The sequence below is a fragment of the Embiotoca jacksoni genome, unplaced genomic scaffold (genome assembly GCF_022577435.1).
Source record: "Embiotoca jacksoni isolate LCO1_2020_lvr unplaced genomic scaffold, fEmbJac1.0.p SCAF_33, whole genome shotgun sequence".
Lineage (NCBI taxonomy): Eukaryota > Metazoa > Chordata > Actinopteri > Embiotocidae > Embiotoca > Embiotoca jacksoni.
Window position 1 is genome coordinate 1,601,771 of NW_027185385.1, and position 71,852 is coordinate 1,673,622.

The window sequence follows — 71,852 nt, forward strand, 5'->3', positions numbered from 1 at the left end:
CCTTTATGGGATGCGGCCAGGACTGTCGGAGGTGTTCTGTATCCACGGAAACCACGCTGACAGGGTTCAGAGCAGAGGTCTCCCAGGGCAGCACTGCTGACACTGTCATGGCAACTGGCACAAGGCTCACCCCGGTGTCAGCGGCTCTGCCCTCCTGACAGTGGTGTGGTGTGACAGGTGCACCTGATCCTGAAGCCACCCCCACCCCATGACACACACACACACACACACACACACACACACACACACACACGATAGTGGAGTGCAGCAGCTTATCTCTGCCTCCGTGTAACACTCGTCACATCACTTCAGGTTCGGTCTTCTGATTTAAAACCTCTTCGGGGCTCAAACGTTGGTGGAGGATTAACAGCTGGTCAGCCTGTAAAATAATGCAGCAGTGACACTGCACACGTATCCGTCCTCATCCATTCTTGTGGCGATGCTAAAATGCTTACTTGTGTGCATGTGGGTGGGCGGGTGGCTCGTGCTTTATGTAGACCGTCGTGTGAGATGCTCAAGTGCATAAGGAGCAGGAGGTGGTGAAAGGGAGGTGGCGGGGGGGGGTAAATCCACTGAAATGACAAGCTGCATAGGGAATTATTCACAGCTCTCACGAGGCCCTTCACTTTTGAAAGACACCGCTGTGAGGGGCTTACAGCTCGACACCTAAATGTTTTCAAGGTAGTGGGCTTGAATTTTCAATTTGGATCCAATCAGCTCTAATCTACATTTGTCATCTGCTGGGTGGCTGCGAGAGGCGAGTGCAGAGCGGAGAAGGAGCCGTGTGCAGTCAATCTGAAATGTTGCTAAGTAACAGAGATGGCAGACAAGGTGGTGAAATGAATGTGATATAGTGCTGTGCAAATCCTTGCTTCTCACACGGTTTCTCCCTTTTCTCCTTTTTCTCCCTGTACCCCACCCCCACCCCCTCTCTCACTCCCATAGGTCCCCCATGTGAGATCTGCAAAGCTGAAAGGCGCCACTGACAGAACCACAGCCAGGCCTGAGGACAGACATCCCAAACATCCACAGCCACGGAATGTGTCAACATCTTTGTGGTGAAATCCCGCTGACTCCTCGCCTGCTACTCACATAAGCCTGGAGCCGGGCCTTCTGGGATCCTACGGTGTTTAAAGGCACACAACAATGCCTGGGAGGCCCACCTGCCCCAGATTGCCTCCAACCATGGTTGCTGCTTCACCCCAGTGCTGACTGCTCCCGCTACAGAGGGACCCCATCCAGCCAGCGTACCCTTCAGCCCTCGCCAGACACTCACTACCCGCCATCCTTCTTGTATTTAGGAAGTACATGCCACCGTCAGCCAGATGACCTAGTGGACATTTGTTTCCCAGTAGCAGTGCTGAGCCATACGAGGGGATCCTAGTATTGAACATGACTCATGGGGAGGAGCCTGGCCCTGAGACACACAAGGATTCAGCTGTTCTAACTTATCTGGAAGGTTTACTGATGCATCCAGTGGTGGCCGGGCCTGGGGCCACGGCGAGCGGGAGGTCGGAGGCTGCCCATAGCAACCAGGAGCAGGGCGACAAGGTTGGCGGGTCCTTCCAACTCCCCAACCATGGCCCCGCAGCTCCCAAAGCTGGAACCAACGGGCCCACACTGGGTTCCTCGCAGCACCTGAAGAAGGCCCGCTTACTGCGCTCCGGAACCTGGAACGATCCGGGAAGTCAGCGGATGAGTTCGCCCCCCGTGGAGCTAAACGGCCAAGTGGGAAGCCTGCAAAACGGAGCGCTGGAGGGATCTCCTCACGCCGGGGAGAGCACCCTGCTGGCTTCCCTGCTTCAGTCGTTCAGCTCGCGGCTGCAGAGCGTGGCCATGTCTCAGCACTCGGTCAAGTCCCCCAGCGAGTGTTCGTCTCCGTCCAAGGCCCCGCCTGCAGACAAAGAGCCACTCCCCGTGTACGGGACCGCCTCGAGCCGCCTGAAGGGCCTGATGAGGAAGAGCAAACTTCAAAATCACAGCAACACACCTTACAGCCGGCGGGCCCACAGTCAGGACAGACCCCCGGAGTCCCCGCGGTCGGCCCACAGCGCCACGCCGCCCGCTGCGCCCACAGCCGCCGAGTCCTGCGCAGAGCGTCTGAAGGCCGTGGCCAATATGGTGAAAATCCGCTCCAGTCCAGCACCTTCACCCAAACCCAGCGTGGCCTGCAGTCAGCTGGCCCTGCTGCTGTCCAGTGAAGCCCACCTGCAGCAGTACTCCAGAGAGCATGCACTCAAAGCCCAGCTCTCAGGAAGGTCTGCCAGCGAGAGGCTCGCCGCCATGGCAAACCAGCAGCTCGGCCCGGACATAAGGCCCCCGAGTGTGGGAGGGACTCTGCCCGGAGCTCCAGACACACTAAGCTCCTTAACGACACAAAATGGAATGACAACAACAACCACGATAACAACAACACTCCCTCGAATGGCCCTGTCCGGTCCTCAGAGCCCCTCGTTGCTGCGTGGCCACAGCCAAAGCTCCCCGCCGACCCCCCCACATGCTCCGAGCCACGCTCACAGCCAGACACCGAGGGAGAAGCGAGGCTTCGACTCTCGTCCCACCCGACCCCCACAAACATGCAGCAGCTTGTTGCTGCTGCTCCTGAACAACCACAACAACCAGAAGCAGCTGACCAAGAACGGGCACCTGGAGGACAGCTGCGGCCTCCTCCCGCCCAGCGGCTCCTCCTCCGTCACCTCGGACAGCGAGTGCTCCACCCAGGAGAGGAGCCTGGCCAAGGACAGCAGCGATGCCGAGAGCTCCTACTCCAGCTGCTCCCCCATCGACCTCTCCATGAGAAGCCGTGTCAACCTACCAGACACGGGGCCCAAAACTATCACCCCCTCTTCCTCCTCCTCCGCCTCCACCCTCTCCTCCACCATCGTCTTCTCCCCCACTCCTGTTGCATTCTCTCCTCCAGCCTCCGCTCAGCCCCCCAACACAACTTTTTCACCGTCCTCTACTGCTGTCTCCTCCGTTTCCACCGCTACTTCCTCATCTTCCTCATCTTCCTCATCTTCGATCTCTACCTCCTCCCTGGACAAACTAACAGAATCCTTAATAAAAAAATGGAAGCCGGAGCCATCAGGGTCGAAGGCGTCCAAGAGCAAGGAGCCCGAGATGAGCCCGGACCTGAAGTCCCACTCGAAGGTCACGCTGATGCAGCTTCTTCTGGAGCGCAGAAATAATGAGATGGTGAACAAAAGCTCAGGTAACCAGGACCTGCCGCTGGATATCACCATGGCGACCATGTCACGAAGCCAGCCGAAGGGACTGGTGCCTTGGGAGGAGACCAGGACAAACAGCCCTATAGACAGGCCCGCAGCCCCGGCCCAGCCCCTCTACCCGCTCAGTCGCGACCCGACTGGTGCGCCATCCCCGTATTCCTACCCCTCCCCCCACGCCCAGTCCACCCCCCTGGATTTGTGCAAGTCCAAAACCTTCCCTGCTGAGAAGGCTTCGGAGCCCGCTTTTAGTGCCAGTAAACTGTTACAGAATCTGGCTCAGTGTGGCACGGCTTCCTCCTCCCCACCCGCCCCCTCCGGCAAAGGGCCGGGCCAGGAGCACGAAGCCAGCCGGCCCCTGGCCCTACTGGAGAGGCTGAACGCTCCGATCCCCCGGACCACCACCACACCGCTCTCTGACGGAGCCTCAGGCAGCGGCACACCTTTCAATCAGAAGGAAGCTTCTCCATCACAAATCGAGAACCTCTTGGAGAGGCGCACCGTGCTGCAGCTCCTTCTGGGAACCGGCTCAGCCACCGCCCCTGTCGGCCGCAAAGACCGGCCCGGCGGGAGCGGCAGGAGGAGCGCGGAGGTGGCGGGGGGAGGCTACGAGAAGAGCCCCGGCGCATCCATCATCTGTGACAGCTCCAACGTGCCCCCTTTAGACGTAAAGGTTAAATCGGAGCTCACAGAGGAGCTCGGACCGTCTTTCGCTGTGTCTGAGGACCCGAGTGGCAGAAAGAGACTCTACGAGAAGAGTAGCGCCCTCTCAGAGTCTCAGCAGGACTCAAAGACAGAACCACGGCCCGGAGAGGTCATAGCAAAGTACGGCCTTCTCAGCCAGCTGCTCAAACAACAGACTGCTACCTACTACACCAGTGCTGCCATGCAGACCGAGTCCCAGCCCAGGCAGGTTAAAGAGGAGCAGAGGGAGTATCCCAGTCCCAGTCCCAAGAAGAGACGCCTCTGCTCCGACCGGACAGACAGTTTGAACAATATCAGCTCTCACAGAGCAGTGGACAGTGGAGACACAAACATTTTAACATCCTCTGCTGTTCAGGTAGAGCCTGACCTGCAGAGGAGTCTGAAGGAGGAGGAGGCTCCACACAGGAGCCCCCCCACCGAGACCCTCACCAGAGAGAGTCGGGGCTTCAACGTGCTGAAGCAGCTGCTGCTCTCTGACAACTGCCTGAAGGAGCTGTCCCAGCAGCCCCGGGGGGCGCCCAGCCCCTCTGTCCTGCAGGCCAGTGGCAAAGCCAACGGCAGCATGCTCAGCCAGCCCGCCCACAATCACAGCTTCCTCCACCTGCCTGGCTGGCACCCGCACGGCTCCCTCAACTCAGGGCTTCAGAGTAATCTCAGACCACTGCCCAACCCTCCTGCAGGCGACAGCCCCATCCACAACCCCTGGAGCCGCCACGCCTCTCCGTGGCCTGTCGCTCAGAAACGGGACCCCCCTACTCTAGTCAAGCAGGAGCCCGAGAGCCCTGTGCGGTGGAGTAGTCAGGAGAACGAAGAGGAGGAGGACGGCTGTGACTCGAACCCAGACTCTCCCCGGCTGTCGCGCTCCAACCCCATCCTCTACTACATGCTGCAGAAAGGCAGCATCCAGCTGAGGAGGGAGATGAGGGATCAGGCGGAGGGAACCCACTCGATGGTCCGAGTCAAGGAAGAGCCAATCAGTGACATGCATGCCTATGAACGCAGCCTGACCTCCACCCCTCAATCACCGACCCACAACGACAAGCACAGCCACGAGAGCCACAGGCTGAGCCGGTCGTATGAGTAAAAAAAAAAATAATACACGAGGCAGAATTCAATTCATTGACTCTTTTTTCATTTTTTAATGACTTGCCAAATTGGTTTGATGAAACAAATAACAAAGAATGCAAAGTGATTTTTTTTTTTCTTTCGTTTTGTGGTGGCGGAGAGCAAGTTCAAGTTGAAATGCATATTTGAATTGTTTTAAATAGTGAGGTCATGGAAGGTACATAAAAGGTCTATTATAGTGAAATGCCTGATTGATACAACCAAAACGACACAGCTGTCACACATCCAACTTTTCCCATCATGCACTACACATTCAGTTTCGTTAAAGACGGAGTCCTCCTTTACAACTTGTTCTTGTTTTACACTCAGTTTGTATCTGAATCGCAGCACATATCACTATTCCATGTCCTCTTTGTTGCCCTCCATAAAACATTTAGAAAGAACATTTCAAGCAACATTTATTATTGATGACTCCAAAAATGTTAGTGCTCAGTTCAGCGGACATTTATTTATTTTCTCCATTAGAACATTTTCAGATAGACAGAGTCCCATCAATTTTAGATAAGATTCCAAATAAAGACATCGTGGGGCAGTCGCAGCGGTCTATTACCACCATGTACATGATGAATTCATTGGAAGGAGGACCTTGAGAACAACATTTACACTGCAGTAGCTCCAGTGAGGATCCCACCATGATGAATGCTTTGTCTTGCTTTTTTCCAGTTTCACGGTGTGGTTTGATTACCGGCGGAGCGAGAATATATTTCAGTGGCGGTTTGAATGGTCACAACTCATTGTGTTTTGTTTTTATTTGAATTGATGTTTAAGGCCAATATTCGACAGTGCAAATTCAGGGTAATGTGTTTGCAGATTGTGCAGCTCTGAGCAGATGGGTCAACAGAGCGTGTGCAGTGCTTACAGTTGAGCAACTGTGTGTAAACAGGTTTCTAGAGCAACAGTTAAGAGGCTGCAGTGTCTGAGAAACTTATCTCGGCATCCTGGGTGAAGCCGCACCACTTCTCTTCACGCACACGTGAAGCACACGGCTTTTTCTTTTCACTTCAGATAACAGGAGTACCCAGAGTTTGCACTACCGAAACAGAGTCCTTGGTGTCCTTTTCAAAATAATTTAATGGCATGTAATAAAAATGTCATCTGTTGAGGATTTGACAATTTGTGATTTTTCTTTTTTTTTCATTATTTTCTAACTGTTGTGGTTTATGGACATCTTTTATTTTTGTGGCAGTCTCTTAACTCATAAAATGTCAAAATAAATGCATGATAATAAAGAGAAGACCACAGGTACATGTTTGTTTTCAGAGCAGCTGGATATGTGTACCTGCCCCCCAACAATCACCGAGACCTTCGGGTGTCTCGAGGGATATCTGGTATCTAGCTCCTTCTTTTTGATTGTACTGTATTCTTTTCAGTTGATTTCACACACCGCTTCATCCATTTAGTCTTGTGATCTTTTTAATACATATACCTATGAAGTACGTCTCTTCGATTAATACATTTTCACAATGGTTAAATATATTTGTGTAAATAGTACTTTCAGTATGAAAGATGACTATTTTGTAATGTTTAAGAAAAGATATTGCCCTAGTTTTTAATGCCCTGATATGTAAATATGAATTATATGCGTACAAGTGTACATACAAAGGCAGAGGATGCTATGCCCATCTTTTTTTGGTTGGTTTGTTCTTTGCATGTGTCTCTATGTGGTAAATGATAATCTATCCTGCGCTGTGTTGTGTAATAATGTCTGACTCTCCTCACTGCTGCCTGTTGCATGCAGACGCATGGGAACTACCTGTGTATCCCTACTGGTGATGGGGGAAAATGTCAAGTCTTAAAATAGGTCTTTTTTTATCACAGAGAGAGAGAGAGGTTGGTTTAGAATATCAGCAGTCCCTAAATAACCACCGACTGTTGGTGAAAATGTGTGAAAAATAAACGTGCATTGAATATTTTTGTGATTTTTCTTTTCTGTTACTGGTTAACAAAGCTCTGTGGAGGAGTTTGGGGCTCTAGTGGGGATTGACGTACAATCATAGATCTGCATTGTGCATCTAAGAAATACATTTGTAGCAGCAAATAAAAAAAAAATAAAAAAAGATGTTTCATTTTTCTCATGTGAAGACCTGAAACATTATTTCATTTTTTATGTTTTCATTTTTTGGTGTTCATTTGCACTGATATCTCAAAAATAAAGTACTAAAATGCATGACCTAGTAGGGATGTGGTCCTCTTTTTCCACTTTACCATTCAGGAGATTTTTGTTCTTTTGCACACATCAGAATTGTGGATATTATAAGATGCTGTCTAGATTGTTTCTAACATTACATGTGCTTGAATATATTCTCTTGTTCCAGAGACACGAGCCGCTTGATTCCATTTAGCGATCACTTCACAGAACGTGTTCATAAACCAAAGCAACTATTAGGGAAATTGAGGTATCACTGCACCCCAATACCAGACGTGGGCCTCACATTAAAGAGTATTATTATTGAAAAAGGGACATCAAAGCCAAACAGCACTCTCTGTAATCAAAGACGGTGCTCTATTAAAGGAGCAGGAGAGGATGTCCTGTATTTGCCCCAAAACGTCTGCTCCTGAGTTGGCTGCTGCTCCCTTCAGCGCTGAGCTGTAACAAAGGCAGGAAAGACACTGGAAGGAGGGAGGACACATGAAGGTCACCAGATGCACCCTGACTGTGCCTTCCACTAATGGAGCCACACATTTGTATTTACAGCTCATAATAGATCTCATTGTGGAGTAAATCTAAAATTCTTGCGCTCAGTTTGGAAACTAGTCCGTTCGGCGGTGGTTTTCGTGACTTGGGAAAAACAGCCCGTAGCGTGAGACTTCCTAAAGGTGAAGACGAGTTCGAGCTAAACTTCCCTCGCACTGCGTTTGAATATGAAGTCCAGCGAGCGAACAGACGGCTTTTTGTCTGCAGTGCACTTTTGAAATTGCAGCACAGTTCCCCAGCCCTGACTTCCCTTTTATTTAATCCTCCCCATGACTGACTGCACTCTCTTTAAACTCCCGCTAACCTTTCCCCTCCGTGAACTTCTCCATTTCAAGACTCTTATCAAGGCTGAACCGCCGGTAACCTCTTGATTTCCTGCGATTGCCAGAGCAGCGGCAAACATGAAGGAGCGAGGCACAAGTTTAAGCTGAGGTCAAGGTGTAAAACTTGACAATCGGCTGTTTGTCTGTGGCTTCTCTTTAATTTCCTGACCTCAGCGTGAGGCCCGAAGGATGTGAGCGCTGCACACCAGGCCGCTGACGGCTCCACCACAGGCCAAGGACTCACGAGTCCCACGGCAGACGTTTCATAGTTACAAACTATTTCCTGACATTACAGATGCTGATTCTCTGACAAACAACTTAATGACCGCAGATGGTTTATCTACATGGGAACGCTTTAAGTAGCAGCTACTCTCCCGTCTGTCAGCTGCAGTGTCGGTGAGATACACTCTTTTGTTGGGGGGGCTTTGTTTATTCACATGGTGGCCACACTGAGCTAACGTTTGCCACTGGTTGTCACGGTGATTGGTGTGATAAATATGCTCCCAGATGTCTGATCACCTTCCTTGAACTTTGAGCACATGATTTGACCTCAGCTTTATGTAAACACACACACACACACACACACACTATTTAATTAGCATTTTATGGGTTTCATGACCCCATTTGAAGTGTAATAAAAGCAGAATATGTGAATAAAATGCTAAAATACCAGACTTTCCTCTTTAAGATACCAGTAAAAAAATAATTCCTCTGTGTTTCGCCTTGAGGTGAAACGACTGCAGAGGCTGGATGAGAGTAAAACACACGAGCGCAGCACCTCAGATCCGACAATAATAAGGAGGTTAAACACCTGGGGAAACTCCCGCACTGAGAAACCAGGTCAGATCGGTTTATTTTCCCAACCCCCCCCCCCCCACCCCCACCCCCACCCCACCCCACCGGTGGGGGCCCGTGCTTTTGAAGATGTACCTCTTTGTGAAGTTTTCCTTAACCTCCGGGGTCGTGACCTTTTGCCCCACCTCCGTTTGCCCTGACCTGGCTGATCCTGTTTCCCGGGACAGGATCAACTGTTGGCCTGCAGCTGTGGCACCCCCACCCCCTCCTACTCCTCCTTTTCCACACATACAAACCACACAACACACAAAACACCACCAGCACACACACACACACGCACGCACGCACGCACGCACGCACACACACACACACACACACACACACACACACACACACACACACACACACACACACACACACACACTCACTCACTGCTCCACAGCTGTACAGTCAGACCATTCTTCTAATGTTTTAATGTAAATATGACAAGTGGCACCACGGTTTAATTTCTTCCTTTTCTCTCATGCCAGTCATGACCGTTCCTGACACATACGACCCCCGATAGTCGACATACACCATGTGGTAATTATTCAGAAATGAATAACAAGCTTTATGTGCAGAGAAGCTTCAAACAAGAAGTGAAAACACAGCTCACTTCCAGAGGTCAGATCAGTGACAGCTACTTTATAAAGCTTCCTCACTGCCGTCCATGTGAAAGCATTTAAACAGGCCCGATGTAATATTCATGATGAGTGAGAGTCCCTGCAGTCCACAGAACAGGCTGTCAGCTTCAGGGATCTTGGCTGACACTGAAAGAACATGGATGATATTTGCCATGTCAGATAAACAAGAGTGAATGTTTTACAAACTGGCCAGGGAGGTCGAGCGGTGTCAGTCTCCTGTCTGCCAATGTCTTCTGATGCCACTGATCTTTTCCCAGACCTTCCTGCGCACACATCTGGAGGCTTTGATTGGTGCACACAGAAGGTAATCCCAACTGTGGACAACAGTGTTTTCAGAGAGTTCACTCTTGACCCGACTCTAATCTTAATTTCCTCGGTTTAAACGGTAGACGAGTCGCCACCATCTCATCGTTTTCGAACCCTATCACGTGAGAAATGTCATCTCCAGGAAACATGTTCACCACTAATTTCCTGTGTGTTTCATCACAGGCGATGACACGGCGGTTGATCTGCGGGGTCGTGAACTTTCCAAGTAAACATTTCTCAAAATCCCCGGTAGAATGAGAAAGGGCAGCTCGGTGTCAACCGGTCCAGCTCGGACCAGCTTGGGATGTGAACTTTGGGCAGCGGCGGGCGGCTGAGGGCCGTTTAGGACGAAGCATGCCAAATTTAACTCTGTGGAGTTTGAGCTCTGATGTTCCAGTGCGGGTGAAGTCATACAGAAAAAATAACAACGCTGCAACCGGCATTCAGAGGGGATTCACAGAAGTTATGCTATTAACTTACGTTAACATTAAGCACACAAAATAGTTTGACAGGCATGCAGCATTCAGCAGCACAATCAAACTGTAAAGTTATGAGAAAAGCAATATGTTGCTTTGCTATTCAGTATTTTATAACACGAGGCAGTAAATCTGCTGTAATTTATTACTACTTATTAACTTGACTACTTACCACTGAGTTTTTAGGCATGCCAACAGCATGGATCTACAGTTACAGACTGATTTTGAGTGATTATTATAGATTGTATTAACAAAGAACACAAAGAACATGATAGAAAACATGCCATTTATTATTTCTGTTATCAAGGACATAATTATTCCCTTTCTTTTGAACACTGTGGTAAAATGCAACAAAAAAAAGGTTTAACTTTGCTTGACAAAATTAGAATAAATTTGAAATCCCGTTTATTATTAAAGGGATCTGACTGAGGGAAGTGATTAATGTTTGGCGTTATAGAAAATGGCTGAAATCCTCAAAAACAATAATCTCGTCAGGATGATCTACATCGAGTCACGGCAGGGTTTTACTACTTCATTTTTTACAGTGTCATAAAATCAATGCTCATATCGCACTCAAAGGTAGAAAAATAATAATAAAAAAAGGGAAATGCACAATACAGCTGTTTAAAATTTTAAAAAAGCTTTGTGTTAATTTTGACATGTTCACTGACTATAATCGCTGCTTGTGTACATTGTGTTCATGTTTTCTGCATCATATGTTAACATCTATGACAGAACACTGCATCCGTGTTTGATATCAAATGTTGAGGATCAGCTGCTAAAATCTCGATGTGACACTGTAATTTCCTCCGACCGCAAAATAGATTCTTATCTCGCTTATTTGAAGACCAGGACCTCATATTTGGTCCCATCCTTTAGTCTGAAGAAAAATGTTTTCATTTTTCATTTTTCATGGTTTGATGTTTTATGACATAAAAATCCTGTTGGGAAGCAATAAGTCAGCGGTGTTGAAAATAACGAGAACAAGACTGGATTTGATTGATTTAATGATTGACTACCAACTTTTCATTGCAGCTTCTATGTACAGTATGCTATGTGTTGTCTTTTCCTATTTATAAATTAACCTCATCAAATCTTTGAAATTATGTGTTACTGAATAAGCAGTAATAAGATTTACCAATACAACAGATGTCATTTCTGTGCCTTTCAAAATTGTTTCAGTATATTTGGAGAAACTGGACACTTTACTGTTTCATCAAATTTTGACTGTAAACTCCTTTAGACTTACAGTTATTATGTGAAGGACGACACTCATAAATATAATCACAACTCACTTCCATATAGTGACCAGCATAATGCGCTGTAATAAAGCAGAGCATCTGTGATGGTTATCGGCCTGATTCAGAACTGCCATGAGCCCTTAGTTAATAAAACTGTTAAAAAATAATCAATCAATCAATCAATCAATCAATCAATCAATCTCTCTCTCTCTCTCTCTCTCTCTCTCTCTCTCTCTCTCTCTCTCTCTATCTCTCTATCTTTCTCTTCTGCTCAGTTTTTTCAGGATCCCGGGCAGCTGGCAAGCATGCATTCAACCCGGTATCATGACGAAGCGTGAAATAGACACGCCCGTCCACTACAGCAAAACGTGCGATAGCCATGCTTTGTGTTGTCAGGGTGTGAAAGTTACACGTTTTCCTATTGTGGATGAAAATGAAACCTACTGTGTGTGTAGATGTGATTTAGGTTTAAAATGTGCAACTTTCATGCCTAGACAGCCCAAAGCGTGGCTATCTCATGTTTTCCTGCAGTGAACCAGCATGTCTATTTCACACTTTGCCGTGGCACTGCATTAATGCATTACATAAAATGAAATTATATTCAAGCTACAACTAATAGCTAGAGATCCCTATTAATGCAATAATAAAATAAATTGTTCTACTCCTACGATGCAGTGATAATGTAATATTTCTCCGTTTCAGTCAGTCTGCAGGATAAAGGCTTTGAACATGGAAGGTTTGCCCACAGGTTGATATCCTGAGGCTCCGGTTCATCAAGCAGTCAGGTTTTTAGGTATATTTTAAATTTAAAAGTCACAATCACAATATACAACATGTGTCCAAACAGGACCTCCAATTAAAATCCACAGGAAATGTTTATATGACTCTCAAATGCATCCAGTTGTATCTAAATGGCAGGAGACATCACAGTTACTTTCATTTTATCGAGTACTACAGCGTCACTCTCCTGTTGATGGATTTACATGAAATGTGGATGTTCAGATCAGCACTTCTGCAACGGATAAAGATTTTTGTCAGATTTTTTTGATCACTGAGTTTCTAAATTGATGTGCGAGTACAGTTGTGACACATTGTGTTTGTGTTGCGTTACTGAATCCGACAGAGAGAAGGGGGATTTTAAACGTCCTGGTGTGAGTGAAGCTATTACCATACAGCCCTCAGGCTCACTTTCAGGATCCGGTTTGATCTTCCACAAACAAGTCTGAGCTCTTTATATCAGCCTGTCAGCCGAGGATCTATTCCGACTGCTGCGGCTACTATTTGACTTTGCCAATTGATTCATCAACTTATTTTCTGATTGGTTTCCTGACAGCTTCCCAGATTCTCTGACTGATAGCTCTACCTCTTTGCCTTGAGGTCAAACTGTGTGATGTGTCTGCTCAGACAACAGGGCTGTTTAAAGAGGCTCTGCTGGCTGTTTGAAGTAACCTTCACACACTCTGGTCAGTCAATATTTCAGCATGCAGCACATAGAAGTATAAAATATGAATTAATGCACAGTGCTGGAAATTGAAAACAGACTTTGTGATTTATAATGCTACTTGATTTACCAAGTGGAATCGTTTTCATGATTCATTTCCTTTTCCACAGTCCTGCTGCTGCTGTGTGGCTCTGACATTACACAAGATGGGCTCCAAAGAAGGATGACGCCATCTGCTGGACAAAAGCTGCACAACCGAGTTCCCTGCACAGCTTTTTATTGACGCTATAACAAAATAATGGACTGAATACAACTGTACTACATGCTTCTATATTTTAATGGAAATAAAATTCGAATTATTGAGCAGGATTTTGATAATCATTAACTCTAAAATAAAAGTGTAAAATGTACACAGATGACATCCTTTTTTTCCCCCATCCCTGCTGTTGCTCCCAGTAACGCCATAAAGTTCTGACTTCTCCCATTAATATTTATATGTGCTAGTTAGATGACACAGTTCATGTTAACAAAGCACGCTGACTGCTTCTGTTATAACTATTACAACAATGCTATTCCTGAACATCTAAAGGATGACCCAGTTCTGCGTGAGAGGGCTGTTCTCTTCCATCTTGCACTGAATTAATTACAGCTGACAGATCTGAGTGCCCAGTGTTTGGATGTTGGTGTTAATTTCTCTGTCTGAATAATTAGGCCACAATTTGGACATCTGAATTCAGAGCCTTCTTACACAAATGATAAAAGCCTGTGTTGTTCTGCTGATGAGACTCTGTATACATACAGCAGGACATGGTGATGATTCTGAAACGGCATCAATGTAAAGCTGGTGCAGGTGAAGAGCCGTGAGAAGTTAGTGTGATGAGATTAATCATCAAAGCTGTCCTTTAAAAAATGGATACAGATTAAACCTGAGAATGAAACTTGAATTGGATTTACAGTCAAATATGTTTCTTCTCATATCATTCATTTTGTATTATGTTTTAGTAATCTGAATACTCGCTCCAGAACACCGAATTAAACCAAATTAATTCAAATAGTAAGTGGTAGGGGTGTGGAAGATCCACTGTTGTGTAATTGCTGAGGTTTTCTGCTGTTGTTTAGCACCTCCTGGAGGCCAAATGATCGCTGTCACCTTAAAGGAAGCGAGGGGAAGAAGGGGGAGGTGGCATTTCAATGTAGAGTTGTGTCAATATTTCTTTTTCCAAAACCTTTACTGTTAACATTAATACACAATACAAAAACATCCAACGACATACAAAACACTAAACAATTCATGTCCCAGGGGTGCAGGTTCAAAAGTACAAATCATATCTCAAATTCATTCAAAGATTCATTTCAGTATGTCTCAACATCCGTCCTGCGCAGTCACCGATGTTGTGAAGAGCTGCACAGTCTTAACCGCTTTTGAGTTGTCTGAATATTTTATCGAGTCCACGTATGCATTGATTTCATTCTTAAACACAGAGAAAAATGGCTTCGAACCACTGAATTTACACGTGTGGTGGATGTGGTATTTGGCAAGCAAAAATATATTTTTTTACATTTGACCTTTTACAATTAAACAGACCAAAGAAAACATCCTGTCAACAAAAATAAAAATCTCAAATGAAATAAGGAGGATATGAAAATGACACTAAAAGGCTCAGAGAAACAGGAGAGAAGGTTTGGGGGCTGATTGGGGTGATTATAAAACCCTGTATGACCGAATGCTCTCCAGGATGTAGGAGAACATGTTTCCTTGTCAACAATCAATAGAAACCTTCAGGACCAGAACCACATAAAAATATACAGCCCTGGAAATACTCCGAAACAGAAAGGCGAGGTCGCAGTTCACAAAAACATCCACACAGAAACTGGTAGAGTCCTGGGATAACTTTATATGGACTGAGGAAAGAAAAATCAATCTCCATCAAAACGATGGGAGGAGGAAAGTGAGGAGAAAAAGGGAACAGTTCGTGACCCAAAGTACTACCTCAGCTTCTCTTGATGTTTGTGTGGCTTCCAATGGAACTGGCAAGACTGGTATTTATTGATGATTTCCCCTCTGATGGAAGCAGCAGGATGAATGTAGAGGTGTACAGGAGCCTTCTGTGTGCTCACATTCAACCAAATGCATGAAAACTGATCGGAAAACATGTCATCATTCAGCTGCACAACAATCCTGCAACTAAATCAGTGAATTGATCTCTTATCTGGTTGAGCTGCGTTCCACCAGCTGAAACCAGACTAACGCCAGAGAGACCTGCAGCTGAAGGTCTGCAACACCAGGGAAGATGTTTATGGCCCGAACACCTCAGGGAGTCAATGACTGCAAAAGATTTTCCATTAAATATTCACATGATCATTTTGTTTGACGTCATGTGTATCAGTTACAGTTGAAGCCCTGACCTTTGGGTACTATGTGTTAAAAGGTCTGTAATTCCCACATTTCAATATGGACGTAAACCTGCTCAAATTAAAGCTGAGACTTGGTGGTATGATGCAGTAACCAGGATTTTATTCTAAATCGCTGAAGCACAGAGCCTGAAGAGTGAAAAACCTCCAAACATTTTCAGTCTGGAGGGAACATGTTGTCCACAAAGACATTAAACAGTGAGCCAATACAAAATGAAGCAAGACTAGCTGAAGTCAATTCCAGATTATAGTCCCAAATATAGGTGAGGTATCCCATAATATCATACCATAATATTGATCTCGGTGCAGCTATCCTTTTCCTAGATATTCATTTCCCTAGAAAAATACAAACAAAATACCAAGCAGGATTGGGTGTTTAACAGAAGGGCAAAACAATTTATTAGGATTCAAAATATGATTGTTTTTTTCCTTCTTTTAAAGAAACAAATGCAACACATTCAGGACTTTTGCTGGCAAAAGCAAAATTACAAACAACAGTTATTTATTTATTATTATTTTGAAATGCCAACGTACGGGTATTTTTTAAATTTATTTTTTAAGAATAAGAACTTTATTGAACAAGATGTAAATTTACAAAGAGTATAGACAAGTACTCATTATTTCGTACAAAAAAGGTAGCAATGTGGAAATAATAGGACAGTAGAATAATAAGGAGAGAAATATATATACATAAAAATAGCATTATTCCTCTTCAACAATTTCTTCATACAGTTGGACAGTTTTGTTTCTTCTCTTAGTATTAATCCGTTTGAGAGTCTTAAACATAATCTTTAAATTCACCGAAAAATCCGGTGAAGTTGGGGGAGATTTCTGACACTCTACATTTGTGCGTGAAAAATGTGCCGTAGAGAATTAATACTTTTATCATGAACTCAAAATTGTAATTTTCATGTTCAAAACTTGTGATAACATTTTTAATGTGATGTAATTGTGATTCAGTTTTAATATTTACATGTATTTGACCCATCATATAATCTTCCATTCTGCCCAAGAACATAATATAACACCGGTAGAATAAATGTGTTCATGATTCCGGCTCATTATGACAGAAACCACGTTTGTTTTGAACGTCCGAACATTTTAAAGGACGCGTTGTTGATTGGAGGCTTGTGATGACGTCATGACGTCACTCCAGACGTGAGGAATCGATCCTCGCTCGAGAAGAGCGATGTTTGCGTCACTCCGCCGCGGCTGAGGAGGGAGGGAGGCACGTCGGAGCAGCTCGGGCCTGAACCTCTCGAAGAGCAGCCAGCAGCCTCCGCTCCCCGCTGAGTGTCCCTCCGTCCGTCGGAACCGGCCATGACCGTGGAGCAGAACGTCCTCCAGCAGCACTCTCACAAGGTAGGCGGGCGGCGGGCGGCGGGTAGCGGCGGCGGGCAGCGGGCAGCGGGCGGCGGGCAGCTGCTCAGACGCGTCGTTTCTGGGCTCGAAGAACTCCGAGTCGACCAACCGACTCCCTTCGGTCGGTCGGGTTCACCTGGACTTGTTGTCGACTAGAGCTGCGGGCCGGTGGTCCGCAGGAAGCCGTGTGGACGTCCCGGGAGGTGGTCGTGAAGCCGGGCCTAACGTGGTGCTAGCTCCGAGCGTTAGCTGGTATTTGTGCTAGCTGTTTGGTAGCCGAGCCTGAGCTAACGGTACACGTAGAGAGAGAGAGAGTGTGTGTGTGTGTGTGTGTGTGTGTGTGTGTGTGTGTGTGTGTGTGTACACGCGTGTTTAGTCCCGTTAACACCGGCTAACAATGTCCACGTATTAATACGCAGCTTCGCCGGTACCGTTAGCATCCCGGGCTAACCGTGACGTCAGCGGAAGTAAACAGCCACAGATTCAACATGTCGTTAACTTTCTATTTCCAGCCGGACACGTGACGTCAGTAGTTTCTCAACAACAACAGTGTTTGGTGAGAAGACGCGGTGACGCGGTGTGTGTGTGTGAACGGTTCTCGTTACTCGTCGTGTCTCCGGTATCTTTGTTTACAAAGCGTGGCTGGCGGTCTGAACGCGGCCGCGCCTTGGTGGTTGGAGGTCGGACAGCGAGCCGAGCACGTGACGGTCCACGTGATCATGTTACATCTGAGCAACTCTGTTTACCGAAGTGCCTTCAGACTCGGACCCTGCTCCTCAGTAACCACAGGTTAGATGTGGGCTCCTCCAAGTGGATGTCACACCTCTCCCAGGTCAGGAGGTGAACCCAGCCGGTGACCCCAGGAGGTGAACCCAGCTGGTGACCCCAGGAGGTGACCCCAGGAGGTGAACCCAGGAGGTGAACCCAGCCGGTGACCCCAGGAGGTGAACCCAGCTGGTGACCCCAGGAGGTGACCCCAGGAGGTGACCCCAGGAGGTGAACCCAGGAGGTGACCCCAGGAGGTGACCCCAGGAGGTGACCCCAGCCGGTGACCCCAGGAGGTGAACCCAGCCGGTGACCCCAGCCGGTGACCCCAGGAGGTGAACCCAGGAGGTGACCCCAGGAGGTGACCCCAGCCGGTGACCCCAGCCGGTGACCCCAGCCGGTGAACCCAGGAGGTGAACCCAGGAGGTGACCCCAGCCGGTGACCCCAGCCGGTGACCCCAGGAGGTGACCCCAGGAGGTGAACCCAGGAGGTGACCCCAGGAGGTGACCCCAGCCGGTGACCCCAGCCGGTGACCCCAGGAGGTGAACCCAGGAGGTGAACCCAGGAGGTGAACCCAGCCGGTGACCCCAGGAGGTGAACCCAGCCGGTGACCCCAGGAGGTGACCCCAGGAGGTGACCCCAGGAGGTGAACCCAGCCGGTGACCCCAGCCGGTGACCCCAGGAGGTGACCCCAGGAGGTGAACCCAGGAGGTGAACCCAGCCGGTGACCCCAGCCGGTGACCCCAGGAGGTGACCCCAGGAGGTGACCCCAGGAGGTGACCCCAGCCGGTGACCCCAGGAGGTGACCCCAGGAGGTGAACCCAGGAGGTGAACCCAGCCGGTGACCCAAGGAGGTGACCCCAGGAGGTGAACCCAGCCGGTGACCCAAGGAGGTGAACCCAGGAGGTGACCCCAGGAGGTGACCCCAGGAGGTGACCCAAGGAGGTGAACCCAGCCGGTGACCCAAGGAGGTGAACCCAGGAGGTGAACCCAGCCGGTGACCCAAGGAGGTGAACCCAGGAGGTGACCCCAGGAGGTGACCCCAGGAGGTGACCCCAGGAGGTGACCCCAGGAGGTGAACCCAGCCGGTGACCCCAGGAGGTGACCCCAGGAGGTGACCCCAGGAGGTGAACCCAGCCGGTGACCCCAGGAGGTGACCCCAGGAGGTGACCCCAGGAGGTGACCCAAGGAGGTGAACCCAGCCGGTGACCCAAGGAGGTGAACCCAGGAGGTGAACCCAGCCGGTGACCCAAGGAGGTGACCCAAGGAGGTGAACCCAGGAGGTGACCCCAGGAGGTGAACCCAGGAGGTGACCCCAGGAGGTGACCCCAGGAGGTGACCCCAGGAGGTGAACCCAGGAGGTGAACCCAGGAGGTGACCCCAGGAGGTGAACCCAGGAGGTGACCCCAGGAGGTGACCCCAGGAGGTGACGGCAGCAGTCCGCAGCACCGAAATACTACTCAGGGACTCAAACTGAAAAGCAGCTGTGAAACACAAACCTTATTATGCAGTGTGCCCTTTTCAGGGGTCTGACATTAAACCACGATAAACAACGACGTGGCGTCTCATTGGTCAATGAAGACAGGGAACCAGTTTCACTCTGGTTTCAGTGCATGCGGAGCCTCTCAGCCAGGTTTGTTTTCACAGTGGATCAGTGTGTTCAGACATTTTGTTCTCGTCAGTTCTTCTCTGTCATTAGTGGGTTTCAGAAGTGCAGGGTGTGGAGCTGGTTTTCATGTAGTGACCTGCAGACAGAGGTGAGTTCATGCTGAGGGACCTCTAATCCCGTCTTCACAATTAGATGTTTGCACATACGAAAGAGCGGAGAACCTGATGGAGGTTTTCTGGGAGGAGTCCTGTCCTTCTGCAGCTTATTCACAAGCTCCCATCAGAGGAGGACCACCAGTGTGAGGAGCAGCCATTCAACACCTCACATGGTGGTGTGTGTGTGTGTGTGTGTGTGTGTGTGTGTGTGTGAGAGTGTGTGTGTGTGTGTGTGTGTGTGTGTGAGAGTGTGTGTGTGTGTGTGTGTGTGTGTGTGTGTGTGTGAGAGTGTGTGTGTGTGTGAGTGAGTGTGTGTCTGTGAGAGAGTGTGTGTGAGAGTGTGTGTGTGTGTGTGTGTGAGTGTGAGTGAGTGTGTGTCTGTGAGAGAGTGTGTGTGTGAGAGTGTGTGTGTGTGTGTGTGTGTGTGTGTGTGAGTGAGTGTGTGTCTGTGAGAGAGTGTGTGTGTGAGTGTGTGTGTGTGTGTGTGTGTGTGTGAGTGAGTGAGTGTGTGTCTGTGAGAGAGTGTGTGTGTGTGTGTGTGTGTGTGTGTGAGTGAGTGAGTGTGTGTCTGTGAGAGAGTGTGTGTGTGTGTGTGTGTGTGTGAGTGTGTGTGTGTGTGTGTGAGAGAGAGACTGCTCTTGTAGTTGACTTGGCCCAAATCTGTCACAGGGTTAACGTCCCTCTCACTTCACTGACCTGCCATCCGACCTGCATACAGTCTCTCTCTGAAAGCACGGCGCCTCATCAATATACAGCCTAACATCATGAATCACATATTGGTCTCGTGTTACTCCCTGCAGTTCAAATAAGGAAACCACTTTAACAAGGATGTAACAGAAGAAACCTCGGGAGGAGCGACCGAGGAGAGATTCCTCCTCCAGGATGGACATGCTCACAATAAATATCGGTTACAGAATAAAGCAACGTAGAACATGTACAGCAGGAAAAGTCAAAGTCATAGATTTTACAAACACTTATAAACAGCCGAGCGGGAGGATGTGAAGCTGCCGTCTCCCCGTTTACTCTCCTGTAGCTGAACACGGCTCGGTTCTTATTACCGTAGTAACGCAGCTCTTCGGGCCCTGCGGTGAGTGGATCGCTCCTAAAAATAGATATCGGTGAAGTGGAAAAATAATTCACGAGCACAGCGTGACAGATTACAACCTAGCGTGATCTTCTGGTGCAAACGTAGTGTTTGTTGTGGGGCAGCGTGGGGACAGACCGCTTGTTTAGTGTATTCAATTAAATATTATTCTGCTCTGAAGCCTGTGAGGCTCGTTGCCCTCGAGGCTGAGTGAAGCTCAGGAAACCACAGCGCCAGCGGCAGAATTGGAGTCGGGTCTCCAACCAGATGGAGAACAGCTCCCCGGAGCTGGAGGACTTATTGAGTCCTCCTGAGGTTAAGACAGCAGGACGGCTGCTGGCTGCATGTCTTCCACTCAGCTGTTACAGCTCCGTTTTCAATGCAAATATTTCCAATACTTATTTTGTTCTGATGATAATTTTATTGTGATGACAATACATATTCTTCACTAAGTTCATCTGCTCCTAAATATACATTCATTTGTTTAATACGAGCTCTTCTCAGCTCTTTAAATAACTATTAGAAAATAATTTGGATTGCTTCAACAGTCAATATCGATTTTATAGTGTAATTATCAATAGAATTAATGTTGTGACAACGCACATTAAATTGCAATCATATTACATTTTGGCGCAACTATTCATTCCCCAGAAACATAACTGAAGAGAGTAGCTGGGCACAATGTTTTGTGTAGCTTTAATTTGTTTACCCTCTCAGTGTTACAGAATAAGTTGTTTGAGCTGTGCTCGGGGCTCAAACAACTTCCTGATAAATTCTCCATCTGTTCTCTCAAACGACCTGAAACTAAAAACAATATCATTTCTGGTGAGCTTGTGTGATGTCATTATGCACTCAGTAGTCCTCTTTAAATGATTACTGTTGGTTTTTACTGCTGCTTTTACATCAAAACTCCAAACTATCATTATCATATCTTCTTTGCGCCTGCCGTGACTGTTCACGTTTCCTTTTTCAGAGGTTCAATAAAGAGCTGAAGTTATTTTGAATTAATTCTACATCTCTGTAAGCTGTGTTCTCATTTGAGACGGTTATCGAGTTTTATTTTTCCCACATCTGAGAGTTTGAAAGTTCATTAGTTGTTGGTAAATTATATACGGGGTGGTCCATATTTAGTTTGCCTTGGTGGTGAATGCACCGGTGGTGTGAGAGCAGCAGCGACGTGTGCTGGATGTCAGCCGGCTGCTCCGTGGCAGCGCTGCTTTTTATGGCCTTTTGTGTCGGAGCTGTTGCAACTCCATTAAAAGTGTTGAAAGACGTCGCTGACAGAGATGTGTACAATGTCGCCATGGATGCGTGCAGTGTGCAGTGTGTAGTGTAGTGCAGTGTAGTATAGTATAGTGCAGTGCAGTGTGCAGTGTGTAGTGTAGTGCAGTGTAGTATAGTATAGTGCAGTGCAGTGTGTAGTGCGGTGTGTAGTGCAGTGTGTAGTGTAGTGCAGTGTGTAGTGTAGTGCGGTGTGTAGTGCAGTGTGTAGTGTGCAGTGCAGTGCAGTGTGTAGTGCGGTGTGTAGTGCAGTGTGTAGTGTAGTGCAGTGTGTAGTGTAGTGCGGTGTGTAGTGCAGTGTGTAGTGTGCAGTGCAGTGCAGTGTGTAGTGCGGTGTGTAGTGTGCAGTGTGTAGTGTAGTGCGGTGTGTAGTGCAGTGTGCAGTGTGTAGTGTGCAGTGTGTAGTGTAGCCCACGTTAATGAGTCTTAAAGCATGGAGCCCCATTAGAGCTGGTTTCCCGTCTGTTGCCTGCTGCACCTGTGAGATCTACAGTTTGCGTTCCTCTCATGAAGACTTATGATGCTGACACTAAGTGCTCTCCCCCTTTATTTATAGTGCATTTATTCAAGCAGTTGCATTGTAGGTTAAGTGTGTGTGTGGTAAGGTCACGCAGCCCAGCTGGGTTTGACATCCGTCGTTCATCAGACTTCGTGGACTCATTAATAGGGATGATAATTGGCAGGCGCCTTCTGATTAAATACGGTATCAGTTCCTCATGTGTACGTTAATACGCACGGCAGTTTAAACTGTGACTTGACATGAAGGTTGATTTATGATTGATGGTTACTTTCATTGCTGTTCACACTGAAGCTCGTTGCAGGAAAGCTCCCAGAAAACAAATATTTTTCAGCTGTGGACGGTGGTGATCCACATGCAGCCAAATGCTCTCTGCAATGTGACTTTGCCACGGCTAAGCATATTAATGATTAATCAATGTTCACTTAAACACTGTTGAGAATGTTAATCCATCAAGAATATATTAACTGACAGTGTGCAAAGTTGGTGCGACATTTCTTAATGCATTCCCACCAGGGCTCCAAATAATGATTGTTTTCATTAATGATTAACTTGTCAATTATTTCCTCGATCATTTTGTCCATATCATTTAAAAAAAACCTGAAGGGCGCCTGCTATGTATTTTTTTTATTTTTTTTTTATTGGACGATCCAACAGGCCCGAACAACAGAATCTATAATCAGATTTATAAAAATAAATAAATTAAATCCTCTCATTTCTTTGAGATGTTTTAAATTTTTGCTTGAAAAATGACAACAACAATCAAATCAGTTTGTAATTTCCTAAATAATTATACAAATATTATTTCATGTAAAAATGAAAGTAAATACGTGCAATTGTGATAAATGGAAAAATAAAGAAAATATGAAGCCTTGGATAGATAGATAGGGATGCTTAACTTCCTCCTCTCGTTGTAATTCATCTGTCTGCCACTACAGGAGTGTAACTGTCTTTCAAGAAACTTTATTATTGATTTCCTTTGGATTTTGTAATTGGTGGCTTTTTTCCACCCGCTCCCTGTTGAAATATAAAATGCCCATTTTTAAAGTAATAAAATGACCACAATTCTTGGCCCGAGGTGATTATACTATACACTAACAAAAACATAATCATGAATATCGTACTCATTGCTGGCTGGAGATCCTCCTCAGTGCTCCACACTGAAACTAGAAAGGTGCTCTATGTTTTTTTTTTTAAAGAAACAGATGACTTCCTTCTTTTCCACTTGGCTCTCCTGTGAACTGTATTTCTATCTTTTGTCCTCTTCGACAGCACCAGCAGACGTTACTAAACCAGTTGAGGGAGGTCACCGGCACCACGGACGTCCAGCTGCTCCAGCAGGCCCTGCAGGTGCATCCTTACACCGGTTACATGCTCTAACGTTGCCGTCTTCTCCGGTCCATTGTGACTGCGTCTCATTTTTGATCCACTAACATTCGCCCGTCGCTGCAGGTGAGCAATGGAGACCTGGCCGAAGCTGTGGCCTATCTGACGGAGAAGAACGCGAAGGTTCCTCAGCAGGATGAGACGACGTACTACCAGACGTCGCAGGTGGCCAGCGACCGGTACATCAGCGTGGGCAGCCAGGCCGACACAAGTGAGTTAGAGGAGACACAGAAAATACAAGTTCAATTTATGGTTTTATAACGAGGTTTCTCAATCTGCATTAACAATTGTACGTTTGTTGTGGTCGTGCAACGGGTCCTCCGTGAAAGTAAAACCTGTGTTGCTTTAGATGTGATCGATCTGACTGGAGATGATAAAGATGACCTGCAGAGGGCCATCGCTCTCAGCCTGGAGGAGTCCAACCGGGCCTTCAGGGAGACGGGCATCACCGACGAGGAGCAGGCCATCAGCAGGTGCCTCAAAACAATCATTGAATTAGTTTTGGATCAAATTCCACACTTCACGTCTCCGTCTTTGCCGGAAGAAAAATATCTTAAATGTTCCTCATTCTAATAAATCCAACATGGTAGCGGAGAACACTGCATTTACTACTGAGGTCTAATGTCATCTGAGCATCACACATTTCAGAGGAGTAATAATGAGAGTCTTGCTTTTCCTTTTGTCCACCAGAAAACCATCCCTGATGCTCCTTTGCTTTAGCAAATGTGATTAATTCATTATTTCTTTACAGGGAGATAAAAACAAGCCTTACAGACGTAACATTTTAATCACAACCCTGAATTTAAGTTCAATTTAACCCCAGTCAGCGTGAAATGAAATGAACGTCGACGTGTGACCTGCTAATGTCTCCGTGTCGACATTTCTGTGCTTTTGAACTGTATTTCATTTTGAAAAAAGATCAAGCAAAAGGTGAAAGAGGTTTGAAAATAGCACTTTAATTTGTTGAGCCGGTCAGAGACGCATTTAGAAACAATAATCCTGAACCCTCAAATACAGTTTCAATGAGAAGCTCTTATTAGAAGTTCAATTGTAGACAATCTTTGGGGTTTTTTTTTGTAGCATTTATTATAATTTTTTTTTATGTTGTGCCTTCATTTTGTTTTTGGTGTTTTAGGGTTTTGGAGGCGAGCATCGCCGAGAACAAGGCGAGTCTGAAGCGGACCCACACTGAGGTGTGGAGCGACTCACCCAACCCTCATGACAGGAAGAGGATCGACAGCTGCCCTGTAGGGCTGAAGAACGTCGGCAATACCTGCTGGTTCAGTGCTGTCATACAGGTGGATGGACACACACACACACACACACACACACACACACACACACACACACACATACATTTATCTGACTCTTTTATCCAAAGCTACTTACAATAAGTTCATTTCAACCATGAGGGTTCAAACCAGAACAACAACAATCAAGAAAATATAATTTCTTCCAGAAAGACAAACTACAAAATTCTATCAGTAAGTTCTATTTTAAGATACTAAAGTTCTACTGTTCAAGATAAAGTCTGAAGAGGTGTGTTTTTAGTTTGTGGTGGAAGATGTTCAGAGTTTCTGCTGTCCTGATGTCGGTGGGGAGCTCATTCTACCATTTAGGAGCCAGGACAGAGGAGGAGGAGGAGGAGGAGGAGGAGGAGGAGGAGGAGCGGAGTAGTGTGAGTGTATTTAGGAGGTTAAAGACCAGTTGAGCTGCGGCATTCTGGATGAGCTGCAGAGGTCAGATGGTACTAACAGGTAGACCTGCCAGGAGGGAGTTACAGTAGTCCAGACGTGAGATGACCAGAACCTGGACCAGAACCTGGACCAGAACCTGCACCTCCTTCTGAGTGAGAAGAGGACGTATTCTCCTGATGTTGTGCAGCATGTATCTACAGGAACGCGTCGTTGCAGTGATGTTGGCAGTAAGAGAGAGTTGACTGTCGAGTGTCTCCGAGGTTCTTATCAGTCAGGGTCGAGATAACAGAGTTGTTGAAGGTAGTAGTCAGGTCGAGGGTGGGACAGTCTTTCTCTGGAAGGAAGAGCAGGTCGGTCTTGTGGAGGTTGATTTCCAGGTGGTGTGAGGACATCCACTGAGAGATGTCAGTCAGACAGGCAGAGATTCATGCTGCTACCTGTGTTTCAGATCTGGAAAAGAGAGGATCAGTTGGGTGTCATCAGCATAGCTGTGGTAGGAAAAGACATGCGAGTGAACAACAGAGCCGAGAGAGTTGGTGTACAGAGAGAAGAGGAGGGGACCCGGGACGGAGCCTTGAGGGACACCAGTAGTGAGAGGACAAGGTTCAGACACAGATCCAAGTTACCCGGTAGGTGAGGTCGTTGAGGTAGGATGAGAACAGGGAGAGAGCAGAGAGACACCGAGGTCCTGAAGGAGGAAAGAAGGATCTGGTGGTTCACTGTCCAATGCAGCAGAAGGTCTTGAAGGATCAGGACAGAGGACAGAGAGGCTGCTCTAGCAGTGTGAAGCTGCTCAGAGACAGAAGGAGGACCGTCTCTGTTGAATGGTCTGTTGAAACCAGACTGGTGGTCAAGAAGGTTATTATGGTGGAGATAGGAGGAGAGTTGGTTGAAGATAGCTCGCTCCAGAGTTTTAGAAAGAAAGGGAAGAAGAGAGACGGTCTGTAGTTGTTTACACACACACGCACATATACAGACACACACACATATACAGACACACACACACAGACACAGACACGCACAAGTACACACGCACACATACACGCACACGCACGCACACATACGCACACATATATGCACAGGTGTGTGTGTTTACCACATTATTACACGTGTTCCTTCATAACTTGGATTTCTTCAACATTAATCTACAGTGTAGAAGAAAATAAGAATAAGAGAAACATTGAATGAGAAGGTGTCTGAACTTTAAACTGGTTCTGGACGTGTAACATCAAGTCTCAGTAAACTCACTTCCTCCAGTTGGAGCTACAGTGTATTTGAAGGGGATGCGTACATAGTTTATCATTTCATTTTTTAAAACACGAAAAGCTTTTGACCAAAGTATCTGTACTCTATCAGCAATATTGAAAGAAATATCAGAAGTTGGTGCAACCTTCAGGGACAGGAAACTGCAGGAGCGATTATCTGAACTGTTAGGTGAAACCATAAATTCCTTATTGCTTCTGTATTGACTGAGAACGCTCAGTTTTTCTGAGTTCTCCTGCAAACAAGCTGTGCTGGCAAAGCCTACATGTCCCAGGATGCATTGCATGTGAGCTTCTGACACCGAACCCCCAAACCTGTGGTTCCCTTTGCCAAATCCCTCCTCTCGTAGCACCAACTCAGAATAGAATAAAACCACAAGAAGCCAGACTATATTCTCTGCAGAGAACAAAAGACGTGTAAGAAGATAATTGATTTGCTGATAAGCTGCTGTTGGAAACACAAACCCACCATGTTACACAGCTGATGCAGATGAACTTCTCTCTGCTGTGTTTCCTCGTCCACATACTGAAATAAAGAACGGCAGCTGAAACACTGTAAAATGGTAGCTGCCTAGGACAGAACGGGATTGAGTTTTGTTTTGAGTGTAGAGCGCCCCCTGGCTGTTTAAACAGCTCAGGTGGCCTTTAATTCTTCGACCAACACCACCAAATGTACACGTCACATGACAGAGCAGCTGCCAGTCGAACATCAGCTTGAGCAGCTGCTTCTCGAAGACGCAGAGAATTTATTGAGGAATTTATTGCCTCAATTGACTCCATTTACGGTCAACATTGATTAGACATTCTCATAAAAAGTGGCAAATTGTTCTTTTTAATGCCTCCCTATTGGTTCCATTTAATTGTAATGATGTAGAAACCAATGCTTTAATCTGCTGCAGTTTTTGTGGATGAGAACCATCTAAATGTTTACATACTGCAAAATGGTAGAAACGCTGTAAACTGTTGGCGCAGCTGCCACAAAGACTTTGTTGTGTGGTGCTGAAGTCGGTGGTAGAATGTGATCTGAGCTGAAATATGGCAGATGAACACTGGATACCCCGTCACATGGTGCTGGGCTCCTGTGTCATGTTACCCCCCGCTGAGAGGAGGGCGCTGCTTCAACCCGACCCAGCTGTCCTCAGACCAACACCAGTAAACAAGTTTCTCTTTACCAAATACAATATCACTTCACTTTCACGTGGAGACGTTGGCCAACAGGGCCTTAAGTTGAAGTCACGAGTTATTTCTGTCTCTGTGCTGAACATTGTGGGTGTGCAGTTATATTGCATGTAAACAATCACACCAAACCAGGTCTAATATTCTGATGATTAAACTAATCTTGCTTCTTATTTATTTGAATAAACGTTCTCTAATGGGTTTTTGCTCATTTTCTTACTTTCCTTCATGTGCTCCAGCTGTTTCAACAACGTGATCACAGTATTTATTTATGTTTGATTTATCTTCAATTTCTGTACTGGCAGAAGCATGTTTGGCTTTGAGGGGTTTGTGGTTAAAACAGGGGAAGTTTTAATGTACGAGGGGCAATCGAAAAGTTGCGGGACTTCTCCTGTTGTGCAAGTGGAAGCTATGACCTCTGTGAGCAGGTATTCAAAGTCAACATCAGCACCTGAGACACATGTTTTGTGAGCGCTGGTCTGGCACTGCAATTTTCCATGAACCTAAAATTGCACATCTAAGTTTGTCACATTTTTAGGGAACAGAAGTCGCAGGAAGTCAAATCCGGCGAGTGGGGGGGGGGGGGTGACGAGGGAGGGAAGAAACTGGCCGGTTTTCAACGCACTGAGGGGCACGTTGTCATGTTGGTGAAGCCTGTTGCCATGGCGCCACAGTTCAGGTGGTTCACAGTGAATGTTTTCCCTCAGAAGGTCCCAGTGGAACTCTGTTGACAGCTTGACTCTGGGGGACGAATTCACGGTGACACAAAGAAAACCCAGCTGGTGTCTCCTGACCTCACAATCCTGCTTCATTCTCGGACAGTGAAGCTCCGCCCCTCTTGAGTCTGATACAACATGTGATGTTTGCCCTCTGTCTTTGTCTGTGGAGAAATTGTGCAACAGAGAAAATGTCAGAACCCTTTGAACCGCCTTCTGAATTTTAGAGATCGTTGGCTTTCCATGAAAAACATTTGTCATACTAGTGAGGAAAATGTTGAAAATGTGCACAAAGTGACTGACAAGCACGCATGTCAAATTCACCAAAGAGCGTAAATAATTCAAAAAAAGTTGAAACCGTATTTCAGCATCACACTTTGTGAAAGGCCTAAATGTATGTTAGGACAGTACATGAAGACACTCAACACTTTCCAGTCCATTGAATCACGGTTTTTCTCTGGAATGAATCAATGAATGTGGCTGTCGTCTCACTTGGTGTCTCTAACGAGTCCTCGTCCCTCTTTGACCCATAGTCTCTGTTCAACCTGCTGGAGTTCCAGAGGCTGGTGCTCCACTACTCTCCACCAGCCAGAGTCCACGACCTGCCTCGCAACCAGAAGGTGAGACAGGTGAAGGTGAAGCTGCATTAACCGCGTCAGTGTGTGATGTCTTCCAAGGGTTTTCAGCCTCACATCTGCCCTGCTTACATCTGCTGTTTATAAGAGCAACTCCTCTACAGCCGTTCACAGCGAGCAGTGCTTCAGCTGGGAGGCTCTGACCTTCTTAGAGATGTGCGCCACCCTTCAGCAGATGTGTGCTCGTGCCCTGTGGTCACTGCAGCTTATCATTTTGCCCCCGACACTTCACTTAAGTCACTGCTAGTGAGCTACAAGTAGTGCCAACTGGTGTGAAGTGTTTTAATGGAGCCTGATTTATCCACCAGGACAGAAATCAACATGCAGAGAGCGCGTGCTATGATTAATCCGAGAGGTTTCCAGATTGAGACACTTAAATTTGTCAAGCCACACGGACAGCGTAGTTCTCAGCAGGCTTTTGTTTCCCATCTCTTCCCGGCAGAGTGCTCACCACAGGGTTAGCAGCCTGCTGCTAATCTGCTCTAAGCCTCTGCTGCGGGAGTGTGGTTTGGTGCAGTCATCTCTTCATCTCCGTTCCCTCGCTTCTAATCACTGACCTTTTACTTCAGCCGTGTGAGACTGCGAGAGTTACCATCTAATCTTTACATCAACATCCCAGACTCCACCAGCGCAGACAAACATGTCTTTATTATACTCTACTAAGTCTGAACACCGCCGTATCTAACCGCCATAATGTCACGAAGCTGCATTTGAAGATTACAGTAAAACTTGTTTTTACAAAATAGCCTCAAATGTGAGGTGCATTTGAATAAGAAAATAATATACATGACCGTTAACACAGCAGCCAAGTCCTTCATGGTCATGTGGCTTCAAATCAAACTGATGAACCGGTTACAGGTGTGTTACAGGTGCTGCATGTGGGTGACATCATATTTAATAAACAGTTCAGAGATGTGTCTGTGAAGAGGTACCATGCCTGAGTACATTATATTATTGAATTAATTTAGATATAAAAAAGGGGAAATCTGGGAAGAACACAAACATGAAGGAGAAAATTGAGAATGCTTAGCATTTAAAGCAGGAATCGTTTTCTCCTACATATGGCTGCCCCACTTCCTTGTTATCGTTTTTGAGACCTTATGGCACATCTTCATAATCACTACTTAAATACCTTCACTAAAAGAGCCCTAGCTGCAGTAGTTACTAAATTAATAATTGATTCATCTAAAAGGCTGAATACATAGTGGTGTGAAAAAGTGTTTGCCCTCTTCCTGATTTCTTATTTTTTTGCATGTTTGTCACTTAAATGTTTCAGATCATCAAACAAATTTAAATATTAGTCAAAGATAACACAAGTAAACACAAAATGCAGTTTTTAAATGAAGGTTTTTATTATGAAGGGAGAAAAACAATCTAAACCCACATGGCCCTGTGTGAAAAAGTGTTTCCCCCTAAACCTAATAACTGGTTGGGCCACCCTCAGCAGCAACAACTGCAATCAAGCGTTTGTGATAACTTCCAATGAGTCTTTTCCAGCTGTGGAGGAATGTTGGCCCACTCATCTTTACAGAGTTGTTGTAATTCAGCCACATTGGAGGGTTTTCCAGCACCAACCTCCTTTTTAAGGTCATGCCACAGCATCTCAATAGGATTCAGGTCAGGACTTTGACGAGGCCACTCCAAAGTCTTCATTTTGTTTTTCTTCATCCATTCAGAGGTGAACTTGCTGGTGTGTTTTGGATCATTGTCCTGCTGCAGAACCCAAGTTGGCTTCAGCTTGAGGTCACGAACAGACGGCCGGACGTTCTCCTTCAGGATGTTTTGGTAGACGGTAGAATTCATGGTTCCATTTATCACAGCAAGTCTTCCAGGTCCTGAAGCAGCAAAACAGCCCCAGACCATCACACTACCACCACCATGTTTTACTGTTGGTATGAGGTTCTTCTTCTGAAATGCGGTGTTACTTTTACGCCAGATGTAACGGGACACACACCTTCCAAAAAGTTCAACTTTGGTCTCGTCAGTCCACAGAGTATTTTCCCAAAAGTCTCGGGGATCATCAAGATGTTTTCTGGCAAAAATGAGACGAGCCTTAATGTTCTTTTTGCTCAGCGGTGGTTTTGGTCTGGGAACTCTGCCATGCAGCCATTTCTGCCGAGTCTCTTTCTTCTGGTGGAGTCATGAACACTGACCTGAACTGAGGCAAGTGAGGCCTGCAGTTCTTTGGATGTTGTCGTGGGGTCTTTTGTGACGTCTCGGATGAGTCGTCACTGCTCTCTCGGGGTAATTTTGGTCGGCCGGCCGCTCCTGGGAAGGTTCACCACTGTTCCATGTTTTCTCCATTTGTGGATAATGGTTCTCACTGTGGTTCTCTGGAGTCCCAAAGCTTTAGAAATGGCTTTAGAACCTTTTCCAGACTGATAGATCTCAATTACTTTCTTTCTCATTTGTTCCTGAATTTCTTTGGATCTCGGCATGATGTCTATCTTTTGAGGATCTTCTGGTCTCCTTCACTTTGTCAGGCAGGTCCTATTGAAGTGATTTCTGGATTGAGAACAGGTGTGGCAGTAATCAGGCCTGGGTGTGGCTCGAGAAATTGAACTCAGGTGTGATAAACCACAGTTAAGTTATGTTTTAACAGGAGGGGGAAACACTTTTTCACACAGGGCAATGTGGGTTTGGATTGTTTTTCTCCCTTCATAATAAAAACCTTCATTTAAAAACTGCATTTTGTGTTTACTTGTGTTATCTTTGACTAATATTTAAATTTGTTTGATGATCTGAAACATTTAAGTGTGACAGACATGCAAAAAAATTGGAAATCAGGAAGGAGGCAAACACTTTTTCACACCACCGTACCTGAGACCTTTACTACAACACTCTGAGATGAGGAAGTCTGATTGGACTCATGAAGTTTGATTCACTGAATAGTTAACACTGATTGTGCTGTTCTGACCAGGAGCACAGGAACCTGCCCTTCATGCGGGAGCTGAGGAACCTGTTCTCCCTCATGGTGGGGTCCAAGAGGAAATACGTGGATCCATCACGAGCTGTAGAAATCCTCAAAGACGCCTTCAAGTCCACCGAGTCGCAGCAGGTAAACCTCGTTCTGCCGTAACTTGCTTAAATAACACTAACGTTCACTTAGACTGGCTGCTGTTCATTAAAGACGTCACTGATGTACACAGGAGAGAGATCAACCTTTTCCTTTTTGCATTTATAATACTTAAAACCCTATATTCTCCTGTTTTTTTTCTTGCCCACTCAGTCACAGGCTTCACTGCTCAGTTTCCTGGTTGTTCTGCTGACTCAGCTCTATCAAATCCGAGACATTTTAACCTCTCATCTATTATTGGCTTTTCAGACTCAAACTGACATCACTTCTTTTGAACTTTGTAAAAAATAAATAAAAAATGGATTGACCTGAACGGCGCTCTGCCACTTTTTTTTCTTCAAGTAAGGAAATGAAATGTTCAGTTTTCGTGATCTGGTTGAAGTTCATTTACATGTTTGGAGGATTTAAAGATCTGAAGTGTCTCATTCAAGAGAGACAAAAAAATACAAAACTAATAGAATGGTCACATTTATTATAATTTCGTTTGACATGTATTAATATATTCATGACATCAACCTGAAGCCTTGCTATGATCTGCTGCCGTTGGTGCTGTCAAAGTTATGTGGTATTACAAACACTTCCTGTTTTATTTCAAATTAAAAGCCCTGTAGCGTGTTATTAGACAGAAACCCTCATTTCTTAAAAAAGCTTTGCAGGAAGGTGTTGTGACCGAAGTTGGACAATCACACTTCAGATCAATAATCGTAAACAGCTGTTGAAAATTACAGAATTGTTTCGTTAACTCTATTAAACTAAAGCAATAGAAATATACTGTTCCACCTGAGAAACAAGCCGTGTGCGCACGTCCTCCGTTAATGTGACGTGCACGTGTCTAACTGTGTGGCACTGTTCAGTTCGTCTCCTTACATAAGCATTGACTCTGAGACGGAGTCTCCGCAAGGCTAAGTGGGGTCGGCCCTCTGGCCTCTGTGACCCATCAGTCAGGTCTGGGCTCTGTTACTCAGGTTAGATAGATGTTAACCTGCATTGATGTCTATGGGAGTGGCCTCAGGGCCTGCAGGTTGCCTTTGAAGTTCATCAATGCGTGAACCCCTCCTCTGAGACAGGTCATGTCGTATCCAAAGCTCGTCTATGTGAGCAGATGACAGACATGACACTGATGTGACTGACTGCACTGTTCTTGTGTCGTGTAGTTTGACTGTGACCTCCGTGTCCTGAAGGCAGTCCTGTAACTGGTGATTTGTCCATCCTGTGTGTGTGTGTGTGTGTGTTTCGTTCAACAGCAGGATGTGAGTGAGTTCACCCACAAGCTGCTGGACTGGCTGGAGGATGCCTTCCAGATGAAGGCTGAGGAAGACAGGTAACGTCAGCTGATTAGTCACTGTGGAAAGATTGGACATGAAGTAGGACAGACGCAGGCCTGTTGGTGTTACCAGGAGGCATATTTTAAAGCATTGTGTACAATGTTTACATGCAGCATAAACAGCTGTGGCGTCTATTTTGAGGCAATCTTTTCTTCCAGGGAGGGTGAGAAGCCAAAGAACCCCATGGTGGAGCTTTTCTATGGCCGCTTTCTTGCTGTGGGCGTCCTGGAAGGTGAGATGAGGTGTTTAATTTACACCAATAAAGAGCAGAAGTGGGGAGCAGCCGGAGAATAACAGAGAAGGGAGGCATTAGCGTGGTCTGATTGCAACAGCCAGAAAGCGAGCAAGTCCTTGCCCCTAGTAATGAAAGGTGACCTTGTCTTAATGAGATGTGGTCCATCTAAAAGAGAAGAGCGGCTGCATTGATTGTGGAAGACCTTGACGGCTGATTGACATTGCGCTTATTATGCATGACAATACTGTCCCACAGCCACCAGAAGCTGGGCCAGTGGACTCTGCTGCTCACAAAATGACCTTAATGCCTCATATGCATGTCCGCCAGCAGACCCTCTTCTCCTCTGTTTTTTTGGGGCGGTGGGGGAGGGGGCGGGGGGGGTCTCATCAGTAGTTGGAGCACAGAGCTCCGTGCAGCTGTTTTAAGTAGTCATGATGAATGACTGACTGCTGAACACGTGAAAATGAGCTCGGATGCATTTGAGTGTAAAATGTCTTTTCTTTCAAGCTCTCTGCCTTTTAAACACCCGTCACAGCACTGACTGACACACATGATATGATGGCTGTCACGTTCCCTCTCTTCCTCTCCCACATGCTGACGACACTTCACCTTCAGCTAAGTGAACATGAATGACTGAACAAGTGCTCATCCATGTGTGTTTGTTGTACAATTGTGATTCCACAGGTAAAAAATTTGAGAACACAGAGATGTTTGGACAGTACCCGCTCCAGGTGAACGGCTTCAAGGACCTCCACGAGTGTCTGGAGGCGGCGATGATCGAGGGCGAGATCGAGTCGCTGCACTCGGCGGAGAACTCAGCGCGGTCTGGACAGGAGGTCAGTGCAACGCACGCCCATCACGCTGTTCACATCCAACTGCTGCAGCAAGTTTGATGGAGATTTTGGTAAATTGTACAAAAGGAAAATAATATTTTCTAGAAATGCTGTACACACTGTGACACCAATGTTCAACTCTTCATCACGGTCAAATGGCCTTCAGTTATTTTTAGTCCTGCTTTCAGTAGGAAAAAGAACTTCTATTATTTCATTGTATATTTTACCGAGATCTCCTTCAAAAACTGAGGATTTTTGAGTCCTCAACTGCAAACATTAATTGCAGACATTAATCCTTCGACCCTTATATAATATAATAATTTGATATAAAGAGTCCCTTCCTAAACCAGTATTTCAAAGTGCTTCATGCATAGAAAACAACCAACACAGAGGTGATGTGTCCACTTCATATAAATATGCTCTCTGTCTTCTCTTAATATTCAACCTATCTCATTAAATCATAACACAATTAAGGTACTTGGCTTTGAAACATTTGCTTTACATTTATTTATCAAAATAACTGAATAAATGTGTTTTTTACACTCCAAGCGATTTGGAGAGTCACATTCATTTTATTGTGACCTCACACCGACGCCTGTCAGCCCCCGTCAGTGGCACCGAGAAGACAATCAGGTTGAATAGTTTGAGATCATGTGGTGGATCCTCTCCGAAGGCCTGACCTCTTCGCCCTTACGTGACATCTGTGCTATTCCGGGTTTGACCTCTGCTTAGCCGTAGCCTGAACTACACTGTCCCTAAACAACTAGGAGCAGCTAATTACCAGTAGGCAGACGGGTACGGCACCCAGCCTTCTGGAAAAGCACCAACCAGCAGCTCGGGACGCAGCCTGAGAGACGGCTCCGCCCACATCATACAGGACGACAGGGTTCCCCCGGTGCTGTCATCAGCCGAGGGGCAAAACCCACCGTTAGTCTGGTGATGACATCACAGTGTGTGTATTTAATCTGAGATGAATATGATCTGAATCAATCAATGCAGGGAAAGACTGACTTTACGTACTTTAAACAAAGGCTTTCATTTATAGCATCATATTCATATAGGTCAAGGGGATGATTCGAATTGTTATTTTCCCTCCAAGTCTCTGATTAGAGCTGTAATTATTATTCAATTAATTGATTCGTTGATTCACATAAAATAATGAGCAGCTGTTTTAAAGGTAAAATAGGACATTTATAGTACTTTTTACATTAAATTCAAAACAGTTTGTAGAATTATATTCTGTCAGGCACAGCAGGCATGTATCTCATTCATAAATAAATCTCTTATAACACTTAAACTGTGTACAGACGTACTTCTAAAAGGTAGAGGTGTGTGATTTTCACCCGTATTTGGCCTCATGGACACCCCTCCCTACTGCCAGCAGCAGTCAGCCGGCTCCACCTGCCTGGCTGCTGCTGCTTCATGAGAATACTGAAACCACAGTGCTGTGAGTGAAAAACCTATTTGGATTCTGTGTGCAAAACCACATAAGAAAGACAAAATGTTTGTTTACAAATGTAATCATAAATTTTTCTGACCCGACTTCTAAAATGTGAAGAAAAAAAAATTGTTTCTTAATAGTAAACTGAACATCTTTGTGTTTAAAACAAAACAAAGCATTCAATGACGTTACTTTGGTGTTCTAACCCTAATGGATAAATCAAGAAAATAATCTGCACATTGATCCATCATAAGAGTGAATTAGTGATTCAAGCATGGACTCTGAAACAACATGTTACACCTGTCTGTGACAAAGAAAAGATCGATTTCATCAGCGACATGTTTAAAACCAGAGATTTTCAACATGGTTTCACAGAATCAGTCAATCCTGCTGTTTTGTAAAAGCCCAGTGAAAAAAGCTCTTTTAAATGAAGGTCTGACTCCTGAGATTTAAAGTGTGATATTTGTCACGCGTTGTTTCTCTATAACATGCAGACAAGCAGTACAGATCTTCTCAGTGTTTTATGGAAATCTAGTTTTGCTGTTTGACACGCTGTGCTGAATATGTTTTGGAAACATTAAAGGAATAAAATCTTTACCAGAATAAATGTCAACATCAACATGTAATTTTCTTTCAGCACTGGTTCACAGAGCTTCCTCCTGTGTTGACCTTTGAACTGTCAAGATTTGAGTTCAACCAAGCACTCGGACGACCCGAGAAGATCCACAACAAGCTGGAGTTCCCCTCCATGCTCTACATGGACAGGTGATAGAAACATTATCACTGGACTTTATTCTAGAGTCGATTTGTCTCTGTTGGAACTAGTCATTCATCTCCTGTATATCTTATGTGTTGTTAGGTACATGGACAGGAACAGGGAAATAACCAGGATCAAGAGGGAGGAGATCAGGAGGCTGAAGGAGCATCTGACTCTGCTCCAGCAGCGACTGGAGAGGTACACCACCAGCTGTGTTCAGCCCCGGCCCACAGAGCTGTGTAGACGGCCCAGAGAGTCCTTCCTTACTCTGACTGGGGCTTTGTTCCAAGGCCGCTTCACCCTCTCCAAGTATTTCTGTGTCCTTCTGCTTCCCTCCATCTCCGTGACACTCTCACTTCCTTCCCTCTGGTCTCTCAGGTATCTGAGTTATGGCTCTGGCCCCAAGAGGTTTCCTCTGGCAGATGTCCTCCAGTATGCCATGGAGTTTGCCTCCAGTAAGCCTGTATGTACCTCCCCAGTGGAGGACATTGACACATCAGCGCCCCCCGGTGGAACGACGGGACAGCAGTTGGCCCCCAGGCAAGTTACTAAAACACATAGCTGCTGCTAGCGTGGCAGCTCTAAATTTAAATAACGACAAGGAGGCGAGAGATTTTTTATTATTTTTTTTTTTTTCCATACATGTTTGATGGAAATCATAAAATAGTGATTTGAAGAGTTTAATTTGAATAATCCTTTTACCATTTCTTAAGATGAGACACACCCTGATTCAGACATGCATGCAGCACTGTGGGTCTGCGGTCGGCCTCGATCAGAGCTCGTGCTGCAGCTGCATTATCTCAACTTCTGTTGTGATATTATTTTGAACTACATATAGCTGCTATCAGATTCTTTGAATCTTGCCACTTGTTTATTCAGGTTTTATTGAAATATCTTCAGTTGATATTGTATATGTTTCCTCACCCAGCAGCGCAGCTGAGCAGGACTCCTTACCTGCCCCAGAGAGCTCCAGCCCTGCTTCAGGTCCCACCTCAGGTCCCAGTGCAGCTCAGCAGCAGAGAGTTCCCATTCACAAGCCTTTCACCCAGTCCCGGCTACCCCCCGACCTGCCCATGCACCCGGCCCCGCGCCACATCACCGAGGAGGAGTTGAGGGTGCTCGAGGGCTGCTTGCATCGCTGGAGGAGTGAAGTGGAAAACGACACCCGAGGTACGTGGACGTGCCTCCCGTCCGCAGCTGATTCCTTCAGTACGTCACATGCTAACATGTTGTGTGATGCTCCTCCCACCAGACCTGCAGGGCAGTATTACCAGAATCCACAGAACCATTGAGCTGATGTACTCTGACAAATCTATGATGCAGGTGAGCAACTCTCAAAAAAACAACACATCGACTGCTTCCTTTTTATTATCAGCTTTTAAAATCGTCATTGTATTTTTCCAGGTTCCATACCGGCTCCATGCGGTGCTGGTCCACGAAGGCCAGGCCAACGCCGGCCACTACTGGGCTTATATCTACGACCTACACCAGCGCTGCTGGATGAAGTACAACGACATTTCCGTCACCAAGTCGTCCTGGGAGGAGCTGGTCAGGGACTCCTTTGGAGGCTACCGCAACGCTAGCGCCTACTGCCTCATGTACATCAATGACAAGAAGCCATTTCTCATAGAGGGTAAGAATGAACTGATGTCCAGTCAGTGGTGGTGTTCACGTGTTTTGTTTGGTGGGTGACCATTTCCTGTTTGTTCCTCAGTAAGTGATCCTCATATGAGTGTCAGCCTGCAGCTGATCGGCCTTGTTGAGCAAACTATCTGTGGCTCATTGATACTAGCAGCTTATATTGTAAGGCTGCTGGGATCATTTGGTCACATGGACAGGGGTGACATGTACAATCGAAGCTGATCCATAAGGGCTGCACCCACAGCTGAGAAGCCACAAGATGATACAGTGGCAGGCAGGTGAAAACAGAAAGTGCAGCTGAAACAAAGAAGGATGTATTTCAACTTGAGTGGTTTTTTTTTTTTTTTTTTTTTTTTTAAATTTTATTTCACTTTATTAATCCCCAAGGGGAAATTTCTTCTTCTGGTTACGACAGACCGTTTCTAAAAGAGTTCGTAGCTTCAGGTCTGTAAAATGGTTCTGATCCAGAAGTGTCTTCAGCTGCAATACCAGCGAGTGCCACTAGAGGTCGGCTCCAAAAAGCCTCCGGCTCCATAGACTCCCATTCAACTTCTCTCATCATCTCTTAATCACAACATAGGTTATTTCATGGTACTTAACATGTTAAACTTCCAGTAGAACTTTACAGCGTAAAGGCTTCATAACGTTCACAAACGACCTCACTGCTGGTTGCTTCTTGGTGGTTAAGTTTCCTTAGCTGAGGTACAACCTAATGTTTGCAGCAACCTCTTCAAATATTAAGCATAAAACTTTGAAAATGCACAATGACAGCGTACAGCAGAAGTTATGTGATCATCAGCATCTCTAAAAATCAGCTTCTCCTGTAATCACATGGAAGGAGCTCGAGCCTGATGAGCAGGAAAGTTGCAGTGTGTGCTGAGATCAACAAGGAGTATCCCTCCTCAAAGAGGAAATGCTTCTTACAGAAATCAAATTATACATTTTCTCTAGAAGACAAACATGCTGCTGATAACCTGTGATTATCCATTGTTGTCTTTTCTTATGTGTGATCTGAGTTTTGCTCTTTGCCCCCTGATAAGTCTCTCACTCCTTAATTTGATCATGAATATATTCACATTTGATGGTAAACGAATTTAAAACATTACTTGGATAATAAAGATTCATCTTTTTACTTTATTGCACAACAGCGACTCCACTTCTGGCATCGGTGCTCCATTACACATGCATATTCAAACATTTGTCGGTTTCTCTCTCTGTTTTGTAGTTCAACCATTTTTCTCAAACGTGACTCCAGTTACTGATAAAGCCTGCTGCTTATTTCTCAGCTGAAGAACTGATTCAAAAACACATTTAATAAGCTGTCGTGTTTCTTATCAGACATTTTGTTGACATTATGTTTGTTGTTCCTTCCGCTCCTCCTGCAGAGGAGTTTGATAAGGAAACCGGCCAGATCCTCAGCGGCATGGACAAGCTGCCTCCAGACCTGAAGCAGTATGTGAAGGAGGACAACGAGCTGTTTGACAAGGAGATTGAGGACTGGGACATGCTGCAGGCCCGCAAGGCCCAGCAGGAGAAGCTGGCCTTGGCGGCAGCAGCAGCAGCATCCAGCACGTCCACCTCCTCTCCCTCCCCTCAGCCCATGAGTATCGAGTCCAGCCCTCCAGACAACGCAGGTCATCTTCATGACACTCTGAATACAGACGAGAATACTTGATAGAGAATCAATACTTGGTAGGACGATAAACACAGATCTGATGTTCCTCGGAGATTTACAGGAGAATAACCTTGAAATATCGTTGAGCATCCTTAAAACACGTGACTGTATACAATATTCCTCCATCTATATAAACTATACTGCTAGTTTAAAAGTGCGCTTCATGTTCTGCATCGATATCACAACACTAAATGCGTCCCTCCAGGATTTTGCAGTTTTTTTGTGATTGGGAATATTTGGTTTTGCAGCAGATTTTCTGACTTCTGTCTTTTCAGTGAGGTTTTTGCATAAAATTGTGGGAATTACAAAAAAAAAGCAAGTCCAGAAAGAATTTTTTTTTTTTTAACAACTACCTGATAAAGTAATATATGTATAATTACTTCTTGTGATAACAATCATGCTGCACATCACAGAAATATTTTAGTTCTCATCTTTTTATATTTATTTAATGAACTTAGAGGACCGTGGAGATAAAAGGTCCTAAAAGCTGCGTATGTTTCCAGAACAGAGCGTCTGTGACTGGAATATAGAAACAAGGACGACATCAGCTGTCAAAATAAGAGCTTTAGATGCTGTTTAATTCATGTTCATTCAACACATAGACCTGCTGGATGAAACCAACAAAGAGACGTCTCTGACAACTGGACGTGTGGAGAAAACTCATTTAACATCCAGTAATATGGAATCACTTCCTTTGATCACAAACATTTAATCATCATTTTAATGTGAAGAACACATTTCCCACAAACCACGTCACTTCCTGTTTCTCCAGTTTTATTTGGAGATGAAAACAGGAGCAGAGCCTCTCTGATTGTAAATGAGGAGTTAGTTTTGTTAATAAGGGCAGTTTTGTTTGAAAAGATTTACTTTATATCGTTAATACGTTCAACACGGGCAGCACAGTGGTGCGGTGGTTAGCATTGTCACCTCACAGCAAAAAGGTTCCGGGTTTGAATCCGGTCCTGGGCCTTTCTGTGCGGAGTTTGCATGTTCTCCCTGTGCTTGCGTGGGTTCTCTCCGGGTGCTCCGGCTTCCTCCGATTCGTTTGCTTGCGTTAACTATTGCAATTGCAAGATTGTGATTTCCTGCGGGGACTGCTAAATGTATTTCATCTGAATCATGGTGGCCGCTGCGTGGTGAATGGAGTAGTTGTTACTGGGTGTAGAATTTAAACGGATACCGTCATGGAACCCAAGTCAACTTTAATGCTGTAATAAATGTGTTTGTGCCTGACACTGATGTTCCTGTCCTGCAGCCCCCCAGCAGGAGCCGGAGTACATGGAGCAGCCGTCACCCACCAACGACTCCAAGCACCTGCAGGAGGACACAGAGAGGGCCATCTTCAGGGCCGCCGCCGAGCAGCAGGAGAGGAGCCCCGAGGCCCTGCTGAACGCCGTACGTAAAACATGTCCAGAAGACTCAGTGGGGGGGTCTCTGCTGCCGTCCCCACTTTATACACGTCAGTTTGATGATTTGATGATGATGATGATGATGATAATCAATCAGCTGAAGTGTGTCTACCCGGGTTTTTATTTATCATGACTTGAGTATCTAGGAGTAGTTGTTGCCGGCCCAATTGTATTCATTAGATTTCATGTTTTCCCTTCGACTGGGACCCTGAAACTTTGATCTCTCACTCACTCAGTGACACCTTTATTTTATAGCTCTGGCCCAACATTAAATATTGTATTTATATTATTTACCTAATTTATGAGCCTCCGTTTCTTTTCAGCTTTGTGTGAGAGTGTTGACGGTCGCGCTAGTTTCTGTCCTCTGATCTCTGTGTGTGTTTCACTGGGGGCGGAGCTTAACCCTGCCTGTCCCCCCTCCGTTACACTGACAGGTGAAGGAGAACGAGGGAGATTGTCCACTTGTTCATCGATACTTTCTCTCGGACTGATTACAAAATAAATAAATAAAAGATGCTGATTGCTGGGTGAATGTACCTGAGCGGTCCACGTACGTTTATGTGAAACGCGGCGGTGACAGAGAGCTGGGTTTGTTTGGGAGGTTGTTGTTTGTAGTGATGAAGTCACTTTTACTCTCATAGTGACGTTTTCAGCCTCAGTGGGAAGTTTATAAACCAACATGTTCCTCAGAGACCAGGTTCCCCTGCAGCTGGTGAACGTGGTGCAGCGTTGTACAAACAGCTGAGTACTTCCTCTGCTTCCTGAGTTTCTGCATCGACCAGGAAGTGAGGATCTGTGGAGCTCATCTCTTCCACTGAAACAGTGACGTGATCTTCCACGAGGGACGATTACAGCCACTAAACATAGTTTTATCTTTTAGAGACATGATTGAATAATTATGAAGGATTCTTTCATCACAATCTGATGCTTATTACACGTTCAACCTTCATCATCACGTGGTGAATCAAGTTGATCTGTCAAACTCACTCACTCTCGCTCTCTCTTTCACTCTCTCTATCTACAGTGGTGTGAAAAAGTGTTTGCCTCCTTCCTGATTTCTTATTTTTTTGCATGTTTGTCACTTAAATGTTTCAGATCATCAAACAAATTTAAATATTAGTCAAAGATAACACAAGTAAACACAAAATGCAGTTTTTAAATGAAGGTTTTTATTATGAAGGGAGAAAAACAATCCAAACCCACATGGCCCTGTGTGAAAAAGTGTTTCCTCCTAAACCTAATAACTGGTTGGACCACCCTCAGCAGCAACAACTGCAATCAAGCGTTTGTGATAACTTCCAATGAGTCTTTTCCAGCTGTGGAGGAATGTTGGCCCACTCATCTTTACAGAGTTGTTGTAATTCAGCCACATTGGAGGGTTTTCCAGCACCAACCTCCTTTTTAAGGTCATGTCACAGCATCTCAAGAGGATTCAGGTCAGGACTTTGACGAGGCCACTCCAAAGTCTTCATTTTGTTTTTCTTCATCCATTCAGAGGTGGACTTGCTGGTGTGTTTTGGATCATCGTCCTGCTGCAGAACCCAAGTTGGCTTCAGCTTGAGGTCACGAACAGATGGCCGGACGTTCTCCTTCAGGATGTTTTGGTAGACGGTAGAATTCATGGTTCCATTTATCACAGCAAGTCTTCCAGGTCCTGAAGCAGTAAAACAGCCCCAGACCATCACACTACCACCACCATGTTTTACTGTTGGTATGAGGTTCTTCTTCTGAAATGCGGTGTTACTTTTACTCCAGATGTAACGGGACACACACCTTCCAAAAAGTTCAACTTTGGTCTCGTCAGTCCACAGAGTATTTTCCCAAAAGTCTTGGGGATCATCAAGATGTTTTCTGGCAAAAACAAGACGAGTCTTAATGTTGTTTTTGCTCAGCAGTGGTTTTGGTCTTGGAACTCTGCCATGCAGCCATTTCTGCCGAGTCTCTTTCTTATGGTGGAGTCATGAACACTGACCTTAACTGAGGCAAGTGAGGCCTGCAGTTCTTTTAATGTTGTCGTGGGGTCTTTTGTGACCTCTCGGATGAGTCGTCGCTGCTCTCTCGGGGTAATTTTGGTCGGCCGGCCGCTCCTGGGAAGGTTCACCACTGTTCCATGTTTTCTCCATTTGTGGATAATGGTTCTCACTGTGGTTCTCTGGAGTCCCAAAGCTTTAGAAATGGCTTTAGAACCTTTTCCAGACTGATAGATCTCAATTACTTTCTTTCTCATTTGTTCCTGAATTTCTTTGGATCTCAGCATGATGTCTATCTTTTGAGGATCTTCTGGTCTCCTTCACTTTGTCAGGCAGGTCCTATTGAAGTGATTTCTGGATTGAGAACAGGTGTGGCAGTAATCAGGCCTGGGTGTGGCTCGAGAAATTGAACTCAGGTGTGATAAACCACAGTTAAGTTATGTTTTAACAGGAGGGGCAAACACTTTTTCACACAGGGCCATGTGGGTTTGGATTGTTTTTCTCCCTTAATAATAAAAACCTTCATTTAAAAACTGCATTTTGTGTTTACTTGTGTTATCTTTGACTAATATTTAAATTTGTTTGATGATCTGAAACATTTAAGTGTGACAGACATGCAAAAAAATTGGAAATCAGGAAGGAGGCAAACACTTTTTCACACCACTGTATACGTGTATGACTCCTTGTCTGTCCATCAGTGCTCCATCCTTCCTGTTTCATCTGTCCCATTCTCTCTGCAGTCTCCCCCCCCTCCACCCCACCTCCAGCCTGAGGTCCAGACCAGCCCTCCACCTTCCCCTCCACCCTCCCCTCCTCCTGACCTGTTCCCTGGCCAGCGAACAGTGGAGGTGGCCATTCCTCATGTGGGGACCTTTGTGATTGAGACGGAGGAGGGGGGGTACGATGACGAGGTAGCTGAGGCCCCGGCACGTCTGAGTCTGTTTGATATATGGAGTGATATATGGAGTGAGAGGCTGCCCGGTCACATGGCTCTACAGAAGGTTTTTCACACTTGAGAAAACGTGACACCTGTACGCTGACCCTCAGTGGTCCGACCTCTCCGGCCCTCCGTCGGCCCTCCTGCGTTACTCCAGTGTGAAAAGTCTCGTCTTGCCAGTCGGCATCTTGGCACAGAGGCAGGTTGACCTTTTGCAGAACGCTGATTTCCGCCTCTTCACACGAGTCGCTTTTAAAGCGGAGAAGCCGAGACCGTCGCCTCGTGTGAGAAGTTGTTGAAGTGTGGCTTCATACGAGCGGTAGTTGTTGGTCAGAGTGTTGAGGTACTGCAGCCCGTCTCACTGCACTGAGCTGTCTGTCTGCCTCGGTGCTCTCACATCATGGTGAGGATTGTGCATTTTGCCGACTGGCTGCGTCCCTCAGATTGTGTCCCTCAGATTGTGTCCCTCTAACCGATGCATGGACTGCAGAGCGCTGTCTGGCATGTTGACTGTAGCGCCTCCACGTAACGTAGCGTTGAGCGTGCTCGTTGTCCACGACGACCTGTTGTGCTGTTTAACGTGACTCCTGCTTCCTGGGCAGACGATGATGACCCCCAACATGCAGGGTATAATTATGGCCATCGGAAAAACCAGCAGCGTTTATCAAAAGAATGGGCCTGAGGCAGCTTTCTTTAAGGTACAACCACCTCCGTCCACCTCCACCCACCTCTATCTACCCCCACCCACCTCCATCCACCTCTATCTACCTCCATCTACTCCATCCACCTTCACCCACCTCTATCTACCTCCCTCTACTCCACCCACCTCTATCTACCTCCATCTACTCCATCCACCTTCACCCACCTCTATCTACCTCCACCCACCTCCATCCACCTCTATCTACCTCCATCTACTCCATCCACCTTCACCCACCTCTATCTACCTCCCTCTACTCCATCCACCTCTATCTACCTTCATCTACTCCATCCACCTTCACCCACCTCTATCTACCTCCCTCTACTCCATCCACCTCTATCTACCTTCATCTACTCCATCCACCTTCACCCACCTCTATCTACCTCCATCTACTCCATCCACCTTCACCCACCTCTATCTACCTCCACCCACCTCCATCCACCTCTATCTACCTCCATCTACTCCATCCACCTTCACCCACCTCTATCTACCTCCCTCTACTCCACCCACCTCCATCCACCTCTATCTACCTCCATCTACTCCATCCACCTTCACCCACCTCTATCTACCTCCACCCACCTCCATCCACCTCTATCTACCTCCCTCTACTCCACCCACCTCCATCTACCTCCACCCACCTTCCTTTTCATTTCTTGGTGTAACGCTGACTCATTGTGATCACATGGTTCTGTGTTTGAGGGGAAGTCTTAAACGTGTGCTGCACAGAAGCTCTGCTGTTAACACAATTATTATTATTCTATTGTATTCGATTATTGAAATCATCTACATGTAGAAAACACCGCTGAGGTTTTCAAAAGGCTTTTTCCATTGAACTCTTCCTGTCGTCCCATCACTTTAAATGAACCTCCTGCCTCTCAAACCTCTTCAGAAAAGAAACAGTCCAAAAAACAAACATGACAGTTTTGTATGTCACCTCTCAACATGTGAGGTGAAGCAAAGACAAATACCTTTTTAAGGTGGAAAAAGGCTCAGTCATAAACACAGTAATATTCTGATGTGTGGGAGATTTTCTGAAATGGATTATAAATATGCTGAATTTCATGTGTATGAGTTTCCATTTCAGAGAGGAAATATGTGGTATGATACTTGACATTCAGGTACGTGTCCTGTGGAGACACTATGAATACATATTCAACTAAGGCTTTTCTTTGAGGAAAGATGATTAATGAGTTAATGTTTGATTCTCAACATATCAATCTGAGTCAGAGATCTTTCCCAAAGACAACAATCACCTCAAAATGAATTTAACTGCAAAGTCAAATCCTTTAGAAGTTGCCTCTATTTGATTGGAAGTTGAATAAAAGTGTTTTCAAAGCCCATTTCACCTTTTTAAAAAGAAGTTGATTTTTAACCATGACTCGCTCCAACTTTGTCTCTCCGGTCAGGCCATCAAGTTGGAGTACGCTCGTCTTCTGAGATTTGCCCAAGAAGACACGTCGCCTGAGAATGACTACCGACTGCAGCACATCATTGTCTACTTCATCCAGAACCAGGCGCCCAAGAAGATCCTGGAGAGGACTCTGCTCACACAGTTCGCTGACAGGAACCTGGCCTTCGACGAGCGGTGGGTCCAACTCTTCACTCTGCTGCAAGCTGACATTTTTAAAACCTCGCGTACCATTAAAATGTGGCCGGTTCTTTTTCTCCGGTTGTCTTCGTCACTTAAAGGAATCATGTGTTACTGGTCTAACTTCACACTGACCAGCAGAGGGCAGCAGAGACCTTCACTCTGACAGGATCTGAGGCAGTCCTGCTGGAGGAGCTCTGGGCAGGGTTGCTCATCCTTCTGATGAGTGTTCAGTGTCTTTAGTTCAAACTCAAATGTTAAGAGGCACGTTTAGTTTGAATGCTGCCAGCAAACACCAGGACTCCCTCCGTTATCTGCTGATGCTTGTGTCGTTAGGCTGTGATGCCCCGACTGTCTTTTAAAAACTTTTTGACTACGCTTGTTGGCCTCGATCCATATTCATGAGTGAAAAATTGATTTCTCCCTTCTCCTCTATTTTGAGCGAGATAATTAGATTTATGTGTGCATGTGGCCTCAATAGGAGCCTCCGGAGGAGCGTTTCACTTCTCAGCACTAAAGGAGTGATTCATTAGGCCGTGGTAAGGCCTCGGGGCAGGGTGGGCCGTTTCATCTCCGGGAGTACCTCACAATGACTCACCATCTCAGAGCTAACGCCGTTTCCTCCTCCTCCTCCTCCTTCTCTTCCTCTTGCTCTTCCTCCTCTTCTTCTTCCTCCTCCTCTTCCTCCTCCTCCTCATCCTCTCTCACAGATGTAAGAGCATTATGAATGTGGCACGTGCCAAACTGGACCTAATTAAGCCAGAGGAGGTCAACATGGATGAATATGAGGTCAGAAGTGGTGTCGTCTGGGTTTTTATATATATTTGATCTAAAACTAGATTTAATTAACCATTGAAAATGCTGATATTTCCCAGTCAGTATTACTTTGACTGTTTTCTTTTGGATTTCAGTGAGCTTGCCTTTGCTAACTGATGTTTATCTTGATCAGATGTGGCATCAGGACTACAGGAATTTCCGTGAGACAACCATCTTCATGATGACCGGTTTGGAACTCTTTCAGAAGACAAAGTATGGTGACACTTTCCACGACCCTCCTGAAATCTTTGCTGCAAACTAATGAACTCAGTCCCCCCTCTTTGTCCTTAGCGCTTTAACTTTGTGTCAGACAGTATGTTGTTTTCAGTTCATGTTGTATCCCTGCATCACCTGCAGGGGGCAGCCCCTCCCAGCCTGCTTCTCTCTGCTTGGTAGTTGTGCAGTGGGTTCATCGGGTTTATTTCTCCTGTGAAGTGGTTCACTCTGTAAGTTCTCTTTGATACAGTTTGATCTGAATGTGATTTGTGTTCATCTCCTCCTTTGCAGTTTCGTAGAGGCTCTGATGTACCTGATCTACTCGTACCAGTACAACAAGGAGCTGCTGTTGAAAGGGCTGTACCGAGGGCACGACGAGGAGCTGCTGGGTCACTACCGGCGGGAGTGTCTGCTGGTGAGACCTTGATTTATTTACCCTGACCGTCCTAACGTACAGTTTCTGGATGTGGTTCTTGACACAAGCAGCTTCACCTCTGAACAGAGCGTTCTGAGACGGAAACCTTTGTGTGAAGCAGTTCCCCCCCGTGATCCCCGTCTCTTCCTCGTCACTCCCTTTCCTCTCTATCAAACTTCCTCTGCTGAAGTGACTCAGCAGAACGAGCACGGCGAGACATTTCCCCTTCAATATTGAGCTGGGGTACTATAATCAAATTGCTTTTGCTGAGATATTGCTTTGGCTTGCTTGCAGCCCACAAAAAGATTCCACTGAAGGATTTTCATCTGATACTGACAGATGAAAATCCTCTGAGCGTTTTCATTTCGCTCCCACCGAGCTGCAGGCTCTGCTCTGGTATTATTGGTTGGAGCCGGGGGTATTTGGTCCCATCAGCCTCGCACTGGTCTTTAGCAGCCCTCTCAGTGCTGCACTCAGTAACCTTACACCCGCATTGTGCTCATAATGTAATTCATTGGAGTGGGAATAGGAAGCAGGAGGGCCAGCGAGTGTAAACACATTACCATGAGACACGAGCGTGTCCTCAGCTAACCTCAAACCTCAGCTCTGCACCGCCGGAGCTCTCATCTTAGATCTGAGTCCAGATCCTCCGGCTCCGTCCGCTCAGCTGTTTACCTTCAGCCCTTGTTTTAATTGAAAACACTGCTAACATTGACACAGTTAATGTTCTTGGATGTTTTGCAAATCCCTCCTCGCAGCCCCCGATTCCCAAAAAAAAGCGTGTCGTTTCCTCCGAGAGGAGGTCAGGGAGTTTGTCTGTGACAGCAGCGCGGTTCAGGCCAAGAACCAGGAGAAAGGCTCGTTTCCACATTCATACCAGAGAGCAGGACCCACTTCAGCTCCAGTGTTCTGTCATATTAATGGTGTCTGTGGAGTTATTGAACTTTAGCTGTCAAGTCTTTACATAACAGAAGAACTGGAAAACAAGAACAATGAGACGACTGGTGGGATAATAACATTGTATGGAGTAGAAATAATAATAAGTTAATATAAAAAATAGTGACATAAGCAGAGTATGTTTTTGGAAACAGTTTTATAAATAAAAAAAACTTGTGATCCTCATTTCCCCGTTTTGTGCTGGTTAAAAGCGGCTCGAGTCTTTTGCTGAGGTTTTCAAACTGTAAGAGGAGTTCAGAGGGACAGACGGGAGACAGATACTGATGGAGGTCAAAGGGACACGTGGACAACAGGCAGGAAGGAAGAAGACTGCTGGCTGGTAAAGGATGAAAACCATCCTGGGTTCACGTAAAAATAAATGTGTCTTTTTCTGAGAAGGAAATGAATTCATCCCGTCCGGTAAACCTGAAGGAAACACTGGAGGTAAATACGACTAGAGGAAAAGGCAAGCGCCCCTGATTGAATCAAAACTCCTACACCTCATAAGTGATCAAATTTAAACAGGTTGTAGCCCACAGCTGACTGTCTCCATGGAAACGGTGTACTTCCTGTTTAGGTCCCTGAGAGGCTGCAGTCGTGGGGACTGCTCAGGAAATCATGTTCATGTTTCTGTGACTAACAATCTAAGACTGATCAGTGCCCTCCCTCCCCCACAGAAATTAAATGAGCAAGCAGCCGCCATGTTTGAGTCTGGAGAGGATCCGGAGGTGACCACGGGCCTGGGCATCATGAACGAGCTGGTGGTGCCCTGCATCCCGCTGCTGCTGGTGCACGACGCGCAGAGGGACCTGCTGGCTGTGGAGGACATGAGGAACCGCTGGTGCTCCTACTTGGGCCAGGAGATGGAAGGTGAGTCCTTCAGGGACCGGGACCAGCCTGTTACATATTTCTGGAGAGGTGGAGGCTCAGGTCACCGGTACATTCCCCGGTACTTCTGCCGAAGAGCACCACAACCGGACCGCTGCTCGGGTCACACATCGGAGCAGCTTCCAGGCGGTTTCCACCACAAACCTGAAATATTATGAGCAGCTGGATCTGTGAAGTCATCAAAGAGGTCAAAATCATGATGATGACGACACTTCATGTCCCCATTTATTAAAGTGTCATACAAACCTTTAATAAACGCTTCATCAAACACAATAATGTTTGGAAGCAGCCCTGAGGCCATATTTAAGTATTTGTTTATATACAGCGTGCGTCAACCATGATAAATTCATGAACCTATGAATACATATTTTATAGAACTACAACTTTTACATTACATTTCATTTATCTGACTCTTTTATCCAAAGCGACTTACAATAAGTTCATTTCAACCATGAGGGTTCAAAACCAGAACAACAGGAATCAAGAAAATACAATTTCTTCAAGAAAGACAAACTTCAAAATGTTAAAAGTAAGTTCCTCTACTGTTCAAGGTGAAGTCTGAAGAGGAGTGTTTTTAGTTTGTGGTGGAAGATGTTCAGAGTTTCTGCTGTCCTGATGCCGGTGGAGCTCATTCTACCATTTAGGAGCCAGGACAGCAAACAGTGGTGATTTTGTAGAGAGTTTAGTTCAGTGAGGAGCAACAAGCTGATTGGTAGAAGCAGAGTGGAGGGAGGGGCTGCATCTGCCAATCTAAGCTCTCTCAGCAGCCTGTCCTCCTGTCTACATCTACATTATAGTGGTTCAAAGATACGTTTTAATAGTTCACTGATTAATCAATTCATTCATTTTACAAGAGTGACCCTTCTGCTGCCTGCACACTGGCCTCAGGTCTGTTTTCTGTCTCGTTCTTCTGACTGACATATGTGGAAATTTGCCTCCAACCTTTACTTGAACTCACGGATGAAGTTTTTAGATTTTGGTCACTGTGACCTCACAAAACTCTCAGGAGGTTACACACTAATTATGAAAAAGAAATTCACTCAAGTGTATAAAATTATGACATCATATACAAAAGGTCAAAGGTCACTGTGACATCATAATGTTCTCCTTTCATTATTCCAGCACCATAACTGTGATGTGGTCACATGTTGAGCGGCTGACACCTTGAAACTGCTGATTGTGTCGATGTTCTGCGTGTCGGGTGAAACGTGGACGTGTGAAGCGTCCACGTTTCACCCCGGCGTGACGTCACCCTCTGGTTGGGGAACTACCGCATTGAATCCTCAAAGCTGGCGCTTTAGCCGTCCACATCTTGTGACCATATTTGGAAGGTGTTGTTTTTTGTTTTGTTTTGGAGCCCCTAGTGGCCCTTAGTGTTACTGCACTGCTTCTCTTTTTCTATACAGTCTATAGTTGCATCTTATTAATTGTATATAGTTGGACTTGTGACATTTGACCTGATGTGTAGTTGATCTCTTATTTGCAGCACTTCTAATGAGACATTTTTAAAATGCACACCGAAATATTGAGAAAATGTTCCTGAAAATAGTTTCTGAGTAGAGAAATTCAGCTGCAGAGGGTCGAGCTCTTATCAGTTTGTTCCCGTATCAGTCTGCAGAGAACTGCTCATGGGAGTCTTTGTTCAGGAAGCTGACACCCCAATTCACTGCAGTTTTACAATATGATGTCCAGCTCCTTGACACGACACTGAGACTGTTTACCTTCTGATTTCTGTTCAGGGATCTATTTTTCACTCCATTGTGATTTCTGTTATTCATTCTCTGTCTGTCCGTCTGCTCTCTTCCTGCCGGCAGCTAACCTCCAGGAGAAGCTGACCGACTTCCTCCCGAAGTTACTGGACTGCTCGACGGAGATCAAAAGCTTCCACGACCCTCCCAAACTGCCCACCTTCTCCACCCTGGAGCTGTGTGAACGATTCGGCCGCATCATGGCTGCCGTCGGCAGGGTGCACGGCGAGGGCAGATGAGCTCAGAGGGCCGACCGTGCACCTCTCCCTGATCACTGGCCCGACCCCGGGCAGAAATCCATGGACCTCTCTTAACCCACGCCTTCTTTATCAATCCAGGGGTCGCTCGCTTCTAGCTGTTATTCCTCTTTTGCTGCTATAGGTTTTATTATAAATATTATTTCACTTTTATTTTAAGCAAAACACAGTAGAGGATGGAGGAGGACCGGGCGGACTGTCAGGAGGGAAAAAGAAATGTGAGAGGACAAGTTGACGGATAAACGGTGGCGATCCCGAGAGCCGAGCACATTCTGCTGCAGCTTAGCAAAAAAACCAACCTGAGTTTGATCGGTTTCCCTAGTTTATTATTGTTGTTGCTGTTTGATTCAAGCTTCCCCAACGCGCTCCTAGCCCTTCCTGAAGCACCCTCCTCTGTGTGAAGAGGCCCCCCGCTGTTCTGCCTCCCGTTTGGTACAGTATTACCACCTTTTGTTTTATTTTTCTAAGGAAGTGCAGAAGAGAGCCTTCAGATGCATCAGCGGCTCAGAGTATCTCAGACCGGTCTCGTGTCTTGGTGGACTGCAGGATGAGATGTTTTAAGTGCTGTGGTAGTTGGCCACGGACTTCCTGTGGCTTGTTAATAAACCGAGAGAATACAATTTTATTTATGGCCCTTTTAGGCCAAATAAACAAATGTTTTGCCTGATGTTGGTTTTTCCTTCACTTGTGCACAAAATCACCATCACAACAAAAACATGACACTTTACTGTGACCGGCGGTTTGCAAGGAAAGTAGAAGTTCAGTGTCCTGCTTAGAGTGTATAAATACAAGCTGAGATGTAAGAAGCGTCTCTAACGTACGTTGTGCCGTTTGGTTATTAGAACCAGGCTTTCATTAATGTGGAGATACGAACTCTCAACGCCTCCAGCAGGCGGCCCAAATAATAAAAATACAAAACGGATGCTGTTTTAGCTGCTTTAAAATGGATCTTTTTAATGATGCTATTTTGGTCTAACTTCCTCGAGTAATGCTACTTTACAAAAAAACAAGTGATGTGAGCAGGAAGTCATTTTAAAACATCTCCAAACGTTGGTTTCAACACTGGAAATGTTACGGTGTCATTTTTAAAATAGTTTCAAATGCGCGTTTTGAATTTTATTCCAAACTGCAACTCAGAACCAGGAAGATGAATAATTAAAACTAACTTTGTCTGTAGTTTGATCCAGCCCTGTATTTTCTCCAGTATATTACACGTACAGCGACGTATATACATCACCTGTAAACCTGCGTTTACTTTTATTAAATGATGTATTCGTCACTGCAAGATGCTCTTTACAAATTCTGTTTTACAAAATAAAAACCAGGAAAAGATTTACGAGCTTTCAGATCACAGAGTAGCTGAAAGTCCAGACTAAACAGGGAACAATGAGGCTGTCCTGTGTTGTGTCTCCGCTGGAAACATCCGTCCTTTCTGATCTCCTGCTGGTGACGTGGTTCTTCGCGGGTGAATTGTTCTGTAGATGTGTGTTTCAGTTCTGGGTTCTTTGTGCAGGTCTCAGAGAGGTAAGAACAGGTTGTTTGACCTCCTGCCTGAGACTGAAGGATTTGGAGTATAATCAGCCCAAGCTACTTGTTAAGGACACGGAAGCCCAAAGCTCAAAAAGCCCAGGAAGCAAACTCCCTCTCATCAGGAGATGGAGGCTTGGAGCTGAAATAGAGCAGCGTCGGGTGTTGATGTAATGTCGGGGCACTCGGCACCGGGGAAGTTTCTTCCTCTGAGCTGTCTTCTCCGGGCGGTGAAGCGGATCAGAGACTTCCCTCAGGACCTCTGGGGACGAACCCTTCCCACTGCAGACGAAGCTTTTACCCACCGTGGCTGGGACACCGGGACGCTAGCCTCCATGCCGCATGCAGGGGATCCTAGCCTGAACCACAGCCCTCCTGTAGACCACCGTATTACCTCACTTATCCTCTCACTGCATGAAGCTTTGAAAGGCAATGCCCGCTGTCCCAGGCCGCAGTGGAGGGGCACTGAGGGGCTCCTTTCAAGGGCTTATGACACGGCATGGCGTGTATTGGGAACTCTGCTCTCCCTCGACCAGTTCCACATGTTCCAACCAGAGCATGAAGGGGGGGAGTTAATTGCCATAAATGACGCAGCGCTTCATGCCTTTGGTTTGATGTGTAGAGAGCTTGGCTGCTGCATGTCCTCCCTCGTCAGGCGCCTACGGTTGGTCACTGCGGAAACTTCCTGTTGTACTGGACCAGTTGTTCGGGCCAAAAGGCAGCGAGGGCGTTGGAACGCAGGCAGCATCCGGCCAGGCTTCAGACGCCGGGGCCCCTCCGCTCAGCGCTCACGAGATCCACATCACCTGAGCCCGTCACCCTGGCAACACATCCAGACGGCAGTGGAACGCCTCCGCCGGCCCGCACCTCCCTCAGGGGTTAAGATGACCTGTTTGCTTCAGGACAAACTGCTGGTTCCAGGAGATAGCCACAGTCCTGGACAAAAACCCATGGGTTCTACTCAACATGTTCCCTGATACCAGAGAAGCCAACAGTTTGCCATCCAGCCTTTCGGCCGGTCCTTTAAAAGCTGCATGAGGACAGCCTTAATATCACTATACAGTGGGTACGGAAAGTATTCAGACCCCTTCACATTTTTCACTCTTTGTTTCATTGCAGCCATTTGCTAAAATCAAAAAAGTTCATTTTATTTCTCATTAATGTACACTCAGCACCCCATGTTGACAGAAAAAAACAGAAATGTAGAAATTTGTGCAAATTTATTAAAAAAGAAAAACAACTATCACATGGTCATAAGTATTCAGACCCTTTGCTCAGTATTGAGTAGAAGCACCCTTTTGAGCTCGTACAGCCATGAGTCTTCTTGGGAATGATGCAACAAGCTTTTCACACCTGGATTTGGGGATCCTCTGCCATTCTTCCTTGCAGATCCTCTCCAGTCCCGTCAGGTTGGATGGTGAACGTTGGTGGACAGCCATTTTCAGGTCTCTCCAGAGATGCTCAATTGGGTTTAGGTCAGTGCTCTGGCTGGGCCAGTCAAGAATGGTCACAGAGTTGTCCCGAAGCCACTCCTTTGTTATTTTAGCTGTGTGCTTAGGGTCATTGTCTTGTTGGAAGGTGAACCTTCGGCCCAGTCTGAGGTCCAGAGCACTCTGGAAGAGGTTTTCTTCCAGGATATCTCTGTACTTGGCCGCATTCATCTTTCCTTCAATTGCAACCGGTCGTCCTGTCCCTGCAGCTGAAAAACACCCCCATAGCATGATGCTGCCACCACCATGTTTCACTGTTGGGATTGTATTGGGCAGGTGATGAGCAGTGCCTGGTTTTCTCCACACATACCGCTTAGAATTAACGCCAACAAGTTCAATCTTGGTCTCATCAGACCAGAGAATCTTATTTCTCATAGTCTGGGAGTCCTTCATGTGTTTTTTGGCAAACTCTATGCGGGCTTTCATATGTCTTGCACTGAGGAGAGGCTTCCGTCGGGCCACTCTGCCATAAAGCCCCGACTGGTGGAGGGCTGCAGTGATAGTTGACTTTGTGGAACTTTCTCCCATCTCCCTACTGCATCTCTGGAGCTCAGCCACAGTGATCTTTGGGTTCTTCTGTACCTCTCTCACCAAGGCTCTTCTCCCACGATTGCTCAGTTTGGCTGGACGGCCAGGTCGAGGAAGAGTTCTGGTCGTCCCAAACTTCTTCCATTTAAGGATTATGGAGGCCACTGTGCTCTTAGGAACCTTGAGTGCTGCAGAAATTATTTTGTAACCTTGGCCAGATCTGTGCCTTGCCACAATTCTGTCTCTGAGCTCCTTGGACAGTTCCTTCGACCTCATGATTCTCATTTGCTCTGACATGCACTGTGAGCTGTAAGGTCTTATATAGATAGGTGTGTGCCTTTCCTAATCAAGTCCAATCAGTTTAATTAAACACAGCTGGACTCCAATGAAGGAGTAGAACCATCTCAAGGAGGATCAGAAGAAATGGACAGCATGTGAGTTAAATATGAGTGTCACAGCAAAGGGTCTGAATACTTATGACCATGTGATATTTCATTTTTTCTTTTTTAATAAATTTGCACAAATTTCTACATTTCTGTTTTTTTCTGTCAACATGGGGTGCTGAGTGTACATTAATGAGAAATAAAATGAACTTTTTTGATTTTAGCAAATGGCTGCAATGAAACAAAGAGTGAAAAATGTGAAGGGGTCTGAATACTTTCCGTACCCGCTGTATATATTCTGAAGGTTCTACCACCTGAATGTCCTCTGGGTCCTCAACAGCATCGAACATTCAGCTTGTAGCTTCTACGGACTGACCAGTCGGTGAGTATCGGGTCCTCAAGACACTACTCGTATGAGAGTACGAGATATAAAATATATACTGTATGTATGTATGTATTTGTCTGTATTCATTAAAGGATCACAAAATACAAACCCAAACTTTTGCACACAGTGAATAATTGTGGTGCAGGCGGAGAGCGCTCACTGATGGTTTACATTAACGCTGTCTGTTGCTGACCTGCATTCCTTCACGTCCACGTGCACCACTGCTGGGCTGTCAGCTGCCAGCTCGTCTGCTACAACTGGGTCTGCCTCCTTTTGGCCTCTTTTTTTTGGGGGTGGGGGGGTTAATTAATGAACCACATTTTCAGCCTAGAAACAGGCCTGTGATGTCATTGGCTGGAGGATCTTTGTGGGTGAATCTGTATCTAAAGTGTTCAGCATGAAAAACTGAGACTGTTTAACCCTGGAACGTATTAACATGTTTGACTCTGCATTGAGTCAGATTCATCCCTTTTAAGTATCTGAATCCTTTACTGGTACATCAATGTCAAAAAATGTGAAACTCCTGCAGCTATAATCCTAATTAAGTATCATCATCAAGATTTATAATATTACTAGATTGTTAATCCTAATGCTTTAAATTCTAAGTAGTCTAGTTTCTGTTGTATGTGGTTGAGGTGGATTTAGTTCCAACCTATGGTTCTGGCCCCTCCGGAGGACCACAGGATGAATCTGAGGGTTGAGATGATTACCGAGATAGAAAAGAAGGAAATATAACTCAAATAAATATTATGAAGTACTAATTCAATAACTATAAGTAGTGAGTATAAGGCAGAATAGTACATCAAGATTTTAATTAAGAGCAGTATTTGTTTATAGGTACTCACTTGTAACTTCCCACCTCTATGTTAAAAAGTAGAAAGTCCCAAAAACAGCAGATTCAGCCAGTTATCCCCCATTAAGATGTCTGACTGCACGCATGCTAAGCAATAAAGAGGAACTCACAACAAAAATATTGTAACTACTACTAATCCTAATATTTGCACTGCTGACTCACATCTGCTTGGTTTCCTCTGGCAGACAGTGAACATACTGATCAGGCAACCCAAGTATTTTCTTTTCCCCTAATGCACATTTTTCTATGATGAGACAGCGTGGTGATGTCTTTACGGAGCGTTTCAGTGTCACTTTTTAATCCAAGTCAAACAAACTGCAGTCTGTTGGTCCCTTTGGAGGACTTTCTCCGACATGTGGAGGTTCTTCTGTTCATCGTATGAGCAACTATCTGAAGATCAGTAGCTCACATCTGTTTTTAAGTATTCAAACCCAACAAGTAACGTCAGTTGGAGATCTCCTGTATGTTGTCCTTCTTTCACTCTTATTTTAAAAATAGCAAGCCAAGACTTTTCCTTTGTGAGTTTGTGTGTAGCAACCTTTGAGTTGGCCTTTAGATAGACCCGTCTAAGTAGACCTTAGTCTAAGTAGATGTTTATGGGGCATTAATTATCATTATTGGCAGTGGCATCCCCCAATTTTGCTCATTATTTCTATTGACTTTAAGTGGGGCATGAAGCCAAGCTCTGCTATGATTATAGAGTAGAAACAGTGGCAGTTCGTAGGTCCATGATATTGATGGACAGCCTTAATTAGGGGTCCCAACTGGTTTCCTAACTGCATCCAAATTGAAACCCACAGACCCAATTCATGACCTGCAGTTGTTAAAGGGGGAAAACAGCTGAGATGAGAAACGCACCTCTGCCAAGTCCATCTAATTATACATCCAGTGAGTATAGAGCTCATTTTAAACCGTAATCTGACATTTTGTGGGAGTAAATTTGGCTTCAGTGGTCCGATATTCTTGTATTTCGTGTGAGTTACTTTAGTCTTGGTTGAATCATATTTCATATCTTTGCCTTTAAGGCTGCCTCGTGTTTGCTCACAGCTGAGACCGTTACTCTGCAGTTACTGGTTTCAACACAGCTGTGTGTTAAATGTCCATACAGGTCATGTGATTACATTACATTTCATTTAGCTGACGCTTTTATCCAAAGCGACTTACAACATACCGATGGTACACAATCAGGAGCAATTTAGATACACCCAATCAGCTTTCAGTCACTACATTTTAAATGCATGCGTCCCTGCTTTAATAGTAAAGATGATAATTGTACCTTTCAACTAATCTTGTTTTAGTCTTTTAATGTTAAACACAAACGTGTACATACAAGTGTAGAAAACACTTAACCTAGGTTATAAATACCAAACACTGAAGGACAGACAGGTATTAGTTTCACAGCCTCTCTCTTCTTACGGTGGCACTTAAGTACAAAACACACAAAAAAAGACACTACATTTATTTTTTTATTTTTTTTTTAACTGATCTCCTACTTGTACTGTGTGTGTTGTGTTTTTTGTTCATGTTTTTGTGTTTTGCATTTCAGGACTGCAAAGTTATGTTTTGGTATTTTGCATTTTTCTTTTTGCATGTATGTGTTTTAATTTTTGTGGTTATTTTTTGTGGTTTTGCACTTTAATGCCACTGTAGTTGCACCGTGCACAGCTGTGGCACAGCGTGGTCAGCTTGTAATGGCTGAAGAAGCAGCAGACCAGCACCGCTCCCATAATGATAACGTGAATATTTTTTGGGGGGGAATTTTTGCAAATCTATTAAAAATAAAAAACGAAGTATTCACAGCCTTTGCCATTACACTCAAAATTGAGCTCAGGTGCATCCTGTTTCCACTAATCATCCTTCAGATGTTTCTACAACTTGATTGGAGTCCACCTGGTAAATTTAGTTGATTGGACATGATTTGGAAAGACACACACCGTCTGTATAAGGTCCCACAGTTGACATGTCAGAGCACAAACCGAGCCATGAAGTCCAAAGAATTGTCTGTAGACCTCCGAGACAGGATTGTATGGAGGCACAGATCTGGGAAAGGGTACAGAAACATTTCTGCAGCATTGAAGGTCCCAATGAGCACAGTGGCCTCCATCATCCGTAAAGGGAAGAAGTTTGAACCACCAGGACTCTTCCTAGAGTCGGCCGCCCGGCCAAACTGAGTGATCGGGGGAGAAGGGCCTCAGTCAGGGAGGTGACCAAGAACCCGATGGTCACTCTGACAGAACTCCAACGTTGCTCTGTGAAGAGAGGAGAACCTTCCAGAAGGACAACCATCTCTGCAGCACTCCACCAAGCAGGCCTGTATGGTAGAGTGGCCAGACAGAAGACACTCCTCAGTAAAAGGCTCATGACAGCCCACCTGGAGTTTACCAAAAGGAACCTGAAGGACTGTCAGACCAGGAGAAACTAAATTCTCTGGTCTGATGAAACAAAGATTGAACTCTTTGGCCTGAATGCCAAGCGTCATGTTTGGAGGAAACCAGGCACCGCTCATCACCTGACCAATACCATCTCTACGGTGAAGCATGGTGGTGGCAGCATCATGCTGTGGGGATGTTTTTCAGCAGCAGGAACTGGGAGACTAGTCAGGATGGAGGGAAAGATGAATGCAGCAATGTACAGAGACATCCTTGATGAAAACCTTCTCCAATTTTGAGTGTCATGGCAAAGTCTGTGAATACTTATGTACATGTGATTTTTTTCGTTTTTTATTTTTAATAGATTTGCAAAAATTTTAAAAACCTTTTTCACGTTGTCATTATGGGGTATTGTGTGTAGAATTTTTAGGAAAAAAAATGAATTTAATCTATTTTGGAATAAAGCTGTAACAACAAAATGTGGAAAAAGTGAAGCGCTGAACACTTTACGGATGCACTGTATTTAACGGAAAATAGAACAAAGACAATTATCACGTTCAAATTAAGAACTTATTGTTTTTGGTCAAATATATTCTAATTTTTAATCTGATGCCGGCAGCATATTGCAAAAGAAGTGGGACAGGTGCACGCTTACCACTTTTTCAAGAGGAACAGGTCTGGACTCTTCAGCCATGCTGTTGTAATACGTGTAGAATTTGGCTTGTCTTGCTGAAATAAGCAAAACCTTTCCCACAAAACGGTCTGTACTTGTTTAGTGCTTTATCACCTTTCGGTCTCAAAGCTCTTTAACATGTTTTTCCATTCACCCATTCACACATGCAAGGTGCTGCCATCAGGAGAACATTCACACACCGATGGTTCACCATCAGGAGCAACTTAGGGTTCAGTGTCTTGCTCAAGGACACTTAGGCGTGTTGACAGGAGGAGCTGGGGATCGAGCCACCAACCTTCTGATTAGTGTTCAACCCACTCTACTGTCTGAGCCACAGCCTCCCTCCACAGAGATGTCTGGATGGCAGCATATGTTCCAATACCTGCATATATCTTTCAGCAATATTAGTTCCTTCCAAGATGTGTAAACTAACTCTGCCATGTGCACTAATGCATCCCTGTACCATCACGGATGCTGGCTTTTCAACTGTGTGCTGAAAACAAGGATTGTCTGAACCTTTGAATGATATTGTGTACCACAGATGATGTTATTATTTACATTTTTTCACATATTGCCAACATTCCTGAAATCAGGGTTGCACATATTATGTTACTACTGTTTCACTGATCACTGCGGTCGTATCTGAGACTCATTTGTAAAAGTTTGTGTGCACCAAATACAAAAGTGTTGTACACCAAATAATAAATATTGCACTCACACATCTCAACTCAGATTTATTTTTTTTAAATTAAAACCAACAGGATAATGTACGCACCTTGGAGATCCTCACAGTTCTCCCACCATACTCCCATAATTAATCATAAATGATTAATGCAAATCCCTCATGAATATTTATGTGCATATTGTGTTTTTTAGAGGCTGTATTCAGTGTTGCAAATAAAACTAAATTTGAGAAGCGGTTAGATACAGCAGCTCTTAATGGAAAAAGCAGGACTTTTCCCACATTAGGAAAAGGGATGGCGATGTGCTTTAACTTCACAACAGCAGTGTCGAATGGCGGGAAGACACTCTGGACACCGCTGACCACCTGCTGTTTGTTCAGCACCAACATATTTCAACAGATTTGGACAACCAAACACTTGATCCTCTTAAACACAGTTCCTGTAAGTCCACCTCGAAATTTATCTCACATTCAAGTTCAAGAAAGTACAATCAGGAGTTTAAGATTAGGGGCCCTATTTTTGTTCCTGCTGATCCAAGCTTGCGCTGAGTCATCGTTTTGGTGGATCAGTGTGAACCTGGCTGCACCAGGATGCTCCAGCAGCAGAGTAGGTTGGTAAAGACAATTCTTTGCAGTGCAATTTTTATTTTAATAATTTCAAACGTGTTATTTTCCCATTTGTGTTTCAGTGTTATTTACACTAATCTTTTGATGTTGTGTTTTAGTTTTTATGGATTTGTTTTCTGTCATTCTTCAGTTTGTTGTTTTATGTGTTCAGGTTAGAATAAATCAGCTAAACCTAACTGCTCTGCTTCCCACGATTGAAGTGCAGGAAGGTAGCATCACACTCCCCTCCCGTCCCCTCCCCTCCCCTCCCCGACACACACACACACACACACACACACACACACACACACACACACACACACACACACACCACTCCCCAGCCTGCAATGCTACTGCAGGAACAGTGAAGCACTGAAAGCCAAAAGATGGCAGAAAAAAAACATCATGGTTTCACCTCTGCAGCTAATAAATGTTACACAATCTCTTCCTCTCTTCCAAACCAAGCGAAGTGACTCACCTTCCAGCTGAGTCAGCATTTTGTTTTCGTCATGGAATTTGTCGGCTACTTCAGAAATACACAGATAAACAAATAAATAAATAAATGAATGTGCAGTGGGAGCTCAGCTCTTCTGCAGCTGCATCGGGTGATTCAGGCAAAAGTTCTCTCGGGGCGCAGAGCGTTCAGAGTTCATGCTGCCGGCGATCTGCAGCCGTCGCATGAATAGAAAGCAGCGGAGAGCTTTCTTCACAGCGCCATTCGGAGCACATATTTAACATCATTGTCCATGTGAGTTCTTAATCCCCCTTGAACTGAATATCAATTAACAAGCACCTCTTTATAGTCAGGTTGGTGAATGGCTGATGGTAAAAAAGGGATTTCAAATTGCTGCCTGTTCACTTAGCAATTCATTTGGGAGCGCCCTGCCCTCGGTGGGCCGTGTTTTATGGTCAGATAAAAGTTGTGCAGGAAGAAAAATGCCATCTGGGCTCTGTGCCAGCGACTGGTGTCTCACCGCAATTACAGCCTCACACTGGGACGTGATGAGAAACTTGGTGGTGGTGGGGGGGCTCTCAAGGTGCAACTTCCATGGAGACGCAGCAGAGCTGAAGGAGACTTCCATCAGTGGACAAACAAAAGGTGAGGCGGTTGTCTGACTGCCTCATTACTGGAAGCCCAGCAGCCGCCACCAGACTGCTGAGATGTGCTTCTCTGGGCGCTAATCAACATGTCGTGGTAATGAGTGGTGGTGAGCAGGAATGTTTCCTCATGGGATTGGCTGAGTTGTTGCTGTAAGGCTTTGTTGCCTTGGAAATAAGCATCTGTAGTCTGCAGTCTGTTTGTGCTTTTTCCTGAAATCTGTTTTTGTTTGAGATTCAAGTCCAACCTCAACAGTGTTTGCATGTGTGCCCACTTTGGCTTTGCTGAAACACATTTTCTGGTCAGGTCGGAGGGCTTCATGTTTTTAGCACTTTCTCTGTTGACACGTCTGAAGACCAGTGGTATGTGAAGTGACCTCATGTTGGACCACATCATGACCAAACCGTGTTCATGATCTGCATTCAGCATATTGTCTTACATTTTTGACGTTGTTATATTGTGATATGGTACAGGTGTTGTCTCTTCCTGGTTTTAAGGCCTTATCACAGTAAGGTGGCACAGACTCTTAGTTGTTTTACCAACTTAATCATTTTATCCACGTTATTTTTTTTTTTTAAATCATTTATCAAAAATGTCATTGTGTGAATATTTTATGAAAGCAACAAAAGTCATTCTCACAATTCCATCACACTATCGATATCAGAGTATTTGATCGAAAACATAGTGATAGTTGATTTTGTCTATAAACCCCTAATATGAGAAAAAGGGCCTGATTTACTGAAGGTTTGCGTGTAAAATCAGGTGCAAACTCTGCAAATGTCCAGCTGATCTACTGACAACGTGCAGTGAGGACTGCATCTTTTAAATGTGCAGTTTAACATTCTGCCTGTTTTCCTCCATCATATGTAATATTGGGAGTTTCTGCTTGAAGGTGTAAAATACTGAGAGGAAACATGCAAATAGAACAATTTATCACCTGCAACGATATTTACTGAACCAGGAAGTAGAATCAGGAGAAGTGATTGTTGTGTATTTTAGTACGACTGAAGGTTTTAATCAGATGAACATCAGGAGAGACGGCTGCTCTTATTGTGAAGGAGACACAGGAAACCAGAATACGTAGAGAACGAGGTTTTACACCCGTTAAACATTTCTGATGTCAGAGGCAGAAATGATTCAGACAGTTCGTCTGTCCAGAGATGAAATCTTACAGTTATTGAATGAACTGAAAGATGATTGACAGCCAACAACAAGGAGGAGCCACGAAATACCAGCAATTAAAAACTCAGCATTTTGCTGCCTCTGGGTGGTTCCAGCGTATCTCTGCTTGGATCTCCCTCCAGTCCTGTTGTTCAGGTGAGCTGTCACATCCTGAATGAGTCCTGCAGGATTCACAGGTAGCTTCATCAGGTTCACGAGACCTCCAGGAACTCAATGAAACATCAGCTGCTCATCACAGAAAGATCTGGACCTGCTGATGTTAGAGGATCTCACCGTCCTCCTCTTTTATTTAGCCACGTTTTATTATGAAGACTTTTTTTCTCCGTTTTGTTCTTGTTATATTTCTTAATTTCAATGGGATCAGATTTCCTTTTCCTTTTGCGGTCGCTCTGTTTTCCATTGCTGGAATCTCTTTAACACGCAAACCCTCATTTAAATACAGAGATTTGCACCTGATTTCAAAGACGTAATTACTCAGTAAATCACCTGCAAAACGGGTGCAAAATAAATGTGCAAACTTTTGGAAGGAAATTGCAATTTGGTACCTTTATTTGAGACGTTGGTGAATCCGGCCCAGAGTGATGAACATGGGCTCTACGTGCAGCTCCCGTGTTAGGACGGTGAAATGTGTGTCGGTTTGATTGATCCCATGCAGTGCAAGTTTTTGTGTAAATAAAATTGCGCTTCCGTCAACTTGAACCAGTTGGTGTGTGTCGTGACGCAGCAGCCAACCTGAGCCATGAAATATAAAAGGCACTCTGGTGTACTACAAATGATTTGTAATAAAAATTACACTTAAAGGCACAACAATTGAAAAGCCTTCTCATCCACTCCTCTGGTTTATTCATCTTTCAGCTGTGAGACCACGACGTGTGACGCTGGGTCATTTACGTACAAAGGTTCGGACAGTTTACTCACATTTAAACGAGGATTGGTGAGTAAATTATTCACACTCGAAGCTCCCGGTACAGTTTATTTATTTACACCACAACAGTGATTTTTCAAACACATTTCCCCTTTACAGTGCTGATAATAAATAAATTGCATCGGGAGCGTACTTTATTGCTGCTCACTCCTCTACATCCTTCCAGCACCTGATTTCACTGTATCAGATGAGTTCTTTTTTGTCTTTGCATTTAAATAATGCCGTGTTTGGCATCTATAAGACACGAATTTTAGTTTCGCCTTTCGTCTGCTGAACTGAACTGGCAGCGGTTTTCAGAATACAGTACCGGGGAAGCAGCACTCAACAGTGACAAATTCCGTGATTACGAGCCCGAGACTCCCGGACATGTATGTTATGTTAGGATGTTCCTCCTACGTTAAGTTTGGTTGGCAATCCGTCCATATGCGTCCTGGCGTGATTGGAAGTGTCCAGCTGAAGTCCAGCTGTGAAAGCACCCAGGATGCATTGAGGTTTGATCCTACGTGGTCACAGTGGTGTAGCCGTGTTGGGCCACGTTGGAAGACCGACGTCTTCTGAATAAGTAATAAAAACATGTTACCGTCACACTACAACAGGTTGGTTAATTTTGGATGTTTTTTCTTCTTCTTAATCGTTTACCTGAAGATCTCTGCCTGCTCTGCTTTTCTATTTTTTGTTACCAGAAAAAATGTCCTGTGATTCTGTCGAGCAGAAGAATCAGGAAGGCTGGGTAGTGATTAAATATCTGTTGGACCAGTATGTAAAAGTTGTAGTGTAGTTTATACTGTTTTGAAATCTTTCGTATCTTTTGCATGTTTTTAACAATAATAATTTGTCACTTTTCCGTGTGGTTTTATATCTGCAATGAAACACAGCTCTTAATTAGTTTGGATGAGGTAATGCCTAAGTGCTACTGAATACTTTTCTTTCAGATGCAGCCAAGAAAAGATGAAGTCACGAATGCGCAGTGAAGGAAATAAAGAGGAAACGGTGAGCACTTCAAACATCCAGCACTCATTTTAACATTGAGACAAAGTCACAATCAGCCAAACGAGTGTCCTGGCTTCCAGTCAATGAAAGAAAGCGACTGATGCATTTAATGTCTGATGAAATGTTTCACCGGAACCCAGGGCCATAAATCATTACCTTAAGCCCTTTCAGTCCACAGTTCTGTTCTTTAATTTGTTCTCCCTTCACCCACCTCATGGCCCGGATGACGGAGAAACTCACTAAAAGCATTGTTCCTCCTGCCAGCTCACTTGGCATATCTAGTTTTATTTAGAAGCCTGTGGCTGCTTGGCAGGAGGAGGGAATAAGCAGTGTTAAAGGTATTTATGAGGCTGTCCTTAAAGAACCTTCCTTTATATCAACAGTTTGACTAATGCATGTGACAGGAGGCTTGATGTTGGCAGCAACTATGAAGAAGCTGTCTGCATGACTGATGCTGGTTGTGATAGCTGCCAAGCCAACATGTATTAATTATAGCAGCTTTTAAACAAACCGATTTCAATGAAAGGCACGATATTTTGGAACTACCTAAATGAGCAGGCGGTGAATGCTTACAACTCCCCAAGAAGGTTGTAATCAAAGACAAATCCAAATTCTTATAATGGTTAATATTATGTATCAGCAGCAAGCAGACTGTTGATACGTGGTGAAGCGTGAGGCTTTCTGCAGTGATCCTAGATGTCGTGGTAAGGCTGCTCCTGCAGTGATCCTGGATGTCGTGGTGAGGCTGCTCCTGCAGTGATCCTGGATGTCGTGGTGAGGCTTCCTGCAGTGATCCTGGATGTCGTGGTGAGGCTTCCTGCAGTGATCTTGGATGTCGTGGTGAGGCTTCCTGCAGTGATCTTGGATGTCGTGGTGAGGCTTCCTGCAGTGATCCTGGATGTCGTGGTGAGGCTTCCTGCAGTGATCCTGGATGTCGTGGTGAGGCTTCCTGCAGTGATCCTGGATGTCGTGGTGAGGCTTCCTGCAGTGATGCTGGATGTCGTGGTGAGGCTTCCTGCAGTGATCTTGGATGTCGTGGTGAGGCTGCTCCTGCAGTGATCCTGGATGTTGTGGTGAGGCTTCCTGCAGTGATCCTGGATGTCGTGGTGAGGCTGCTCCTGCAGTGATCTTGGATGTCGTGATGAGGCTTCCTGCAGTGATCTTAGATGTCCTGGTGAGGCTTCCTGCAGTGATCCTGGATGTCATGGTGAGGCTTTCTGCAGTGATCTTAGATGTCGTGGTGAGGCTTCCTGCAGTGATCCTGGATGTCGTGGTGAGGCTTCCTGCAGTGGCATATCTAGTTTTATCAAGACAAATCCAAATTCTTATGATGGTCAATATTATGTATCAGCAGCAAGCAGACTGTTGATACGTGGTGAAGCGTGAGGCTTCCTGCAGTGATCCTCGATGTCGTGGTGAGGCTTCCTGCAGTGATCCTGGATGTCGTGGTGAGGCTTCCTGCAGTGATCTTGGATGTCGTGGTGAGGCTTCCTGCAGTGATACTGGATGTCGTGGTCAGGCTTCCTGCAGTGATCTTGGATGTCGTGGTGAGGCTGCTCCTGCAGTGATCCTGGATGTCGTGATGAGGCTGCTCCTGCAGTGATCCTGGATGTCGTGGTGAGGCTTCCTGCAGTGATCCTGGATGTCGTGGTGAGGCTTCCTGCAGTGATCCTTGATGTCGTGTTGAGGTTTCCTGCAGTGATCCAGATGTCGTGGTGAGGCTTCCTGCAGTGATCCTGGATGTCGTGGTGAGGCTTCCTGCAGTGATCTTGGATGTCGTGGTGAGGCTTCCTGCAGTGATCCTGGATGTCGTGGTGAGGCTTTCTGCAGTGATCCTGGATGTCCTGGTGAGGCTTCCTGCAGTGATGCTGGATGTCGTGGTGAGGCTTCCTGCAGTGATCCTAGATGTCGTGGTGAGGCTTCCTGCAGTGATCCTGGATGTCGTGGTGAGGCTTCCTGCAGTGATCCTAGATGTCGTGGTGAGGCTGCTCCTGCAGTGATCCTGGATGTCATGGTGAGGCTGCTCCTGCAGTGATCCTAGATGTCGTGGTGAGGCTTCCTGCAGTGATCTTGGATGTCGTGGTGAGGCTTTCTGCAGTGATCCTGGATGTCGTGGTGAGGCTTCCTGCAGTGATGCTGGATGTCGTGGTGAGGCTTTCTGCAGTGATCTTGGATGTCGTGGTGAGGCTGCTCCTGCAGTGATCCTGGATGTCGTGGTGAGGCTGCTCCTGCAGTGATCCTAGATGTCATGGTGAGGCTTTCTGCAGTGATCCTAGATGTCGTGGTGAGGCTTTCTGCAGTGATCCTGGATGTCGTGGTGAGGCTTCCTGCAGTGATCCTAGATGTCAAGCCAACATGTATTAATTATAGCAGCTTTTAAACAAACCGATTTCAATGAAAGGCACGATATTTTGGAACTACCTAAATGAGCAGGCGGTGAATGCTTACAACTCCCCAAGAAGGTTGTAATCAAAGACAAATCCAAATTCTTATAATGGTTAATATTATGTATCAGCAGCAAGCAGACTGTTGATACGTGGTGAAGCGTGAGGCTTTCTGCAGTGATCCAAGATGTCGTGGTGAGGCTGCTCCTGCAGTGATCCTGGATGTCGTGGTGAGGCTGCTCCTGCAGTGATCCTGGATGTCGTGGTGAGGCTTCCTGCAGTGATCCTGGATGTCGTGGTGAGGCTTCCTGCAGTGATCCTGGATGTCGTGGTGAGGCTTCCTGCAGTGATCCTGGATGTCGTGGTGAGGCTGCTCCTGCAGTGATCCTGGATGTCGTGGTGAGGCTTCCTGCAGTGATGCTGGATGTCGTGATGAGGCTTCCTGCAGTGATCTTAGATGTCCTGGTGAGGCTTCCTGCAGTGATCCTGGATGTCGTGGTGAGGCTTTCTGCAGTGATCTTAGATGTCGTGGTGAGGCTTCCTGCAGTGATCCTGGATGTCGTGGTGAGGCTTTCTGCAGTGATCTTAGATGTCGTGGTGAGGCTTCCTGCAGTGATCCTGGATGTCGTGGTGAGGCTTCCTGCAGTGGCATATCTAGTTTTATCAAGACAAATCCAAATTCTTATGATGGTCAATATTATGTATCAGCAGCAAGCAGACTGTTGATACGTGGTGAAGCGTGAGGCTTCCTGCAGTGATCCTCGATGTCGTGGTGAGGCTTCCTGCAGTGATCCTGGATGTCGTGGTGAGGCTTCCTGCAGTGATCTTGGATGTCGTGGTCGGGCTTCCTGCAGTGATCTTGGATGTCGTGGTGAGGCTGCTCCTGCAGTGATCCTGGATGTCGTGATGAGGCTGCTCCTGCAGTGATCCTGGATGTCGTGATGAGGCTGCTCCAGCAGTGATCCTAGATGTCGTGGTGAGGCTTCCTGCAGTGATCCTGGATGTCGTGGTGAGGCTTCCTGCAGTGATCTTGGATGTCGTGGTGAGGCTTTCTGCAGTGATCCTGGATGTCGTGGTGAGGCTTCCTGCAGTGATGCTGGATGTCGTGGTGAGGCTTTCTGCAGTGATCTTGGATGTCGTGGTGAGGCTGCTCCTGCAGTGATCCTGGATGTCGTGGTGAGGCTTCCTGCAGTGATGCTGGATGTCGTGGTGAGGCTTCCTGCAGTGATCCTAGATGTCAAGCCAACATGTATTAATTATAGCAGCTTTTAAACAAACCGATTTCAATGAAAGGCACGATATTTTGGAACTACCTAAATGAGCAGGCGGTGAATGGTTACAACTCCCCAAGAAGGTTGTAATCAAAGACAAATCCAAATTCTTATAATGGTTAATATTATGTATCAGCAGCAAGCAGACTGTTGATACGTGGTGAAGCGTGAGGCTTTCTGCAGTGATCCTAGATGTCGTGGTGAGGCTTCCTGCAGTGATCCTGGATGTCGTGGTGAGGCTGCTCCTGCAGTGATCCTGGATGTCGTGGTGAGGCTGCTCTTGCAATGATCTTGGATGTCGTGGTGAGGTTTCCTGCAGTGATGCTGGATGTCGTGATGAGGCTTCCTGCAGTGATCTTAGATGTCCTGGTGAGGCTTCCTGCAGTGATCCTGGATGTCGTGGTGAGGCTTTCTGCAGTGATCCTGGATGTCGTGGTGAGGCTGCTCCTGCAGTGATCCTGGATGTCGTGGTGAGGCTTCCTGCAGTGATCCTCGATGTCGTGGTGAGGCTTCCTGCAGTGATCTTGGATGTCGTGGTGAGGCTTTCTGCAGTGATCCTGGATGTCGTGGTGAGGCTGCTCCTGCAGTGATCCTAGATGTCGTGGTGAGGCTTCCTGCAGTGATCCTCGATGTCGTGGTGAGGCTTTCTGCAGTGATCCTAGATGTCGTGGTGAGGCTTCCTGCAGTGATCCTGGATGTCGTGGTGAGGCTTCCTGCAGTGATCCTGGATGTCGTGGTGAGGCTTCCTGCAGTGCACCAACTGAGCGCAGCAGCGTGATGCGTGGTAAGGAGGGGAAGAGGGAACTTTTCAGAGTCAGTATTTCAAGTTATGTTGCTTGATTAACAGCAGCACCTGAGTTACGTACTCGTAGGGAGGAGCGAGTACACCATTATCTGTACCTGTTAAACCAACTAAACTATCTGTATCCTTATCCATACTGGGACAGGGCGGGGCTTAATCCGTACGTGGGCGGTGCTTAGACCAGAGGTGTGCAGGTTTTTCAATTACACACTATATTCTCACTGAAAGCTAAAGATATTTTAACGAGGAGCGAGCCGATGGAGAACAAGAAAAAAACAACCGGTGGAAGCAGAAAACAGATCAGGAGCTGAAACCTGCAACTCGTCCGGTAAGAGAAAATTTCTCAGAGTAACTCGGCTGAAGATATTTTACACAACTCTGATTGAAACGAGCCGATGGTAGAAAGGAACCAGGAGAGTGGCGGGTTGTTGTTTATTCATGTGGACGCTGACAGAACGTATGTCAAGCTGCAGCTGTTTGTGTAAACGAGGAGGCGGGGCTTTGTGTGTAGATGTGTGCACACAGCTCGTGTCTGTTAGACGCCTTCGTCAACACGGATATTGACACAATTACTCGGATGATACTCGTACTCGTCTAAAGTACGTTATCCATACCGGATACTCGTTTCAGCCGAGTGCTCATTTCATCCTATTACGTACGTATTTGTGTCCAGTGGTACGTGATGGACCTGAACTGAGAACACGCAACAAAGTTTGTGTCAAACTTAATAAATTGATAACGGAGACTCTCAAATTTTTTCAGAAAGTCTTCAGCGATGAAGTGATGGGCCGGTGAGGTGTTCTGATCACATTCAGGTTTCAAGAGGGGTGGAGCTTCACCGTCCAAGACCGAAGAAGACGCGTCAGGTCAGGAGACACCAGGTGGGTTTTCTTTAACGTTGGTGGTGGTTGTGCAACCGTGAATTCGTCTCCCAGAGTCAGACTGTCAACACCGAGTTCCACTAGGACCTTCTGAGGCGTCTGAAGGAAAACCTTTGCTGTGAACCAGGTGAACTGTGCACATCACAGCGCTGTGAGTGCAACAGGAGCAGTTTCGTAACTTTTTGATTGCCTTTCATTTAAGCAGTGTTACTTAAATTAATACATTTTTGTCACACTTCTTTATACTGAATGCAGAAAGCAAATAATATTTCAGTTAATATATCATTAAGTTTTAAACAAAATATGGTTCTCTGAACAGGGCTTTGCTGTTGTTACCCCGCTCAATGTGAATCTTAATATATATTTTGTGAATTATAATGGCCAAAAGCATACATTTTTTAGTTGAACCTACTTTTAATATTTCCACTGAGGTTACAGCCAACACTCAGTAGAGTCAGTGTTAACTTATATCTGAAATCAGGACCCACCGTGCCATGAGCCTTAATGTAAGAGACACCAAAATGAATTCAAAACAATAAAAATGCTGACAACACTGTGCCTCGTGTCATCAGTGTGACCTGTCTGGATGGATGTCGGTGTTAAAACTTAATCCTAAACACTCATATGTTTCAGGACGGTAGAATAATAACTACCAGTTCATTATGACATATTTATTTTAATTTTAAACAGTGCCCCCTTAAACTTTTCCCATAATCCATTGCGTTCTCCCACCGTTGCACCTTGCAGTGTGAAAGCTACCTCTGGTGCCCGTGTGACCTCACACTGATGCTACCTGTCTCAACAGGACTAAAAGTCTGCAGGGGTTTTCCTCATTTCTCTGCATAGTTCTATGACAGGCCTCTTAGCACCTCAGTGTCTTAGTGTGATTT

At 45.6% G+C, this 71,852-nt stretch overlaps 2 protein-coding genes across 6 annotated transcripts in view; both read left to right on the forward strand.

The window, feature by feature from the left end:
- The window catches only part of nrip1b (nuclear receptor interacting protein 1b), a 35,166-nt gene extending 27,945 nt beyond the window's left edge, over positions 1-7,221 (forward strand). For all 3 annotated transcript variants that reach the window (XM_069165032.1, XM_069165033.1, XM_069165035.1), the window contains exon 2: positions 946-7,221. In XM_069165032.1, coding sequence (XP_069021133.1) covers positions 1,393-5,013 — 3,621 coding nt within the window. In that variant the 5' untranslated portion in view covers positions 946-1,392 and the 3' untranslated portion in view covers positions 5,014-7,221. The remainder of the gene's footprint in view (positions 1-945) is intronic.
- A 9,396-nt stretch (positions 7,222-16,617) lies between these two features.
- Positions 16,618-52,599, forward strand: usp25 (ubiquitin specific peptidase 25). 3 transcript variants are annotated; one of them, XM_069165156.1, is made up of 26 exons: positions 16,618-16,788; positions 23,473-23,550; positions 23,653-23,797; positions 23,936-24,059; positions 24,722-24,884; positions 28,971-29,057; positions 31,993-32,130; positions 33,393-33,469; positions 33,632-33,705; positions 34,393-34,544; positions 36,620-36,747; positions 36,842-36,937; positions 37,118-37,279; positions 37,668-37,909; positions 37,992-38,062; positions 38,144-38,372; positions 39,766-40,014; positions 41,311-41,450; positions 44,175-44,345; positions 44,974-45,069; positions 46,475-46,653; positions 47,367-47,445; positions 47,606-47,685; positions 47,980-48,103; positions 49,717-49,909; positions 51,742-52,599. In XM_069165156.1, the coding sequence occupies exons 1-26, from the start codon at positions 16,747-16,749 to the stop codon at positions 51,912-51,914; spliced, it is 3,492 nt and encodes a 1,163-aa protein (XP_069021257.1). In that variant the 5' UTR covers positions 16,618-16,746; the 3' UTR covers positions 51,915-52,599. The 3 variants fall into 3 exon arrangements, with proteins under 3 accessions (XP_069021257.1, XP_069021258.1, XP_069021259.1); XM_069165157.1 differs by lacking the exon at positions 44,974-45,069; XM_069165158.1 differs by lacking the exons at positions 44,175-44,345; positions 44,974-45,069 and having other exon boundaries at positions 16,619-16,788.
- The last annotated feature ends 19,253 nt before the right edge of the window (positions 52,600-71,852 follow it).

Bases quoted from the DNA above. Each gene is read 5' to 3' on its own strand.
- usp25 (XM_069165156.1), top strand. From the start codon at position 16,747: ATGACCGTGGAGCAGAACGTCCTCCAGCAGCACTCTCACAAG. The intron at 32,131-33,392 runs GTAAACCTCGTT...TTCGTTCAACAG, and splicing joins AGTCCACCGAGTCGCAGCAG to CAGGATGTGAGTGAGTTCAC. The intron at 36,748-36,841 runs GTGATAGAAACA...ATGTGTTGTTAG, and splicing joins TCCATGCTCTACATGGACAG to GTACATGGACAGGAACAGGG.